The sequence below is a fragment of the Alnus glutinosa genome, chromosome 1 (assembly GCF_958979055.1).
Source record: "Alnus glutinosa chromosome 1, dhAlnGlut1.1, whole genome shotgun sequence".
In the NCBI taxonomy this organism is placed as follows: domain Eukaryota; kingdom Viridiplantae; phylum Streptophyta; class Magnoliopsida; order Fagales; family Betulaceae; genus Alnus; species Alnus glutinosa.
Genome location: NC_084886.1, coordinates 25,354,870 through 25,426,958, shown reverse-complemented (window position 1 = coordinate 25,426,958; position 72,089 = coordinate 25,354,870). Strand labels below are relative to the sequence as shown.

The 72,089-nt window shown below is 38.6% G+C and overlaps 1 protein-coding gene and 1 long non-coding RNA gene across 8 annotated transcripts; both read right to left on the bottom strand.

Annotated features, from left to right (window-relative positions):
• Positions 1–25,410: 25,410 nt before the first annotated feature.
• On the bottom strand, positions 25,411–45,744 carry LOC133877830 (cyclin-J18). Of its 7 annotated transcripts, none has more exons than XM_062316263.1 (9): positions 45,557–45,742; positions 45,364–45,440; positions 44,927–45,026; positions 44,749–44,847; positions 44,091–44,108; positions 43,945–44,000; positions 43,693–43,819; positions 43,466–43,526; positions 25,411–25,775 (listed from the first exon to the last, which is right to left on the bottom strand). In XM_062316263.1, the coding sequence occupies exons 1-9, from the start codon at positions 45,638–45,640 to the stop codon at positions 25,675–25,677; spliced, it is 723 nt and encodes a 240-aa protein (XP_062172247.1). In that variant the 5' UTR covers positions 45,641–45,742; the 3' UTR covers positions 25,411–25,674. The 7 variants fall into 7 exon arrangements, with proteins under 7 accessions (XP_062172247.1, XP_062172241.1, XP_062172279.1 ...); XM_062316257.1 differs by having other exon boundaries at positions 43,945–44,015; positions 45,557–45,740; XM_062316295.1 differs by having other exon boundaries at positions 43,945–43,990; positions 45,557–45,740.
• A 12,588-nt stretch (positions 45,745–58,332) lies between these two features.
• LOC133878300 (uncharacterized) lies at positions 58,333–59,018 on the bottom strand. The gene is made up of 3 exons (XR_009901873.1): positions 58,963–59,018; positions 58,513–58,612; positions 58,333–58,432 (listed from the first exon to the last, which is right to left on the bottom strand). It is a non-coding gene; the product is annotated as an uncharacterized LOC133878300 (long non-coding RNA).
• Positions 59,019–72,089: the final 13,071 nt, after the last annotated feature.

Here is a 72,089-nt window from a genome sequence, read left to right as displayed (position 1 = left end):
TTTATATTGTAGAGTTGTACATGTTTACATAATGTTATGTTTTGTATACGAGTATAGCTGAATTATGATGTCATTTGTTTTTTTTTCTTAGATATATTCATATGATGCTTGTACTTTCCGAAGGCTTAGAAAGCTTGAATATGAGTATAGCTGAGACACATAGTATATATATAATGTGTTGTAGATGGGCTTATATGTGTGTGCTTTCAAGCGGGAGATTGGAACATGTATATATATTCACTTGTTTATAAAGCGTCAGTGTTTTACGAAATGTTTTAAAAGAGTATGATACCAAAGGTAACTATTATTGTAAGCGTATGGTTGAAAGTAAATGTGGATATCGATCCCACATATCCTGCTCAATTTCCCACAAGGCTTCTTCCACTTCATGGTTTTGCCATATGACTTTTCACAAGAGGTATGGTTTTGGTCCTCAATTCTTGTTCCTTGTGATCAAGGATTTTATGGGGACCTCTTCATATGTCAAGTTTGCTTGAATATCACGAAGCTCCTAGCTAATGACATGCGATAGATCATAAACACATTTCCACAATTGGGAGACATGGAATACATCATGTACTCCAATCAAGCTATTTGGCAATTCTACTTTGTACGCCACTAGGCTCATGCGCTTTTTCACTTGGCAAGGCCCTACATTCAACACGGTCTTCAAGTGCTCCTCTTGCTCGATATAGTTAGCCGAGTATACTAATATATTATCGATGAAAACCACCAGGAAAGAGTCCAAGTACTCATGGAATACCCAATTCATTAAGTCCATAAATACCAATGGTGCATTAGTCAATCAAAATGACATCACCAAGAATTCATAATGGCCATACCGTGTTCGGATAGCGGTCTTTGGCACATCTTCTTCTCGTACCTTGATTTGATGGTATCCTGATAGAAGGTCAATCTTTGAGAATACCGAAGCTCCCATAAATTTAATCGAATGGGTCGTTGATTCTTGGTAAGGGATACTTGTTCTTAATTGTTACCCGGTTCAATTCACGGTAGTCTATGCATAACCGCATAGATCCATCCTTCTTCTTCACAAATAACACTGGCGCTCCCCACAGTGATTCACTTGGGCGAATGAATCCCGATCTAACAACTCTTGAAGTTGTTCCTTCAACTCTTTTAACTCCATCGAAGTCATGCGGTATGGTACCTTATTAATAGGTTGAGTTCTCGGCATCAACTCAATGGTGAACTCAATCTCATGATCCGGTGGCAATCCTGAAACCTTTGCCAAAACATCTGGACCCCCCCCCCCCCATGTGTATTTAATCCAATGTGGCGTTGTTTGGACCTCACTTTCATGTTGTGTGGACCCCAAACGACACCACATTCATCCCATGTGGCCTCATTTGGGTGGAAATGATGTCACCTTGGTAGGGTGACGTCATTTCAACAAGAACGACGCCATCAAGTTGACAAGTGTTATTTAGTACAAACAACACTAACTAAAACATCACAAAAATGCTTTTTTTTTTCTTTTCTTTTTTTGTAGTGATTATTTGATACTATTTGGAAGTGAGACTTTATTATTATTCTTTAAGTTTAGATAGTTGGTATTGTTGTTTTAGTTGTGCTGGTTATTTTGCTTTTCTGGATATTTTCCTGTATAGATCTCAAAGAAATTCGTTTAATTTCTAATGTGAAAAAGAGAAATTGTTTTTATTATTATTATACATATTTTCTTTCACACCTGATTACAAAGGTTAACTTGCAACACCGGATTACAAAGACATCCCTTAATTTATTAACGTGGAATAGAGACATTATATTGTTTTTATTATTATTATATATATAGATATATTTTAGCAGTTGGACTTCAGCTGCTGCGCCCGTCCACATATACTGAATCGACCAAGCCTTAGTGGGCATTCCATCACACCTGTTGGAAGTCAATGTTTATGTTTCTGGCATCGAGATTGGCAATTATTCCAAAGGCTTCTTGTGACAAGTCAATGGTGCCCTGATAGTTAGACGGAGGGCAAAAGTCTACAATGGTCACGACCACCTGTTTGTTCATTTTGCAAGGTTGGGGTACCCCTTTGTTGGTTGCACTCAGGCACTTAACCTTGTATTTCTTTCCACAAGCAGCTCCACCACCCCATAGTGTGTTGCTTGCTGCCGCAATCATCACACCATCATTTTTAAACCCATTACAAGCAGAAGCTGCATAATCCAAGAGATAACAGACAAAATTCAGACTATGCTTCTTCTTCTTTCTTTTTTTTTTTTTTTTTTTTCTTTTTGCATGTGTATGTGTGTGTTGGTTTCACCCTCTTTTTGGACATTATGAATATACTAAATATTGGATTTCTCAAAAAAAAAAAAAAAAAAAACAATTTGGTATACGCAAAACCAATGACAAACTAGATTTTCACGTACATACACTACAAAAAAAAAACACACACATTTTGGTGACATTTTATTTAGTGTCGTCTGTGGTAAAACGACTCTAATTAGTGTCTTTTACTGTTCAAGCAATACTAATTTTTAATTTAGTGTTGTTACAACAGTAAACAACACAAAAATTAGCATCATTCACACCATACGCATCCACTGATTTCTCACTCACACACCATAAGCAGCTACCGCCAAATCGTCTCTCCGGCGTCCTCCGAGTCCGACTCTAACATGTTGCCGTTGTGGATCAAATCTCGGTCCGAGAGAGAGAGAGAGAGAGAGAGAGAGAGAGAGAGAGAGAGACACTAAGAGAGTGGGAGATGATTGAGAGAGAGAGAGAGAGTGGCAGATGATTCAGAGAAAGAGTGGGAGACACGGCTGAGGCACGAGTTGGCTACAGTTGGGGGAGGCTGTATAATGCATGAGTTGCTGGGTCATGGGTTCGACGCCAGTGAGCTAATAATGGTTTGGATAGGTAGGAAATTATGAATTTTTCATTGATTTGTTAAAGTATTTTCAAAATTAATATGTATATATATTTATTTTGTGTCTTGAGAATGATTTATAAGGAAGGTGTTAAAAAGCATTAAATGAAAATAGTCCCACATGGGAAAAAGAGAAACTGAAGTTGGCATTTATAAGGTCCAACACACTTTAAGCATTTAAAGTAATGCTTGGGTGTATACTCTAACGTGTATACTCTAGTACGGTGCAAAGCACCGGACGCACAGGCACACGCGCGCGTGCGTGTGGCTGTGGGCTGTAGGGCACTAGTGGCGCTTTGATGGCGCACTTGGCACTTAGCGATCTAATCATGACCTTTCAATTTTGGATGGTCATGATCAATCGATCTAGTGGTTTAATCTAAACCATAGGATGCTTCTTAGGTAAATCCACTGGACAACCAAATAAATAAACTGTAAGGTCAAATCACATTTGATCTAATGGTTGAGATTAATTAATAACGATCTAATGGTTATTATTAATCAATCAAAGACAATTATTTGATCTGATGGTCAGATTTAAGTGTCTGTTAAAACAACAGTTTATGACTGTTACTTAAGCTGTTATGGACGGTTGGATTAGCAGTTATTTCAATATTATACAGAAGTAAATGCTGTCCAGTTATCAGAAATATATAGAAATAACTGTTGTACAATGTTTAATAAAAGAAATAACAAAATTTCTTTTATCTTTAATGTTTTTTCTGATACCTTCTGTATTTAAAAATTAAAAAAGTCTCTGTCTGTCTCTTGCTATAATAGAAAAATCTGAAAGTGTTCGGGTTTAATTTTCGTTAGTGCAAAACGCAATTAAACAAACAGAGGATTCTACGCTCCATTGTATCCTGGAGAAATATTTGTTGTAACCTTTTTGCATACCTTTTTGGTGAGGGCAAATAATTTCTTAAAGAAAGCGACGTTGTAACGCGCCTTAAGAGCGTTTCGTTTTTCTGCTTTCGTTTATATTTTCTAACATGATTTATCCTTGTGACTTTGGATTAAGTTCATGGGTTTCAATTTGGGGTAACGACTTTGTCAGTGTGATTAAGGATAAGGGTGATTTTGGCTGAATGAAATATAGAATTGTAGATTGATTTTGGTTTCGGTGAAAGGATTTTTTTTGTAATGGAATGGGTCTGGTTTTGGGCTCTGATTTTTGTTTGGTTAAAGAGAAACAGGAAGGTGTTTGATTGCAATAGCCGAATTGGTTTCAAGGGTTCCAAGGAATATTTTTTAGATTAGCGTCTTTTGAACAGTGAAACGACACTAATTTTTTAATGTCGAGTTATTGCCGTTCACTGTTTTAGCGATACTCACTGTTTAATATCGTTTCAATAGAAGCGACTCTAATTAGTGTCATTTCAACATAAGCGACTCTAATTAGTGTCGCTTGAATAGTAAAACGACTTTAATCTGGAATCTCAATCCTATGTTTAGCAACACTTAAAAAGCAACACTAAACCTTTTTTTTTTTTAGTGATATGAGTATAACCTGGAGATATTTTGAAACACCTGTACCAGATTTGGTAAATCAAAGTCATGAAGTGATGATCCTATTTACCTGGCTAGGTTGATCTCTACTACAGTCTACAGATAAGAGATGCTACATACATAAGCAAATTAAGAATTCTTACGAAATGTTGTTATGAGTGTTAAAGTATTAATTAAATGATTAAATTTATTTCTTCCTTTAAAATTGAGCTTTTGAGATAAGTGATAATTTAATATAGTATCAAAGTAAAGATCCTAATTTGAACACTGCCATGTTATTTACCTCTCATCTCAATTAAATATTTTAAGTGTTGGATGTCGCCTCTTAAAGAAAGAGTTTAAACCTACATGTACTATAAGTGTATTAAAATATTCATTAAATGATAAATTATATTTCAACTTTTAGGATAGTTAGTAATTTAACAACAAAATATGCTGCATGTTAATTAATGACGAGAGGCGTGTATCACATGCATGCGTGTGAGAACAATATTCTTTTAGATGCATTTGTAAGATAAGTGCTATGACCATAAAAACTAGCAAATATTGCATTTATTTTTGCCTATATACGTTGCAAACCCATGTAATATATAGGGATGTCTACCTATTAGGTTTTTCAAGTTTATCTATTCACATCTGTTTCAGGCAGTAGATTGACACCTAGACAATACATAGAAACAACTAAGAGCCAAAATCCAAAAACAAATAGTTACAGTTCCTGTCTGACTAGTAATTGCATAGCCATTGGGTCAAGAAAGGTAAAACACTCCCTTTTTTTCTTGGCCGGATCTTTGTTTTAGTTTTCCTGTTGTATTTGTGTTTTATGTTTGACTTTTACAAATATTATGGTTTTGTTTTTAGGACTTGATTGCTCGAATCAGCTCTCTCATATTTAGTAGTGGAGCTTAATATCTGAGAGGGGCTCAAAATGCCAAATATTATAATATTTATAAATTTGTAAGCAACACTCAAGTCAATTTATCTCGTTTAGTGTGTGAAATGTTTGTACTTCTACCCACTACGATATACGTGCCCTTGGGCTTTTTTCTAGTAATGCAAGAAGTAATATTTGCTTTGTTAAAAAAAATAATAAAAAATAATAAATAAAAAAATTGTTTTTTAAGATATATTTCTTAACTCTCTAAGAATCTCAGAGGCCCGTTAATAAAGGAAGAAACATAAAACGCGAAACCCCGAATAAAATTTGCAGCCAAAAAATATGGGTCCCCGAATACAACATGCTAAATGCAAAGACAAAGCCAGCCATAAAAACAAATAATATGGTTGAAGCCTGTCTAATAGCGTGCTGCACACGAGATGAACAAGCGACACAAGATGAAACTTAGCAAAATTTCCAATTTGTTTCGGAATTGATTTGATACTAGTATGGACCCTTCCTTTCCCTCAATCCCCTCCCAAAAAAAAAAAAAAAAGAGACTACTCACTCTTTCTAACTTTTAGCTTCAAATTGCTTCAGCCATTCAGTCACCATCCGAAAGTCTAAGTCGGTTTGATTATTTCTTAAAACAAGTTAAAAGAAAACAAGCATGCATGGGATATAAGGAGGCGTAGGCTTATGAGTGTATGGAGGAGTATAGTAGGTTGCAGTCCCCTTGCTTCCAACAACTGGGGCTGAAAAGAAGCAAAACAATAATGCTGTGACAATTAAAGCGTGGTGTAGTGTTGCCATTACTAGTTTGAAGTTTCTGACAATTATGCTATGATTCACGTGCCAAGCTAGAGAAGCTATTTATATTAATCCTTTGAGCACAATGTGCAATTAACAGAGATTTTATTAAATGCTTTAATTACCGTGGACATTAACTTATTGTCTTATAGTAATTGGTGGCCGGCAACTGACATAAACTTCTTTGTCTTATACATAGTTGGTTTTTTGCTGGCCTGTTAATGATATTCTACCTTCTGACAGTCTGATAGCTCCTGTCAAAAGTGACAGATTGGTACCAATAGAAAGTTAATCCAACCTGCTTGATGCTTTGCCTAATGCGATACAAAGCCATGTGTAAAAGGAAAATGTTTTCAAGCGTCATAAAATTAATTGCTTAGTTTGAATGAGCAAGTTAAAAAGATTCATGTTCAGGATGAATCTGGTTTTGGTTACATCTAAATTTGTATGGAGAACAAGATAAAACCTGAAAGTTAATGCGCAAAAAAAAAAAACAAAAAAAAAAAGTTATTGTGAAATGAGTGAATGATATAACATCTAGCCTTTGTTTATCTTTTGATAAATACTAATTATATTGTCTTTCAATTTGCCACATGCAGAATTGAGAAAAAGAAAATTGACACTCGGGTTTCTTTAAAATAGCATAGTTCTTTACCTATTCTTCATAAAGTTCAATCTTAGCTTAAGAATTTTTATTTTCTGTTGCGCAAACATATTTTTGCAAACTAATTCCCAACACCCAAACGATAACACAAGAAGGAATAGTAGTATTAGCTTAATGTCCGTAGTCTTATAAGGTTTGTGCTCGATTTAATTCTTGGGCAACCTTATCCTATTTGTTTTTCGTTGAATATAAACCGATCCACATCGCGTCCTCAAAAGATGCAGCAGATCAACTTGCAAAAATAGCAATTCCATAAGCAATCGGGGTCTGTGGGTGTCTTTGACATGGTAATAAGCTTCTGATAAGAACCTAAATTACTGAAAACTAAAACAGAGAACTTTCATTGATAATTCATTTGATATCCCAACTCATAGACTAGGGTTACATTTATAGGATAGCTTAGTGTAAACAAGGAAAGGAAATAACACTACAAGGAAATGAAATAAGACTTATTAGCTTGCCATATTGAAATAGGCTGAGAAGGAAAGTAGCCGTTAGAGACTATGCAGGATTTGGAAAGCAAGCTTGGTGCCAACTGCCTCTAGCCGCATGCCTTAGGTGGAACCCTAATTGCTGGAAACCGTAATTGATAGCTAGGATGCTGGAAACCCTAATTGCTATTTGCCGTGCTTATCATTCCCGCCACCTTGAGATCAACCTTGTCCTCAAGGTTGGAAATTAGGAAAACGTTCTCCGGCAGTAGCAGTTTCTGCATCCTCAAATTCCTCTTCTGCATCTTTTGCTGCCGCGTCTTCACTATCGATGAGGAAAAGGGTTTTCTGTTTGCACTTATGTCCAGCCTCCCAGCTTTCATCACAATTATAGCATAGTTGCTTGCGGCGTCGTTCAGTGGCTTCAGCAGGGGTCAATCGTTTGACCGGTGGTAGCTTCTGGGCAGCAGGGGTAGCAGGAATCGCGGGTTCGATTGTGGGCTTGTCTGTAATTTTAGATAGAGGCTCGTGGTGGTTTTGCCTCTCTTCTTGTAATCGGGCTAGGCCAATGGCTGAGGTGAGAGAATTGGGTCTAAACATTTTAAAGTTTAGACGGATCTCCTCCTTCAACCCACTAACGAAGCAGCTGATCAGGAATGGCTCGCTCAAGCCCGAGACCTGTGTGGCTAGCTTCTCAAATTCAGTTTGGTACTCTCAGATACTGCAGACCTGTTGCAATTTCGCCAGAGTTTCGGTGGAGTCATCATACTCCGTTGGCCAGAAGTGGGTTAAGAGAGCCTTGGCGAATTCCGGCAATGTTGTCATGGGGTTGGCCGCCATCGCCCATTGATACCATTGCAGGGCGTCTCCTTCCAAATGAAAAGAAGCAATACGGATCTGTTGGGTAGCTTGGGTTTGGTGGTACTCGAAGAATTGCTCCGCCCTGTAGAGCCATCCCGACGGATCGCCACCATCGAAGCAAGGGAAGTAGAGGCATAATGCCCGAGTGTAAATGGAGCTGTCACCACGTCACTGTTCGTGGTTATACCCGGTATCGAAGTTGTATTCTGGCTCATGGTTGTGTGGAGGAGGCAGTGGAGCACCACCTTGGACACCTCTGTTAGTTCGCCCGTTGCTGGACTCGGCTTCCATCCATTGTACACTAGTGGACAGCTTATCATCTTCTGATTGATGGCGGCAATGGCTTCCGTCATCTCCTTCATGTGTTGCTCCGATCGTTCCATGAAATGAGTGAGATGCTCTGAATCCATCTTTTGTTGTTTTTGCTTGCGTGTATGAACCATACACTAGATCAAGATGCTCTGATACCAATTGATAAGAACCTAAATTACTGAAAACTAAAACAGAGAACTTTCATTGATAATTCATTTGATATCCCAGCTCATAGACTAGGGTTACATTTATAGGATAGCTTAGTGTGTAAACAAGGAAAGGAAATAACACTACAAGGAAATGAAATAAGACTTATTAGCTTGCCATATTGAAATAGGCTGAGAAGGAAAGTGAAATAGACTGAGAAGGTGTTAGTTTTTGTGTTGGCTGCATTCTGTTGGACAAAATCACTTCTATGTAATGTTGCTGCTTTCACAGGGATGCTGCTTTATCCAGAGTCTACTCTTCAGCTATGTTCTTCGAGAAGATTCTTTGAAGTTTTCAAGGATTTATTTTGGTTCCCTGTCAGCCGTCCGGACGACGTGGTATTCCGTCCGGACGCTCATCAGTCAGTAACATCCATCCGGACAACGAGATCTTTTCGTCCAGACGCCCATCAATGTCTAGAAGCTTCGAACAGTTCAAGATTGCATCCGTCCAGACGTAATGGCAAATCGTCTGGACGCTCTTCAGAGTTCGAGAAAATCCCAGTGTTCCAGCGCATCCGTCTGGACGACGTGGTTATACCGTCCGGACGTCATTAAGTGTTTGACAAGAAATAGGGTTTTTGTCTCAAGACACAGTTATGGGAAGACGGCTGCTACAGTCCCGATGATGTGTGATCCCGTCCGAACGATGTCCTCTATAAGGCAAGAACGTGCATACCAAGTTCAACCGTCCGGACGTCAGCCTTCATGGTCCGGACGATCAAGCTTCATATATGGAATTTGAGTGCACCAGTTTAACCGTCCGGACGTTAGCCTTCAAGGTCCGGACGCTCCAAGCCTTATTATGGTAATTTCGTGCAGCCGAAGTGCAACCGTCCAGACGCAGCCTTGTTATGGAAGCTTTCAGCGCTATCTTGGAGAGGCGGTTGCAGTTGACTGTCCGGACGCTTGGTCAAGCCGTCCGGACACCCTCGGGTATTTTGGTCATAACTTTTTACTCAAATATCAGATTGGGACGAAATCGGCTTCGTTGGAAATCCTTGACCCTAAGGTAAAGGATTCCATTGAAGACCCCTTCAGGTAGGTGAACCTGGTTGGGAAGCGTTCGTGTTGGGTTACACGTCAGAGAGCAAGGTACGACCACTGCATCAGGGGTATGTGAGTGTTACTGCTTTGTATCTAGCTTTGTCTTCTGAATAGTGGATATCCTGGGTTTGGCTGCCCCGGAATGGTTTTTCTCTTAATTGAGTTTCCACTTCGTCAACAAAATATTTGTCTCCTTTAAATTCCGCATTTAATATTTTGTTGCACACTGTTCACACACACTGTTAAATTTAGAAGTTCATTTATTTTTCAGAAGGAAAGTAGCCGTTAGAGGCTATGCAGGATTTGGAAAGCAAGCTTGGTGCCAACTGCCTCTAGCCGCATGCCTTAGGTGGAACCCTAATTGCTGAAAACCCTAATTGATAGCTAGGATGTTGGAAACCCTAATTGCTTTTTGCCGTGCTTATCAGTTTCCAAGAAATGAGCGAACTTAATTATCTTAATTGACTAGTCTTAGATAACCCAACCGTAACTGCTACTGATAACCATAATGACCAGATAAATAAGATCCTTGGAGCTCAATATAAGGCAACATTCATTTCTACTACTAAGGGAGTACAACCGGTTGCAGTAGCGGTTATTTGCTCATAATCGCTACCGCAATCGAGGTCTCCGATTATTCTTATTTTAACAACTGCAACCGCAACCGGCCTACCGGTTGCGGTTTTTTCCAACCGCCTGTTATCGGATTATTTTAAATCGGTTATTAACCAAATAACAGGCTTTCTTTAATTGTTGAATTTTTATTTTTATTTTTACAAAATCGAAATCGAAATCTGCAAACAATAGGAAAATCTGGGTTAGAGGAGGAGAGGGATTTGTCACAAGCCAAACCCCAACAATGTTGTTCCTAGTCCTCAAGTAGTAACTGTACAGTGGTTTCTCAAGACTCACACGGTGAATCAAGAGAAATCTAGGTTAGAAGAAGAGAAGAAGAAAGTAGAAGGAAAGAAGAAAAGAAGAGAAGTGGAGAAGAAGAGGCGACGGCATGCTGAAGATTGAAGATGAAAAATATAAATGACTTCTAAATTACAGTGTGCGTGCGTGCGTGTGTGTGTTTGTGTGTAACATGTAACAAAATATCAAAAGTGTGGAATTTAAATAAAATAGATATTTTGTTATCGAAGTGGAAACTCAATTAAGAGAAAAATCACTTCGGGGCAGCCAAACCCAGGATATCAACTATTCAGAAGACAAAGCTAGTAACAAAGCAGTAACACTCACATACCCTATGCAGCGATCGTACCTTGCATTATGACACGTAACCCAACATGAACGCCTCCCAACTAAGTCACCTACTTGAAGGGGTCTTCAATGGATTCCTTTACCTTAGGGCTCCTCCCTAAGATAAACTTCACATTAACAAGTCACACACTTGACAACCCTTAGAGAGCTAGCAAATCTTCACAATTTCTACATAAATATCCTCTCTAAGTACGGAAGAATTCAATACTGAATTCATGATTATTACATGCCTATAGACCCCTATTTATAGGCCTTAGAAGACCTTTTACAATTCTGATTTGAAGTTCTCTGGGCCACGTCTGGACGGAGTCTAGGGCGTCTGGATGGTTGCTAGTTGTTTCCGTGTTTGAAAAGGAATTCTGAAATTTCTCGAACTTTGGCAAGCGTCTGGACGCACTCACTTTTGTCCGGATGCTAGGCCATCCGGATGTTCAAGTTGTAGCATTTTTTACTAGCTTTCTAATGACACCAATTTCATCTCAATTCGATACTTGAGCAAAAATTATGATAAAAATACTGAGACGTGTGCAGAATCTTCCTAAAAACCGAAAATTGCCTTCTTGATGCTTGTGACATAAAAACTTGTCATATTAAGGCCATTTCCATATTTGAGAAATAATCTCTGAATATTCTGAAGACTCTGAAAAAATACAGCAACCCTGTATAAAGCAGCAACCTTACATGGGAGTGATTTTGTTAACAAAATGTAGCTAATAAAACTAACAGAAGAGACGAAAATTAGGGTTAAGGACCTAAAGTTCTTTTCTTTTTCTTTTCTTTTTTTTTTTTTTTTTCTTTTTTTTGAAATCAAAGACTTAAAGTCTTGAGTCTTCCACAGTTCTGCATGCATGAGGTGCGAGGTGGTATATATATAAATAAAAAAAAAAATTATAATTATATATAATAATAAAAACCGGTTGCGGTTTCCTGGTTATTAACCGGTTTTTTTAAACGATAATAGCCAATAACTGCAACTGGGTACCTGGTTATCCGGTTGCGGTTATTTATGGTTTTTCAGTTTTTCGGTTTTTCTGGTTAACGGTTGTTGTAGGTTATTAGCGGTTATCGGTTATTTTCGGTTAATATTTGCACCGCTTGTACACCCTTACCTACTAGGTCTGGTGGCAAAGAAACTTGGTATGCGACTAAGCCTATCCCCTAGTGATTAAGATAAGTCCCACATAACTGTGAAAGGTCTTTGGATTACAAGCCCCCTGCTTATTACAAGATATATATATATATTGTGCATGTAAAATGTCATTGGATTACATTGAATATGGTTTATGGGTGTGAGTAATGGAGTTATCAAACAAGATTTTAGTCCATAATTCTTGTAGTTCTAAATTAGGAGATAGTTCGTAGTTGGTAATGGAATTGGGCATTTCATTTGCGAAAGACTGTTACACATCGAACCTCAATGATCTACCTTTGATTGAGTGAAGCTGAAAGCTTTAGGTTGATGTATAGGTGTTATGCATTGAATGGACCAAGGAATTGTCTTTCATAAAAGATACTGTCAATATGGAAAAACAATAACTCCTAGCAGACTACTTACAATATTAATTCTAAATCCTAAGAGGATCGTGTACTTAGATGTGAAATGGTGGTTACTTTCATATATCTATGGATGAGACCTTTACTTGGGTCAACATTCTCAATGTGTTGGGTAATCACATCTAACATTGGGATACTTCTAGCATTCATCTTTCAATTTTTTTTCAAATTCAGCCCTCCATTAGAATTTTTCGTTAAATTATGTCAAATTCCCAAAATACCCCTGTGTTTATTTTTTTAAGAAAAAAAACTTCAAAGATTCAGGCATGGGTATTTTTACAAATTCCGTTAAATTCTAACCAACACCTAAATACTAGCAATTGTTTTCCTAAAAAAAAAAGGTAGGGGTATTTTTGGAATATTTACAGAATTTAACAGAAAATTCTAACAAATTGTTGAAATTGAAAAAATAAAAATAAAAATTGACAGATTAATACCATAAATTGACACTTTTAAAAGTTTGAGCACCTTTTCGCAAAAGTGATAAAAGATAAGGAGTTATAAGTCAAGTTCTCCCCTTTAACCAAGTCATACTTTTTATTTATTGGACTGTTTGTTTTACTTTATTAAAACATAGGCTAGAGAGAAACTGTGAAAAAGATACAAAAGGGGAGATTGGGCTTGGGATAAAACTGAAGCCCAGGGACATTAGCAGATGATGCTTGGGCCAGGGAATAATTCCCTAGCCCTATACATCATGCCCTGGCCCTAAGCAATTCTAATGGTCACTCTTTTCTTATGCTCTTCTATTATTTCCATCCAGATACACCAGTACCATTTCTATTCAGGTGGTTACAATTTTGCACGAAGTGTCCCACCTTGCTACATCAATAGCAACAATTTGTCCCCAATCTACATTTCCCAAAATGTTGTTTGCACACCTTTGGCACAAACGCCTCTGCTTCCTTCCGAACCGCGATTCTTGAGGCATAATCTTCCTCAGACTCGGAGAGTACTTCTGGCAGAATTCTTTCTCAAATCAAGTCCATGTAATAACCTCCTCGCTTTCTAATTCCATTACTAGCGAATCCCTTTCGGCGTACCACCATCGTCTCGCTTCCCTAGAAAACTTGTAGGTTGTGTATTTGATTCTTTGCTCCTCAATGTAGTTCATAGCTCGTAGTAGCTCCTCCAAGTTTATAAGCCAATTCTTCACTCCTTCAGGGTTCAAGTTCCCTTTAAACACAAGGAAGGGATGCTCATTAAATTCCTTAAATGAGCAACCTTTCCTTTCACTCAGATTTCCTTCTACTTGAACATTGACCAAGGCCTCCACCAGAAAACTTGTGACCTTCTCCAATGCTTGTGTGGCGTCTAGCACATTCCTTATCCTTTCATCGGGTTGGAAGGGTCCTTTCCCAAAATCGTTGCCCCCGTCATCTCGTCTTTGTTGCGTCGACATTTCTACAGTTACAAGAATCATTAGTCCTTGGTTCGGAACACGCGTCAAGTCTCGCTTAAGACATTAAAACCCTATTACAAACCTTACCCTATTAAGCTTCTATCCTAGTACCAACTTATCCTATATCTTAGCATAGATCTATACCTAGCACTTGTATCGAACTATCCGAGTTTAGATTATTCACAATCCTTATAGAAACATGAACATAGTTATCTCAATCCTGACTTTCATACCTTATTCTATCCTAAAATTCTCAAATCCATCATCCTAAAAATTCTTCTTGTCAAGAATATGCATTCCATGTACACTTATTCCATCCTATGCTCTTGTAGATCATCCTCGAACACCTAACAGATTCGTTCCTATAGTCTTCAGGAAGGCTTTGATACCATCTATAATGCCCTGAGAAATTAATTAACTTCACAGTTCACCTCCCAATCCCATTACACAAGGAATAAGACTCAGGAATACCTACTCCTCAAAAGAGTGAGTATGCTTCTCCCAAGTCCTTCATATCAAACTAATTAGACAACGAGATCCTTAGTTTTGATAATGTTCCCACATCATTTCCAATGAGAAGGAAGTCATCAACATACAACACCAAGAATATTACTACCTTATCTTGACACTTCTTGTACATACATGGCTCATCAAGGTGTCGTTCAAAAACCAAACTATTTGATTGTCTCATCAAACATAATGTTCCATAATAGGGATGCTTACTTAAGTTCATAAATGGACCTTTGTAACTTAGGAACACCTTTCTCTTGGTTTTCAGCTATAAACTCGTCTGGTTACATCATATAGATGTACTCATCAAGTTGTCTATTTAGAAAGGTTGTCTTTTAACATCCATTTGCCAAATCTTATAGTCAAAATGAGTGGAAATGGGCAAGGGTATCCGAATGGACTTAAGCATGGCTACCAGTAAAAAGGTTTCCTCATAGTTGATCCCTTCTCTCTAAGTAAAACCCTTTGCCACTAATCTTGCCTTGAAGGTTCCAACCTTCCCATCCATCCCTCTTTTTCTCTTGTAAACCCATTTACAACCAACAGGTTTAATGTTGTTAGGTGCCTTTACAAAAGTCAATACTTTGATGGAATATATAGATTCCAACTCAATTTCCATAGTTTTGACCCAATGGTTTGCATCCACATCATTAACCGCTTCATCGTAGGTACTTGGATCTGATTCCAGTCCATCAGGTATAGCCTCATGAACTTCTCCTAAGAACATGAATCTGTCACGTGTTCTAACAATCCTCCCACTATGATGCGGTATAATGGGACTCGGTGTCTCACCAGTAGTAAGTTGTGGTTGTATCAAATACAACCACCTCATCTTCAGAAATTTTTGAAGATGTTCCATCTCTTGCTTTTAGCATCTCTTCTAGAACCACCTTACTCTTTGGTTTGAAATTGTTTACATAGTCCTCCTTAAGATATCTAGCATTTGTGGTAACAAACACTTTCTTATCTTCAGAACTATAAAACAATTAACCCATTGTCCCATTTGGATATCCAACAAACAAACATACTTTTGTTTTTGGATGCCAACTTATCAGTCTTTCCTTTTAGCACATGTACTAGGCTTTCACCCTATCCACAATTCAGGGGGTATCTTGGAAACAGACTTAGATGGAACTAAATTAAGCAAGTATGTTGTTGTTTCTAAAGCATATCCTCAAAATGACATAGGTAGAGTAGTATAGCTCACCATTGCTCTTACCATTTCTAAAAGATTTTTATTCATTCTCTCTACCACACCATTATGCTAGGGAGTCCCCCCGGTGTAGCCAACTGGGATAAAATTCTTGCTTCTGACAAATGGCCTTTGAAGTCCTCGAGGAATTATTCGCCTCCTCAACGAAATTGAAAGGCTTTTATATGTTTACCTAATTGTTTATCGACTTCAGCCCAAAACTCTTTGAATCTTTCAAAGGCTTCAGATTTCTGACGCATTAGGTATACATAACCATACCTTGAGTAATTGTCAATAAATGTGATGAAATATTCATAACCTCCTTGTGCTTGTACACTCATGGGACCACATACATCAGTATGTACTAACTCTAGCAAATCTTTGACTCTATAACCTTTTGCATAAAAGGGTCTCTTAATCATTTTACCCTCTAAACATGATCCACAAATTGGGTAAACCTCAAAATCCAATGGGCTCAAAAGCCCATCATTAACCAGTCTTTGGATCCTCTTTGAGTTAATGTGACAAAGACGTAATTGCCAAAGATATGTTTCATTAGTTGAAGGAATCTTTATTTTCAAGGTAAAGCATTGTAAGTAGGTTCTAAAAGATAATTGTTAACATACTATAAATAAGGAGTTATAATATACATACCATCCATAATATTATAAACTCTTGAATTAAAATAAAGTTCAACAATTTCAATGGAGTGGACCAAAACCCTTGTCCTATCTCCTACGAACAAGTACTTATCTCCTTCACTTAGTTACGTGGTTAACTGGAACCTCTGCATCGCATTGTAGACATGATTAGTGAATCCGGAATCTACAAACCAAGAATCTGTGGGATTCATCACTAAACATGTTTAAACTAAGATGGAAGATCCATTACCTTCACCTATGGATGCTAGAAACTTGGTGCATTTTCTTTCCTGTGCTCTGCTTCACCAAGTGGGAGCACTTTCCACTTGGCTTAGCCTTTGATCTTCTTCCATTTTTATTTACTTCCCTAGCAGCAAGCTTGCCAACATGTTTAGTATGCTTCTTCTTCTTCTGCAACCTGAAGTTGCACCAAACATCTCTTTCAGAGAATTCACGAAGTCTGAAACAAGTGAGACTTTCTGCATCTTATGCAGGGATACCTTTGACACATAGCTCAACACGTAATTGTTAGCAATCTCTTTTGACTTTATCCAACGAACATATCTCTTTTTACCTTTTGATAGGCCTCCAAAATTGGAAGATTTGGACATCACTAAGATAGCACATAAATGTGCCTTTCAATCGCGAGCATGATATCCAAATTATGTTTCCACTCAATGTAACTTGGTCCAATTAAATCAATAACATTCAAAGTAGTTGAAAAAGGGATAAATGAAGATATTTCTAGTTATGGAAGAAATTTAAATTTGAGCATATATCAGGCATATACATTTAGCATTAAATAGAATATGTAGACCGAAGATAAAACACATAATATCTAAATGTAATGTGTTAGTTTTTAATTGGCTGCATTCTATTGACAAAATCACTATTATGTAAGTTTGCTGCCTTAACAGGGATACCGTATATTTCAGAGTCTTCAGAATATTCAGGAGTTAATTTCCTTAACATGGAAAGCCTTAATATGACAAGTATCAATGTCATTAGCTCAAGAAATGCAATTTCTAGGTGTCAGGAAGATTCTACGCAGTTTACAGCTCAGCAAAGTCTGTTCCCTACTTACCATCCGGACGGCCCATCAGTGTTCGAAGAAGTGTCCAAAACACCTCAGCAGACACCAACCACAGGGAACTCATGTTCGCATAGATGTCTAGACAGTCCAGAGGACAGCAACTCCCGAGAGCACTTATTTGCATAGGTGTCCGAATGGCAAACTGAAGGTTGTGAACTGTGAACATTGCAAGCAACCGTCCGGACACTAGGGTTATACCATTTGGACTCGATGACTGAAGATTAATGAAGAAACGCGTGAGATCGCGTGATTTGAAGTCAATTGTTGCTTGTCGTCTGGACGCTCATTGTCTAAGTCCGGATGCCGCCCACAGAACTTTGTTTCAGTCTTGTATTAGGTTTTCTATAGCCTATAAATAGAGGTTTCTAGGCATGTATTATTCAAGAATTCGGTATTGAATTCATTTGTACTAAAAGAGGGTGTTTAGGCAGAAACAGAGATATTTGCTAGCTCTCTTAGGGTGGTTCTTGTGTGATTTGATCAACCTTTGAAGTCTAGTTTAGGGAGGAGTCCTAAGCTAAAGAATTTCATTGAAGACCCATTCAGGTAGGAGAATTGGTTGGGAGACGTTCGTGTATAAGTACACGTCAGAGTGCAGAGTATGACCACTACATAACGGGTATGTGAGTGCGAGTGCTTGATACTAATCTTGTCTTTTGAATAGTGGAAATCCTAGGTTTTGCTGTCCCGGAGTAGTTTTTCTCTTAACTGAGTTTCCACTTCGTTAACAAAAAATCTGTCTTCTTTAAATTCCGCATTTAGATATTTTGTTACACAATTAATCACACACACACATGATAAATTAGAAGTCTATTATATTTTTTATAATGACAACCTAATTCCATAATTAGAAATACCCTCCGTAGAGAGCAGGGCCTATGGCTAAGGCGAGATGCTTTTAATTACTATACTAAGCGAGATTCATTCTCATTATTAATAATAATTTTCCATTTTATCTTTAGTTTTTAATCTTTAAGATAACAGAGCTTCGAATGAAGGTCAATATCCTAAATTAATCAATTGTATACCATCAAGTAGATTTGAAGTGATTGTCAAGTAACTCTACGACAGCATGGTTGCTCTTGGTCCTAATTTAGTGTGAAGTATTATAGGATTGTTGGGAAAAGACAAATTTTTGAAAATATGCCCGTTAGGAAAAGACGAATTCTTTAAAATATGATCATTAGGAAAAGACAAATTTTGAAAAATATGACCATTAGGAAAAACATAAAAATTTTGAAATACGACCATTGAAAAAGATAAATTTTTAAAATATGACCGTTAAGAAAAAATAATTTTCAAAATGTGGTTGTCGGAGAGAAAGTAAAGAAAAAATTATTTAAACTGAACAATGAAAGTTGACTGCTAATATAGATTGTAAAATGTAGCTTTTAAAAAGAAATGAGCTAAAATAATATATATAACTTTTTTAACTAAAATTTAGCTAAAGTTTACTCATTCACATCACACTAAAGTTTACTCATTCACGTCACACTAAAAATGATTGACGCATCATTTATAAACACTAATATCATATTCATCTCAATAATTATAGCATTTGTTCAAGATATACATGCTTATTAATTAAGTACTTGTCACTTTGGTGGTTAGATTATATTAATTATAATAATAATAATAATAATATACTCACTTAATGTGTTAATAAATGCAGAGAGAGAGAGAGAGAGAGGGGAGGTGATAATGGTGTTGTTGACGAGTGACGGCCATGGTTGAAGAAAAGGCAAAGACAAACAACCACACCTGGGTTTGGATAATACAGTAGCGATGGACCCAGCAATATATATATTTATCAACATCAATTATAACATAGGGAGAAAGATGCCAATCTTGACTATTCAAGAGGGATTTCTCACGCATGGTCCCGCTTGTCTTCTTCTTCTTTTTTTTTTTTCTTTTTTTTTTTTTTTTTTTTTTTTTTTTTTTTTTAAACTAGGTAAAAAATAATAATAATGTAACGATCGCTGTGATTACTATTCTTTCCATCAAAATCACCCATCACATCATTTTTAACTAATTTATGAATTAGGATTTACTATGACTAATTTTTTTAATTTGAAAAAACTTAGGCAGGTAATTGTGAGATACCACTTATACATGAAATCTACCTCACCAAATAAAAATTGGGCTGCTCAATTACTTATCCGGTTAAATAGGTCTCATTAGTGGTCTCTCACAATTACTTGTCTAAATTCTCTCAAATTATAACAAATAATTATAAAGGATCCTGATACCTAATTTATTTCCGGTGTTCGGAATCTTCTTATTCTTGGTCTCTCTTAGAGAGCATAGAAAGATGAGAAAACAGGCTTTTTTATTCGAGCACGGAACCCAATTATTAAAATTTTTTGTTAAATTTTATCAAAATTTTTAAAATACTCTTGCGTTTATTTTTTTTAAAAAAAAAATTTTTAAAAATAATTTAAAGATTCAAATTAAACATGAGTATTCATATAAAAATAATAATAATAATAATAATAATTAAAATTATGCAAGAAACATTACCGTTTGAAATGATACAAAGAAAAGTATTTAACAAGAAAAAAGAGCAAGCATGTGGGAGGATTATAGCCAGATTTTTTTTTTTTCCCATCTAGAAAGATCGGAATCAGATGTACGTTTGCAAATGGGTCCTCCTGCTGTAAACTAGACTTCAACATTTATTTTTGCCAGTCCAGGCTTAACAAAAGTACAGATTACAGATAACAGGGACTTAACAGAATACAGATGCCCCATTACAGTTACCCAAATCATAGATTATACCAACAGCTGCTACTAATAAGCCTAGCCAACAGAAATGTGCCTCTACGTTGAGATATGAACCTCTACTTGCACTATGGAGTCGGTCACAAAACTGTGCTTAAAAGTAATGACCAGACTAAATCAAACTCAAAGCAAACTGTTAAATACAATCTGTCAAAAGCAAAAAAACACCCAAAGCAGGATCTGCCGTCAGAGGAAACACCACCGGAGACGGCGCGTGCAGCACACGTGCCGCCACAGGACAACCCCTGCAACCGCCTAAAGCAAGAAAAACCCCTGGGCACCACCCTACACGGCAAAGATACGGAACATGGCCAACACGCGCGGCCCAAAATATGAAGAACACCCTGGCGAGTGGATGCCACGCGCCGGTCACCGCTGAGCTACCCAGCCGTAGAAGGCAGCGTCTGAACCAGAGGACGACGATGAGCACAGCAAAGGGGCGCGTGTCGACTGGGGGGTTGTGAAACAGCGCAGATCTGGCCTTCAAAGAATGAAAAAACTGAAACCCAACCAAAGCTTTCGCCAGCCACCGAAACGACGGAATCTCCTCCTCCGACGCCTCTCTAAAATGTTTTCCTGCTAACCGAATGAAACAATAAAAAACCTAAAAGACTACACAAACCTCCATAGTCCAAACAGACTAGGAGGACTAAAATCCACCACCGGACAAATTCAGGGGACTCAAAACTCCAAAACAGCCCTAGTGGCTGGGAGACTCTAGCACAAAAACCTCTCTAGCCCGAAAAGGCTAAGAGAAGAAAACAACCAAAACCGGGAGGAGGGAGGCAGCCTCCCTCCCCCGGCAAGCAGCACGAAACGGTGGGAAGGTCATAAGAGAGAAAAGAGAAGAGAGAGAAAAGAGAGGCCTCGTCCAAAAGTGAAGTGTGTTTTGTTTGTTGAATAATATTTTTTGTTATGAAAAGTGTTTCAAAAAGTAATTCTTTTGGTAACTGTTTTCTAAGAAGTATATTTTTATGTTATTTTTTTAAAAAAAAAAAAAAGATTAAAAAAAAAAAAAAAAAAAGAAGAAGAAGATTTTTTTAGAATGGTTAACAAACATAGCCAAAGTTTTCAATTTCTAAAGTCTCTTCTTTGTCATCTTAAATGTTTTTAGCAATAACAAGTTTTCATAGCAAGGCTGTTGCAAATTCATGAATAGCGACAACAAATCAAAGCCTTTGTTAAAAGTCTACTTTTAGTGATAACAATTGTAATACTTAGAGCATTTTTAAGTAGTCTCACAAAATTTTACGTAGATGCCAAAATAGTTAAAAACTTTTTTTTCTATTCTGGTGAGCCACTTTATTAATGCACCCCAGCAGTCTCACCATTTTAACAATTCATTATCACTATTCCACTTAAATAATTTTTTTTTTTTTAGTTCTCGTTATTCTTTTTCTATTTAATTTTTTTTTCTTTTTAATATTTGTCTTTTTTCTAATGGTCATATTTTTGAATATTTGCCTTATTCTAATGGTCATATTTTTAAAAATTTGAATTATATTCTATTATTCTTTACTATATTTAAAATTGTGAATACCGATAAAATTTGTTTTTTAAAATTATGTTTGGATGGTTAGAGAACTAGAGACAAAATTGAAAAAAGTTTGATAAAACTTGAGTAGAATTTAAATTTAAAAAACCTACTCAAACAAATTTTTAAAAAATAATAAAAAATAAAATGCTGCCAAAACATGCCCCTTCAATTCCACAAAACCTGTTGGAATATGTGAACAATAAATTTGTACGACACTAGAAGTCTAAAGTGTGAAAATATTGTAGTTTAAGAGGAAAAAAAAAGATACACTTTTAGCCTAAAACATTGCAGAATGAAATAGATTTGTGCATGAAAAAAAAAAAAAAAAAGAAAATAAAAAGAAAAAGAGAAATGACCAAATTTTTATAATTTTTTAATGATTTGGTGAGTGAAACAGTACTCACAATTATTGGTTAGTACTGTTCACTCACCAAATTTTTTTAATTATAGGAGTGAGGCTACTAAGAATAATTTTTGTGTGTTTTTCACTAATTGCTTCGTCAAAAAACTATTTTGAAAATGCTGCTAGGAATGCCTTTAAAGGGTCAAAACTTGTTCCTAAAAACGAGGTGTTGCTATTTATGATAAATTAGTAACATATTGTCGCTGATTGTGACAATTAGCCACAACACATGTTTACTAATTGCTACATTTAGCACCGACAATTGTCTTTGTCAATAGCATTCAAATAAATAAATAAATAAAATGTTAACAAATTAAATTTTGGAATTTTGATTTATTTCTATTTTCAAATTTAAAATTATTCGGTGAGAGGTAGGCAGTCGAAATCGGTTCGATGACGGTCAGTAGGTTTTCAACAGTCGCTAATCGGATAATTTGCCCAACCCTAATCAAGATACGGTACGTTTCACACTGTTTCACTTATCCCCATCTCATCTCCAAGACCTGACTGAAGATCTCCATATTATACTGCATCTTTTGTAACATATTAACGCTTATGAGATCAAGCTTAGTCAAACCAACTTTGTATCTTCATAAAGTCTCGTTTAGGAAACTCTCCCAAGAAGGAAATTTCTAAATTAGGAAATCAACTTCCATATTTGAAGATCCCCTCACGGAGGAACAAGTTTCAAGATTCACTAGCAGTCTTTCGATAGTTCATAGTATCACCCACCCGTGAAGTTTCGTTTGTAGTTTAGGGGTTTAGAAAGGCAAATTTTCGATTTGACACTAAAATTTAGCATGATTTTGGAGAAATTATTCAAAGGGAATTTTTGGCTGCAATAAGGTTAATGAGATAAACGTTTGGAGCAATTTTGATAAATTTTGGTTTCGGACTCCGAAAACCCTAATTTTCATTCAAACCATAAGTGCGTGTTATGAAGTGTGAAAACCCTAAGTTGTGAAACCCTAGGTGACTAGCTTATGTGGTCTTGAGTGTATCAATAATAAAATTATCAATCACAATATAACAAATCTTTGTAGGATAGGTCTATGAAAGTGTATTGAACCTCAAGAACTGTGGGTTTGATTGTTAAGTTACTAAGATTAACTCTATTCTAATTCAGAAAAGAAATGATTTTTTATTAGCAACTGAAACTAAATAAAAGCATAAGAGTAAAAGTAAGATAAGTTGGAGAAGATATAGGGAATTAATTTCACCACTAACCGCATAATAGTAATAAATTGCATTTAATATGAAAATTTCACTTACATGCAATATATATTATATCTATATTGCAAATATCATCATCTTGTACAATGAAAGAATATTCTCTTGCATGTGATTTAAACTTAAACTGAGTTCACCATATAATAACATGTGTATCATGCGTATTATTACCCACTAAGTCGTGGATTTACACTTGTATCCTTCTACCTATGAAACATGTATTGTTTTATAGATAATTTTTGTGATGATGAGTTCGAAGCAGCATATGGTCTTATTGAAAGGAGTGCTCATGATCAATTTTTAAGAGTTAAATCTCATTTTGCTGCCGCGGACGTGGAAAGGACTAGTGAATCCCACTGTGATATGATAGATATGACCTTTATGTTGTATCTTCTTTAAGAGTCACCAACTCTTAGATCTTTTAGTTTCAGATCTGTATCACTTTGATGATTAGTCTTTTGACCGTATTTTGAGAGCTTCGACTGATATTATTATGATGATGTTTTAGTTTACTTTGGCTATTCTTGCGGTGATTGTGGATTTTAGAATGCTATCTTTATTCTTTCAAATGAAAGTCTTCTACTGCAGACTCTCTTCGGAGAGGGTGAGATCCTTGCAGTCTTGTTCTTAAAATAAGACTGAGAGATGAACCATGAAGTTAACTACTAGTTAATTTCACTCAGGTATTACAGCATAGGACATTCCAAACAATGACATATTTTGGCATATTTTTATTTCATAAATTATAGAAGACTTTTGTAAAATTTCATGATTTTTTTAGACCTTTTAGTATGGTTTTCAAATTCTTAAAGTTAGGGTTAGTGTTATGTTACCACATTGCAAGAGGAATTTCTTATCTCCAAAGAATAATCAATTCCATTGAATCTATTTCAAAGAGAAATTTCTTATTTCAAAATATTTGGATTCCTTCTTGAGGAGTTGTGTCCCTCAATACTACATGTTATCACCCAACGGATAGAGAATTTTGACCGCAAAAGGTCTCACTCCTAAATGCATCAAAATAACCTCCACTTTATATTTAAGTTCCTAATCCTTTTAGGATTGAAAGTTAATGTCATAAGTAGACATGAGTTCACATCATTCTTTTGACAGTATTATAAAAGAATGATAACTCACCTGGCTTGTTTAGTACACAGTATCTGTGCCAACACATCAATCAGAAGTCTCCACTTCCCATGATCAAGATAGATCATCATGATTGATATGTTATTATCTTATCAAATGGAATACTCAATTTTATTACCGATTATAAATAGTAATTTATAAGCTACAAGATTTATGACTAAGATCTTCTGTGTAATAATCTCATTACTCACACCTAAGTCATATTTAATGTAATCTAAGGACTTTGCATGTACATGATAAACAATAATTAGTTGATAGCATAAATGTAAGCAGTTATATATGCCCAATGTTCAAAAAACCGATCAATGAATAAGCATCTTTATTCTATTAGAACTAAAAAATCATACAAAACAATTGCAAGTCTTGGAACACTTGGGCCTTGGCCATTTTGGTAGTTGTAAACTGAGCTTAAAATTGTAAGTTACTGTAACTGGGGTCAGCAACCCGTCCTATAACAGGATTGGTTTAGTGAGCCACCAAGAGCTCTGTCAAGTAGGACGTCAGCTACATGTTCTGACAAGATGCGTTCCAGATGAGTTCCAAGAACCTACCCTAGAGGGTCAACAACTAAATGGGTTTAGTTAGACATCCTGACCCCATTCTTATCTGGCTAAAGACATTGAAGAAGTTAGTCCATTCGTTGTCTTATTAAGGGTGATTTTGACTTTTTCATCATGGGTCCTTAGTGCATCTGAATGAGATGTGGGCAATTATTGTATATATATATATATATATATATATATATATATTTAAAAAAAAAAAAAAAAAAGAGAAAAGAAGAAAAAATTCAGAATATTTTGAGAAGAAAATCATTCAACTAGTCATGGGTGATGCACGTGACTCCTTTTCCATCCATCTAATAGTTCATGCCGACGGAACGATTTTTTTGAAACAAAATGATAGTTTAAAGTATTCAAAAACAAAATTATAGTTTAAAGTATTCAAATGCCACTTTTTGAGTGGTAGTTCAGGAGCCAAGTATATTTTTGGTTTCTTAGCAAGTCAAAAACTTCAATTGAGCCGGACAACGGTACATAAAATACGAAGAAATTCATCTTACGGAATAACTCGGCCGCCGTGTGGTAGGAGCCCACAGCTAATAAAAGTGTATAAGTACTTTCTGGGTTTGGACTTGGGATGGATGGCATCTCACCAAATTTTTTTGTTTTTTCGCAATTTTCTGGGGCCCATATTTACATCCACTTTAAAGTTTAAAGAGAGAAACCCCAATATAATATAACGTAAATCTAAAGTTTCTTTACTTGGCACCCATCAGTCTTTACTGCTTGCTGGTAAAAATCAAATGCCCTGTGACAGGGACGAAGGCCGAAACACGTGGTTCAGAATGTCTCTCACGATTTCTATAATATCCTCTTCATCGCATGAGGTTACAAACTTCACTGCAACCACAAAATTTCCTCAGTTAGTGCTCAGTATGTATGTCGGGCAATCTATATCTGACAAAGGAAAAGCTCAGCTTCACTGCCGGATTGCTGGAGAGATTGAAGATTTCAGAGTATAATTTAACGAAACAATTTATTGTATTACGACATTATAGGAAATCCAACATGTGATGTACTTCAGTTGGGCAACGAAAATTACTTTCTATAGTTTTGGTAGATGAGTCATTAAATATGATTCGTAAATGTTCAAAAGAATCTAGTTTTGGCTAATTAAGGCATCAGATTACCCAGGTGTTGCGGCCATTATTATAGAGGTTCATATTCCAATTGAGAGCAACAGAAAAAGGTTTCAATTGAGCGAGTAAGAGTGTAATAACTAAAGAAGAATCGTGACCCATCCACTAAAACTACAAAATGTCGTGGCCTGATGACTTTAAGGAACAAAATAAACGTATCAAGAGTATTATTTTCATACTTGCGTTTGAAGGAAGGAGACCAAAGACCCACAAAGAACCTACCAGATCAGGCTTACATGCTGTTATGTTTTTAACAGCATGTATGTTGTTATGATGTGTCCATCAGGAAGTGGAGAGTAAGTGAAAAGCATTAATGGAAGGGGCACCTCATGTAGGAAGAAAAGTATTAATGGTCTTGAATGCTTTTTGTTTACTCTCCACTCTCTGTTTGACACGTTACAACAGCATACGTGCTGTTAAAAAAATAACAGCATGTAAGCCGGATTGAGCGTACCTTGGGGCCTGATTATAGTAAACAAAAGTAAACAAAGAAAATTTAACATAGTAAATGCAGGGAGGTACCAGTGACACGAAAACACAAGAAAAAATAAAATAATGTAAGTATAGGTATAGGAACAAAAAGTAAAACGGGTTAAAAGGTGGGCCGAAATGGGCCCTTGGATCGTCATCATAGATTCATAAGCGGTTCAGTAGATTATCTTTGGATAAATTCCGATACACGCAATGTTGCGCAGAGACAGGCTGGAAGAATCCCTCCTGGCTCCTACTACCTCACCCACCCAATCATAAAAAAGTTTCCTCCTTGGATGTTCAGACGGCATGCAGCAATCTACAATACATACCAGAAAAATCACCAAATCCCTCAGGGAGCGACTCACCAACTAGGTGGTCATCCGTTTTACTCATTGCATTAACACGTGTAGTTTTCCTCTGTACATCCATCCGGCTACGCTCTTTTTATAGTGCGTGCTGGTGCTCAACTACTTGTGAACTGAGAAGAGGAATGTCCAAACAGAAACTGCCCAAAACCTTACCTACCAATCAAATCAGATTGTGATAAGAGTAACAAAATCATATGTTGCTGAACGGGTCAAATATCTTAGCTGACTTGTTTGAATTTTGATCACTTCCTAGCGAGACTCACCTTTAAGAATTCACCTTTAAAAATCGACTTATAAGAACTTATGTCCTGTAACACTCAAGAGATTGACCAAAATCTTGGCATTTGAGTCAATTGTACGATGACCCCCAGCTCCCACAAAGAACGTTGTGTTTACAAAATTGACTGGAATGGTGAACCAAACTGGAAACTTTGAATGAAATTGCTTTCAAAAAATCACTTCATGAGTAACACCTTAGGAATGTCTTCTTGATTACGTCTAAAATCCTCATAAAACGAATTTTCTACTTCGCATGAGCATTTTGGTAAGTGCTTCATAAGAATATTGACCATACCCAATCCAATTTCTGTCCTGGCTGTAATATAGAATTCTGTACAAACAAATCAGCTTTGCTGAAAACAGCTCAAAGCCCACCGACAGGGGAACCCAAGCCAAAGAACGAAAAAACAAGCTTATGCCGTTCAAAGATGAAAATTAGCTTCAGATTCATATGACATCAGCAATGATTCCGTGAAGTTCATGTACATATTGTACAACGGGCCACAAGGGTGTTACGTCAAGTAGATCATAATCAGATACGGCAGGTGGGTAAAAGTCAACTTTGATGGCTATAGAATGAGAGAGATCACTGGAGTGACAACAGAACCAGTGCATTAAGGCAAGCTACCACAAAAGGGTTCAGATTTGGGGACCCCATCAAAATACGACGACTGCCCGCGCATAAGTCATAAGCTGACAATATTAGGCTCTTCCTCTTTTAGGGATTGATATGGCCCAATAATCTACAAATGGGCCTCATGAGTTTGAGTCCACATCAGCCTAGGACCTACAAATGGGCCTCCTGTGTTTGATCTCAAAGGTTTCTATGTAAAATGCATAAATAGGCCACCACAAAATTGGTACTACTCTCAATAAATATGCCGTATATACCACGGCAACACAATGTCCCCGCCAAAAGGCGCTAGTCGCTACGAAAATGAAGTCATTTCCAATTTGGAAGTGCGACCTAGGTGGATGAGCTGCTATCCGAGGGTGTCATGGCAATTGATGCATCAGGAAAGCATCAGCATTGTTGTTATAATTACTGCACACCAAACATCCAAAAAGATAAAGAGTAAGGCAGGGAAGCTTGTCAGGTCCGGCAGGAGTCACTTTCGATGGTTAAGTCAATAGAGAGAAGAGAAAAGATAAGGTAGGCAAAGTAGAAAATGGCTAAGGAATAGGTTGTACATGAGGAAGTCATCTACTCTCTATTTATAGGCTGTAGTTTCCCGCCACTTCTTGGTAGGGTATGGGCTCCCACCCATTTCGGGTTGCAATGGTGGGAGATTCCTCATCGAGAATATCAAGAAGGTTACACTTTGTGTTCCTGGTGGTTACGCGATGTGGCTTAGGGAATATCAGGGAATTACTCCTAGTGGTCCGGAGCTCTTAACCCTTCTATACTCTGCCTTTTGATAAATTCCTTCTTCACTCTTCTCGTCATTAAGTGCTTCCTCTTTGTGTGGTTGTTGCCCGCTGCATACAAGTTTCAGCTCTCCTCGCTGTTGTCCATTGTCTACACATTTTGAGGTTCTTTCGTTGCCGTCCATTGTTTACAAGTTTCAAGCTTTTTCACCACTGCCTATCGTGGACTTTTCTATCTCTTCTCGTCATTCTTCTATTTCGCTCTGTTGTCCGGCTCTCAAACGGCTTGCAATAATGTTAATGAAGGCAGTGGAGTGCCCCGCCGTGTTGTTGAAGTTCTTGCTGGCAACGCATGGTGCTCATGGATGACGCCTCAATTGCTTGAAGAGCTCCATCAGACATATAGCATTCCACAGTAAGTCTTCATGAGAGCTCTTGAGGAAACCGAGGAGCCCTTGTTGCCCACAGGGTTGACAAGGTATGTTCCAATGAAGCCATGTTAAAGGCAGGTTTTCAGTTCCCAATGTCAAATCCTATTTGAGCCTTTCTTTATCATTCAGCTCGCCCCTTGTAGCTGATGCCAAATGCATGGAAGATCTTCAGCTTATTGAGTGGCTTGCCCGGAGATGTTTAAAGGTGATGGTCATCACAGGCTGACTGCGAGGGAATTTCTCTTTATGTATCATCCGAAGCCAAGGCCGCAAGGGTCATTCGAGCTTCCACTCCTGTCAAGACCGAAGGCTTATCGTGGTCCCCGACAAGCACTCCAGCCTCAAAATGTGTGAGATAATTTTTCTTTGTTTCAGAAAGCGGCTGGGTGTTCTTTAGTTGGGATGCCGATGGTCCTGAGCAGTCGATTCCTGTTACAATCCAATCTTGGGAAGTACCTCCCGCAAGAGGTCGGTTGTTTGGCTTTTCTTTCTTTCTTTCCATTTTACCATTTTACCATTCTTCTACTTCTACTAGCCATTCAGGAGCCTGTACTCACTGACAAGGAGAAAGCCAAGTTAATCAAGCACTGGAGTGGGTGAGGAGCAAAACGATCATTGAGATGAATTGTAATTGAAAAATAAAATTGACTTCTAAAAATAAATAGGCAAGTGTGTGCAATAGTGTGCAACAAAATATCACAATGTGGAATTTAAATGAGATAGATATTTTGTTGACGAAGTGAAAACTCAGTTAAGAGAAAAACCACTTCAGGGCAGCTAAACTCAGGATATCCACTATTCAGAAGACAAAGCTAGATACAAGACAGTAACACTCACATACACCTGATGCAGTGGTCGTACCTTGATCTCTAACGTGTAACCCAACACGAACGCTTCCCAACTAGATCTCCTACCTGAAGGGGTCTTCAGTGAAATCCTTTACCTTAGGGCCGACCCCTAAGATAGACTTCAGATGTAGCGCAGCCACAGAACACTTGCAATGGCTTCAAAGGAAATTAATCAGCTCAACAATCTCTTAAAACTACTTCTCTGAGCACTAGTGGAATTCAATACCGAATTCTTGCAGTTCTCAATGCCCAGGAGCCTCTATTTATAGGCTGAGGTGCAGAATGGACGACTGCTGTAATATGTACGGACGCTGTCCGGACGGTGAACCTGAGCCGTTCGGACGAACAACTGTGCGACCAGAATTTTTGAGATTTTCGCTGAAAATCTTTCCTGTTTAAGAGCCGCGTTCGGACGATAAGGCACAGTCGTCCGGACGGTCGTACGTCCGCTGCAAGTAACTTTCATATAAGGCTTCGCGCGTCCGGACCATGGGGGATGAACGTCCGGACGGCTGAACTGCAACACGCAATTTCCATATCTGCTATGCACGCGTCCGGACCATGGTAGGCAATCATCCGGACGGTTGAAGTCGAATCGGCAATTTCCTTAATTGTTGAACGCGCGTCCGGACCAAGGCTGACAGACGTCCGGACAGTGATATTTGAATTGCGATTCTTGCCTTATGTATGAGCGCGTCCGGACGGGAATCCACATCGTCCGGACGGTTGAAGCAATCTTCCTTTAAATTGAACTTGGAAAGAATCTGAAGCTGATCGATCACTGATAGGCGTCCGGACGGGCTGCTGAGACGTCCGGACGGATGCAAGCTGGAACAGAAGCTTCTCGATACAGTGAAGGGTCCGGACGGAAAACTACGTCGTTCGGACGGATGATGCTTGATCTGACTGGGCGTCCAGACGGTAAGGCACGTCGTCTGGACGGATGAAACAGTGGACAGATGAGCGTCCGGACGGCTGACAGGGAACCGAATTCTTCTGACTTGTAAGTAGTCCAGAATCTTCTGACATCACTCTGAACAGTGGAATCCCTGATAAAAGCATCTATACATACAAGTGATTTTGTAAACCAGAATGTAGCCAATCAAAACCTAACAGGAATAACTGTGATTGGCTGGTGATCGACAAGCACCTGGAGGATTCCCTTCTATATCAAGGGCTGATTAAACATTGTCAAGCCAAGGACCAAGCAAGGAGGAGGTTGGCGAGTCAGCCTCAGAGGGAAGGGGTGAGCTGACTTTTCCCTTCCTTCTACTTATCTTTCTTTCCTTAACCTTTTTTTTTTTTTTTTTTTTTTGTATTCCAAGGGTGAAAGACGAATCATTCTTTCTAGGCACCAAGACAACACTTTCATTGAGGGCTCGGACGAGTAAGGCATTGAGGCCCTAGGAGATGGATGAAACTGAGGCCCAACCTAGCAAGTGGGTGAGGATCCGTCCTGAGTCTTGCGTGTCTTCTGCACCCACCACCCACCAGGTCTTAATCCCTGACAACTAAGGCCTTTCCTGCTCTGTGGAGGAAAGGGAGCCAATTGCCTCGAAGGCGAGTACTTCGAGATTAATGCAGAAAACGACCACTGCCGAAAGGGCTCGCACAAACACCCTTGTGGTAAGTGAAGTGGAAGAAGAGGAGGAAGAGGAAGAGCCATTGGAAAGACGTAGGAAGAGGCCCTCGACAAACCGTGGAGCACCTCCAAGGACTCTAGTCGTTGACTCATCAGAGGAATTATTCGTTGATTCTTACTCTTCGGTGATTAGAGACTTGCTGAAAATTTTCTAAGGATTGGCTGAGCCGTTGCATCCCGAGAGTCTTTAGTTCTTTGATGTTTCTCAATTCCAGCTACAAAAATTATCGAATAGGCAAAAGCTCCTTTGGGTGTTGCGTTGGAGTTGCCAAGAGCAACCGACCCTAGGGCGTCAAAGGTGATCATCCCTTTGGAAACGGGTTAGCCCTTGGGGTCCCCTCAAGCCAAGGTTTCCGTGTTGCCAAGAGGCAATGTTTTAACAATTGATGTGGAATCAAACTTGACTGGGGAGAAGGTTCAGGCGATGTCCCGAAGGCATCAAAGGCAGTAAGCCCTTCAAGGGTAGATAGGGATCAAAGGGTAGATATTGATGCATCTTTTCTCCCTTCGGCCAAGGGAGAATTTAGGACACATGGCTTGGGAAAGTCTGCCGATGTTTCACCACCAGAAGGTAGGGAGAGGCTGAGATCTTCAAAGGTGGATGAGTTATTAGGGATAGTTGAAATGTCCAAAGGGTCTCCTAATGTCTCCAAGGGAAGAGGGCCTATTGGGCCTGTTCCCGATGATGAAGTCGAGAAGGTACATGCTCCCTTCTTGTGCAATTTGATTGCTACCCTTAAAGGACTCATTCTAGAAGGTTACATGGAGGCAAAGACATGTGGCTCTTCTGAGGACTTGACAGAAGAGTTGTTTTTGCAAAGGTACTAACCTTAGTAGACACTTAGGTACTCATTTCTTACTTTGCTTTCTTTTTATCAATGTGTTATGTTTACCAGGCTACGTTGGATGTTGTAGCCTTTACTCGGATTACGAAAAATGCAAGAGGGTGGAAGCTTTGCACGCTAAGCCTTTCCCATGTTTAGACAGCACATCACCCAAGCTAGAGGCTCTTTGGTGTCAATTGGAGGAGGCTGAAAGGAGCCGCTTGGCTTCAAGTTGCCTTAGAAAACAAGGATGCCAAGCTCAAAGTTGCCTAGGCTAGGCGAGGTTAGTTTCTAACGAGGCGGAGCTTTGTTCCGCCTAGGCTAAGCTAAAGTTTGGCATGAGGAAAATATGTGCTAAGAAGGCGTCCACGTTTCACCTTTAGATTAAACTGGGTGTCGCTTGTACCAAGTCGAGATGGGCTTGTGAAAAGCTGAGAAGGGTGCAGTAGCAATTTGAAAGACTCTAAGCTCAGGTGGAATCTAGCTAGGGCAATCTGAACGAGCTTCAAATCCAACTCAAGCATGTGTCGAAGCTCAGGGATGCAATATGGACCTAAGGATACGATTGGGGCTTTAAGCAAAGCTCTAGCCATGGGGCTTCGTGGAAGAATTGATATCTTATAGTGCAACTGGGAAGAGACCAGGCCAAAGAGGTTGTTAACTTGGGAGCTTGAGGCCATGGGGCAAAAAGAAGTGTCTACCACATTCCAAGAAGTGGGAGTCGTTAGCTCCCGGGGGGCATCCTACCGAAGCAGAAGTATAAGATGAAGCTGTTGTTGAGGACCCTGGAGAAAGAATGGCCAAGAACGTTGACCCCGAAGATCGTCCTTAGTCTTATCTTCCTTCTTTTTAACTTTGTTTAGGTTGTTTTGGGACAAAATTTTGTAAATAGAAACCTTCTGTAATGGGTACTATGAGCACTTAAAGTCATGGGGATAATCGAATGAAACCTTTCTTTGTTTTAACATCATGCCATTTATGATCCGAAGTGGAGCCCCACTCGATAAGGCTTAGACATAGGCGACTCGAAGGGATTCATTCTTGGAAAAACAGTTGAGTGCGGGCTTCGCGGGTGCGTCCTGAAGGTCATCTTTATGAGAATCATTGGCAATTGTTAGACATTGCAAATAGGTGCTAGGTACCGATGACCTAAAGACTTCCCTTTTTAAAAAAATACAAGTGTAAGTGACCCAAAGAGAGTCGATATGGGCGTCGTCAACAAGTATTAGGTTATCCGAGGGGGAACCATTGCCAAGATAATGCTATGTGTGAAAGATCTACTGGCTCGTGACTATGGTAGGGTCTTTGGACCTTGTTGGCTTGTGACCAAGGTGTTAATTCCTTGTTAGCTCGTGCCTGAACAAGGTGTCCCATTGGCTTTTGATCGAGGTGGGATGCCTTGTCAGCTCGTGACCGAGGCAAGGTCTTTGGACCCTATTGGCTCATGATTGAGTAGAGTGACAATGCCTTGTCAGTTCATACATGAACATGGTGTCCCATCAACTCGGGACCAAGGCAGGATGCCCTGTTGACTGGTGACTAAGGAAAGATCTTTGACCCCTATCAGCTCCTGACCGAGTAAGGTGAGAATGCCTTGTCAATTCATGCCTGAACAAGGTGTCTTGTCGGCTCATGACCGAGTAGGGTGAGAATGCCTTGTTAGTTTCTGCCTGAACAAAGTGTCTTGTCGACTCATGACCGAGTAGGTTCATGACAAGGGACTACTTCAAATACTCGATGATTGGACTGGCACACTCCATCTCCTAATTCACTTGGTTGACTTGTGCTCCTCTAGCCATTTTCTCTAGAGAATGCTTCCAAAAACTCCACGATAACTTCGACCTTCCCGAGATCGCCCTTAAGAGCCGTTGCCAAGGAAGCTAATTGATCTACCTAACCATTTTCTTCCCTCGAGACGTGCTTAATTTGGAATTCTTTAATGTAGTCCTTCATTTCCCAAGCTTTAGAGAGGTATCCTTTCATTTTTTCTCCCTTAACTTCATATTCTCCTGTTACTTGCCCAACCACAAGTCTCAACTCACTACGCACTACCACTGCTTCGAGCCGAGTTTTTTTGCCAGTGTCAACCCTGCTTTTAGGGCTTCGTATTCAGCATCATTCTTAGTAGATTTGAAATTGAATCGGATGGCGCATTTGAATACCATCTAGTTAAGCGAGACGAGGACCAACCCCACTCCACTATTCCTTTTATTGGAGGACCCATCATTGTCAACAGCCAAAACCTTATCCTTCAAGTAGTTTGATTCGCCTCTAAGATCTTTCTCTCGACCGGTAAATTCCGTTATGAAATTGACCATGACTTGCCCCTTGAGCCCCTTGAGTATTGTCTGAGGATGGTATCCAATATCAAACTCACTAAGCTCAATTGACCAATGGATAAGGCACCAAACCATGTCTGGTTTGTGGAGTGCCTTCTTCAAAGCTGATCAATCGGCACCCTTAATGTATGCACCTGGAAGTACGGGCAGAGCCTTCTTGTCAAGTGAATGCTAACTTTTCCAACCTCAGGTACCTCTCCTCAACCCCTCGGAGAGCTCAACTATTGTAATAGACGGGTCTTGAACGCTGCCTTCTTCCCGGGTTAATGCTAAACTAAGAGTTGTAGAGGATACTACAGGTAGAGGTACAATGACTCTGTTGGGTTTGTCAGACTGAGAAAGGGCAGACTGCCGAGATAACTCTTCAAATCTTAAAAGGCCTTCTCACACTCCTCATTCCAATTGAACACCTTCCGCATGGTCTTGAAAAATGGATGGCACTTAACTCTCGATCGAGATATAAACCTATTGAGTGCTCCAATCCTGCCAGTGAGTCATTGAAACTCTTTAGTGTTCCAAGCCAGTTGCATATCAATAATGGCCTTGATTTATTCTAGGTTTGCCTCTATTCCTCCTTTGGCAGGTTCAATTTTATGCGGTTAAGTGTTACTCCACCTTCAAGCTTTTCACCAACATGTCGTCCATATAGACCACCATGTTCCTCCCTATCTGTTGTTTGAACATTGCATTCACGAGCCTTTGGTATGTGGCTCAAGCGTTCTTCTACCTGAAGGGCATCACCTGATAACAATAAAGCCCTTGGTTAGTAATAAATGAGGTCTTTGCTTTCCTCTGTGCTCATTCATCTCTCATTTCCACTTCTTCGACTATTAAAGTTTCCTTTGAGTTGGAATCTTTCAAGGACGCCATGTAACACCTTCGGGCAGCCACCTAGTCTCCTTTCACTTCCCCCACGTTGTTGTACGTCCAAGAATTTCATCTTTTAATGGTAGATGGATGTGACAACCCTCATCTTGTTGAATGTTGTTCACCCGATGATAGCGTCCTACACTGAGGGGAAATTGACTACCAGAGAGTTGAACATTGTAGTGATCTCGCATGGAGCACTTCCTATGGTGATAACAAGCTAATTGTCCCAACAGGATAAACCCCGATCTCTTGCGAAACCCCCCAACAGGGAGTTCACCAATTGCAACTTGTCCCAACTGAACTTCATCTGCACAAAGGCTGGCATGTACGGTATATTAGTCGAGTCCAACTTTAAGCTTTATATGGGGTGACGTTAGCTTCTCCAACCATTTTAAGTCTAGATTTTCCTAAATTTGCATTCGCACCTTGGATGCTGAGGTGTTAAGTAGCGTAAACTTGAAGGGCCATCTAGGAGGCGACTCTTGCCTCTACTGAAAAGGTCTATAGCGCTCCTCGGCTCTCTGAGGACGTCTTTAGGTTCCCTGCTTCTCCTTCCGCAGGGTATCTTTCCTTTTTTTTCTTTTTCTCTTTTTCTTTATTTTTATTTATTTTTTTATCCAAGCTTTCTACTCTTCTCCCAGCTTGTTTTGTGAAAGCTCTTATTGTATCTTTTGCATTCATTAACTCCTCAACCTTGTCCATGAATTCCTGAAGAGTGGAAGGAGTTCTTTGGGCGAGCTCATCCATAAAGGAGCTGTGTGGCCAGATTCTGTCGAGGATAGCTGCCAGGACCACTCTCTCGTACTATCTCATCCACCAAGAGCCTTTCCTAGTTCAAGCAAGTCATGAAGATCTTGAGGGACTCCATCTCACCTTGCTTAAGAGTGAGGAGGTATGCCGCCGGTCTTTGTCGCTTCCACCCGACGATAAACTGGGTAAAGAATTACTTACCCAACTCGGTAAAGAACCTTATCGAACCGGCTTCCTCACACCCAAGAAATAACTAGGGCACTTCGTAATTTAGTAATTAAGTTTAAACACTTAGAAAGTAAGGGGAAAAAAAAGCCTTAAAAATTGAGAAAATTGCCTTATACTAACCTGGGCGTTCGAACGAAATGTTCTAGTAGTGATGCAGTGTGTCGTTCGCTGGGGGCATTCGAACAAGGTGCAAATGGGTATGGGACAGAGCGTCATCCCATTCGCTGCCAGCGTTCGAACGGGAACCTTTGTGTGGGTCCCTATTCGTGTACTGAGAGGCCTATTTGAACGGTAGCTTAGACCGTCCGAACACGTGTGGCGACTGGTGCAAGAATTGGGCTTTAAAACACGTTTTTAACCCATTTCTCTCACATTTTTCCCTCACTTCCGATTTTTCTCTCTTTCTTTTACATAGGGTTTCAGCTCAAGCCATGGGTAATGAGAATATTGGGGAGGTTGAACTTCCCATACATTGGATCAGTGATAGACATCAAGACAATTGAAAATGATGAGCACAAACTACATGATAATACATATTGTCAGTAAGTTTAGACATAAGGCATGTAATGCAAACTTCATAAATCACAGATACAGGTGTTGATGTGTTTTCATCACCCTGAAGGTTAGAAGCCAACAATATTGGTGTTTCGGATAACAGCAAATAGTTGAAAAATGCACACGCGAGTGTGTGCATGGACATTACCATTGTTTAGAAGATGATGACTAAGCAATTTTATACTTTTCCTAGCAAATAAAATAAAAAGAATAGCAGTTGCTTTCACAATCTCACAATCAAACACAACCTTTCTGTTTGCTATTACAAACTGAAGTTCTTTAGAGTTTCCTCATACAAGATGAAGTGTGATCAACTACATTTTGTAATTAAAAATTAAGTTACCCCTAACCTTCTCATAAAAAGTAGTTAGGACTGATGAGGCAGTGACATCAAACTATCTGTAACACCCTAGACCCCTAGGGTAATTTTATGTTGTTTTACATTTTTTATTTGATGTGTGGTAGCTGTTTGCTTAGTTTTCTCTTTTAATTTCGTGGGTTTAATAGAAGGGATGTTAGAGGGTTGAAAAAGACTCATAAAGGACAAAGAAGTCAATAATTGTTAAGTCTAAAACCTACCAAAATCTGGGCAGATGTTTTTTTTCTCCAAAAATGAAAGTTTTCTTTTTAAAACAAACCCTAATCAGCCTCCAGATTTTAACCTAATTAAAACCCTAATTTCACCCCCTCGAAATAACATTACGTAAGTTTTAAAAACTCATCTCTCTCTCTCTCTCTCTCTCTCTCTCTCCAAGTTAAGACCAAAAAGCCTACAAACAATCTTTCTCATAGCTACAACTAGAACATGTAGATTTCTCCAGGGTTTTTTCCCAAACCTTTCTATTCATTTTTTTGATAAGTATATTTAAAAAAGCGCAGAGGGGCGCAACTCATGGTACACAGGATGTATACATGAAACCCCTTATTTAAAGAGAAAATAGAGCACTTATCTAGAAAATCAGAATAAGAACACTCAAACATAGACTGTAGTCTCACTCTCCACAAAAACAAAGTTTGTATCACTAATTTTTTCAAGTTAATCAAACTAGTCTCATAGTCTTCAAAACATCATACATTTCATTCCCTCCAAACACACCACATCACATACAAATGAGCCATTCTTTTACCAATCGCGGCATAACCCATACCACACCAAACAGCTGCAAGATCATACTATACAACTCTGTAGCAACCATACAATGCATGAACAAATGATCAATGAACTCTCCAGAAGCCTTACACATATAACACCACTCCATCACAATAATGTTTTTCTTACGAAGATTGTCCAAAGTTAGAATTTTTCCTAAAGTCGCTGTCCACACAAAGAAAGCCACTCTCAGGAGGACCTTAACTTTCCAAATACTTTTCCATGGAAACGAAGACTGTACAAGACTAGATAAAACCGTATAGTAAGACTTGACTTCAAAGGATTTATGGCGCCTTGGAATCCAACACAATTTATCCTCTCCTTCACATCTAATATTAAGAGAATATAACATCTCAAAAAATCTACTAACCTCTTCAACCTCCCAATCATGAACAGGTCGAACAAACAAGACATTCCACAGTATTGAGCCATTTTGTCTTGCATATTCTCCTCCACCCATGCATCCTTTCCACATGCAATAAGAAATAGCTCTGGAAAAAGAGTCTTCAAAGGTAACTCCCCACACCACACATCATGCCAAAACAAGGCTTTCGAACCATCCCCGACCTCATATCTCACATGTTCTACAAAAACATCCCATCCCTTCCTAATATACTTCCAAACTCCTACTCCAAACGAACCCCCAACCTCCTTAGTGCACCAACCACCTCTCATACTTCCATATTTGATAGCCACCACCTTTCTCCAAAACGCATCCCTTTCCACAGCAAACCTCCATAGCCATTTACCCATCAAAGCTATATTAAACAAATCATATTTTTCACTCCTAAACCCCCCGACGCCTTCGAAGAGCAAATCGTAGGCCAATTAACCAAATGGAATTTAAATTCATCTCTAATACCACCCCATAGGAAATCTCTCTGAAGTTTTTCCAAACGATTAGTCACTCCCACTGGAATAGGGAAGAGAGACAAAAGGTATGTAGGTAAACTCCACATAGTACTATTAATCAAAGTTAACCTCCCACCCTTAGATAAATACAATCTTTTCCACCCCGTTAATCTATTTTCGATCTTGTCAATAAGGCTATTCCAAATATGAGAGTCCTTATACTTAGCACCCAATGGAAGACCCAAATACTTGATAGGAAGCGAGGCCACACCGCACCCCAGAATGCTAGAAAAACCTTTCTATTCATATAGCCTATCTAAAATTTCTGTGTATCTTCCATGCAAAATCAGTGGCAAATTCAACACCAAAACTGATTCCTAGAAGCTATCACTCGTTGTCCAGCTTTTAATCAAGATTTTGGTAAGTGTTTTCAACAATTTTTTTTTTTAAAGGTTTTGAGAGTTCCTTTTCAAATAATCTAAGAAAAACATTCTCCTTTGTGCTGTCCCTAATTCCTATGTTCTAAATTTTGCGAAACCAATACAAGAAACTGATTCTTGCAAAGAGAGCTTGCTGCCACAGAGGAAAGGATTATGTCTTCTGGATTACTCTTAGTTCACAACCGGATTTTACTTAGATATGAGTTCAACTAAGTGTTAGAATTGATATTTAGTTATGCTATTATAAGAACCATAACAGAAACCTACTAAAGTATGAGTAACGGCATTAAGGTTTGATGTTTGAGTTTCCTATGCACGCAGCCAGCACTAATCAAAAACCCGTTGGATATGATTTCTTCTCTTAGACGACGTCAATATGGTTTGCACAGCATGATTTCATGATTTCCTAAAACTTTAACACTATCATAACATGTTGTGTAACTGGTTGAGTGAGTCACATTGCACTGTAGAGGTCAAACAACAAAATTAGGTTTGCTGCAGAATACAATCACCAAGAAAGGTGATTTCTTCTCTTAGATGACGTCGATATGGTTTGCACAGCATGATTTCATGATTTCCTGAAACTTTAACACTATCATAACATGTTGTGTAACTGGTTGAGTATGTCGCATTGCACTGTAGAGGTCAAACAACAAAATTAGGTTTACTGCAGAAAAGTCTGCAGCAGTACAATCATCAAGAAAGGTGATTGTAGGGCCTTTTCCAAAAAGACGTTTTGCAACAAGGTGACCTTAGAATAAACACTCTTTAAGTTGTCTTTCCAATGGTCCAAACCATGAGATTATTGGACACATGTAGGGTTTACAGTGGAGTAATCTTCGTTAACACGTTGCTGGAATTACAGCGCACACACACAAAAACATTAGTTGAACCTTAAAGCCTATCTTTTTGGCCCAAGACCAAATTTGTCTAAAAGACCTTAAGGTGACTTAAAAAACCTATGAAGACTAGATTTAAGTGTTCTTGAGACCTATACTCTAAAAAGCACAGGAATAATCTCACGTTGGATGATCCATGCATAGTAAATTGAACATACAAGCATAGTGTTATCATTCAAGAAAAAATATCGAACTTGAAATACGAAAGAAGTGTCTTAAAGAGGAGAAATCGGATCTGCCACTTAGTTTGGGAAGCAATGTTTAGGAATATCAGACAATGGAAAGGAATAAACGATGTACAAAAGCATTAAAAAACAGTAATTGTTCGCGAATGTTTTCCTAAGTTGTTAAGTGAAGTGTGTTGAATTCTTGAAGCTAAAGAATGAGGTAAGTAGATATGATCATACATTTACTTTCTTTAAAATGTCGATGCACGATGCAATGATTTTCTTAAAATTGTTTTCAAAGTATATTGTAATGTTAGCCTTTATTTTGTAGCCCTTTTTTTATAAATCTAAAACTATATGTTTATAAATTGGTTTAAATGTAAATGATCTTATGCACATGCTTCTGCTATGTTATGAATATGTTATAAATACGTTATGATGCTTGACCAAAAGTAAATTAAAGAGATAAAGGAAAGAAAAAGGAAACAATTGTATGAATGCATGAAAAGGTTTTAGATTGTTTTCTTGGCCATATGAAATGATGTGCAATAGTACTAGAGCTAATGGGTGGGGACGGCCATCTCATATGGTCCGCCGAGAATGGCTCACTCGAGTGCACCATCGTTTATCAAATGATGTCCATATCCAAAACGTGGCTCCACCTGTGGCGTTAAGAGCAGAGCCGGGATCCTCGTGATCGTCAACCCTTACACACAAGACATAACTTTGTGTCGACCACTCAAGAGATTAAAAGAAAAGAAGTTTTATGATATGTGTGAATGTTGACTTGTATTTTTCATGTTTTTGAAATGGAAGTGTTTCTAACTTCGTTTATTGTATGTTGTATCTACTTACCGAGTATTCAACTCACCTTTTTGTTATTGTGTTTTAAAACAACTCAGATGATGTTGTGAATGGTTCTATAGGCTAGGAAAACTAGAGTCCGAACCCTTCATCTTGAAGAGGATTTGAATAAGTGCACATGGCACATTAGTTGGCTTTATTATAGCACGCATTCTATGTTCAGATTAAGGTTTTATAGGTTAATTTTTAATGAGATGAGTTGTAATAACAGTAATACAATGGATTAAGTTTTTAATTGTTATGAGACGTTTGATTTTCAGTTTATAGAATTTTTATATCCTTAAATTTTTTATTTGAACGATGCGCAATACCGTCTTCCTACAGGAAAGGGGTGTTGCACTAATTATTTTCATTAATAAATATTCTTTATAGAGAGAGAATGAATAAAAGCTTACTTAGTTCTGTAATTAACATCATGTCTCGTTGTGTATATGTATGTGTGAATGCCTAATATTCTCAATTTTGTTTAATCAAAACTACTAATATCCATGCCATAGTAAGCTTACAATTTGTAAGTATTGTAAGTATTGCAAGTATTGTAATATTAGTATTGTAAGCTTATTACAATACTAATAACTTATAAAAAAAGTAAGCTTATAATACTAATATAGATTACTTGCATCAGTTGTTTGACTGTTTCTCTCAAGTTTTCCATGGTCAAAAAATTACGATAAATATTTAGAATCAACAAATGACATAGAAGTCAAAACAAACCATTGAAATCCCTTTTGTAACAAGCATTAATTTACACTTCAAGCAAATTCTTCTCCTTCCATGAATGTCCCTACCAGTGGAGGAGAGCAATATATAGTTGACAGTTAGCAAAGCAACCTAAATGGGATTTATAATGACAAAACTGCAGAGATTACTAAAGAAAAAACTCTCTTAAAAAACAATCAGAAATCAATCTTTTTTTCTTTCTTTTTTCTGAGCCAATCATAAATCAATGGATACACAGAAGTGTGTCCAGTCAACTAACCACCTCATTAGCACTTGTGTCACCATGAGATAAAAATGTCTTGATTGGATGATTGCTCTAATCTATAATCACTGCACAAGTTACCTAGTAATTGGTATTAAGTCTAAAAGATGCGTTGGTATGGGTTGATCCTATATGGAAATTGAATATATATGAGTTGATCCTATGTAAGACTCTACAAATTGTCTTTCAGTCCACATTTTATAGCATCATTTTTGTATGAGGGAAGCAGGAGATAAAATCTTCAGATTCTGTCCAAAGCCAGCATGCTTTATCTATTTTTCCAATATGCTTGTGGAACTCCAGATATCAGTTCCTAAACTGAGGTAGTCATGAGTTGGATATAGCAAACCATTGACCCCAATAAGACACAGCATCTGTTTTTGTTTTTTTTGGTTGGATTGTTGGGGGGAGGGGAGAATGAAGCTTTGGTTAGAAGTTACAATGGACTGTTTCAAAGGAAATACCACTAAGCAACTTCAAAGAAGCACCCACAACCGCATTCTTTTGCCCTAAGGGTTAGTCTAGTGGTTCCTTTAACACACGAATTCCCCTCATGTACGCATGAGCTCAACTCTCCCCACCATCATGCATCCAATTATTTAGGGCCACCTCTGAAACTTTGCAACCAGGAATGTTGTAGTACTTGTCCAAGTTTAATGACATAGTGGAAGACTAAGGTAACTAATCAAAGAGTAGTGTCTTTGATTCTGCAAGTTCAAGCGTCTTCGTCTTCTATCCAAAAAGACTAAAACAAGCCCACAAGCTAAAAGAAAGATAAAACTCCGTAGAGTATTTGAGAGAGAAATTTTTGATTTGATAATAATTCAATTGATTGAATTTTACATAATAAGCAAGCCTATTTATAGAAGATAAATACTTGTAGAGAAAGTAAACATAATACTAGTAGTAATAGTAAACCTATTCCAAGTAGCAATAGTAAACCTAATCCTAAAAAGGAAAAGATGACAAAATAAATAAAAACCATTTATTTCTTTTATGTCCTGCATCATTTAATGCAGAAAACAAAAAAAACCTGATAATATTTATATGCAATATCTTACCCCAGGGAAGAACAGGAAATTCCCATCTCTGTTTAGGGACCGTAATGACATATGAAGCAACCTGCAATTGACAGGAAAATATTACCCCCAAAAGACCAAAAAAAAAAAAAAAGAATAAGAAAAAGAAAACAAATTCACTGAATATATTTATTTGAATTTTAAATAATTAAAAAGAAAAAAAAAAAAAAAAAAGAAAAAAAAAAAAAAGAAAGAAAAGAAAGACATGCCAAGATTGATGCAGCAAGAGAACAAGGAGGACTATAACAGATTGATGTCTCATCCTTTTCATAGAGAAGATCCATGATATCCATGCATGCTTCAAAGTCCAAAACCTCCCCAACTTTGGCCACTCCCCTGAACACAAGAAGACAGAAAAGATGTACCAAGATGAACCATATTTATGTAAACCAAGTCAAAGAAACCATATTTACATGACTGCTTAATGAAAGAAACTACAGCTCAAGAACCAAGGAACTCACTTGAAATGAATATAAAGCTCTTGAAAGAATATGAAAGCATTGTTTCCTGTACCAATCTCAAAATCCAACACCTTCAAAACGATAAATATACTATGTGGGTCGAACCGCAATGGTGCAAGAAACCTCTATGGTTCAATGGGATTTACCTGCAATAAGACCAACTCCTACAAAATATCCTTGTCAACAACAGATAACATAACAAAATAAGGCTCCATTTTTTTTTTACACAAAACGTTGTCAGTATTTTGGGGTGTTTGACTATGCTTGAAAAACTTGCTCAATCAGAAAACGTTTTTGGTCAATTGTAAAAACCACTTTTTCTGTAAAATGGTTTACCTTTTTTTAAGGCGTAAAACATTTTCTGACTACTGCTATTCTCTTAAAACTCCCACCTCCTGGGCGAATACCCACACCATGACACACTCCAAACATCACTCCCTCTCTCGTCAGCACCAACCCCTCACCGGAACTACCCACACAAGCATTAGGCCCCACCAGAGCGAACCTCACCAACACAACCCTCATCCCCCCTGCACAGAGCTGGATTGACAAGGCTTTGAGGCTTTAAAACTATTTAAGCGAGCTTTGTTTGAAAATAATTTCACATTTTCAATGCAAATCAAACATTGAAAAATGTTTTACTGAAAACATTTTAAGGTTGACAACCAAACACCGAAAATTTAGAAGTTTTTCTAGAAAATGTTTTACTTTAAAAAATATTAAAAGTAAAATATTTTACATCGAAATAAACAAAACCTAAATAACAAGCAGTTTCCAAAACCATTGGAGAAACGAGTAGCTTACTGCTTCTAAGAAATCTCGAGTAGTAAAATGTTGTTCCTTGATAGTCTTGTCTCCCAAAGACTTCAAACTTTTCACAGACAGTGGACGAGAATCATGTATCTACAAATACGTTAATATCGTAAGTAGCACCGAAAAAATAAATGAGAGTCTCCACCAAATAAAAAACATGAAACCCCACTTTGCTTGAAATCCATAGAGAAATAAGCGCAAACAACTGCAAATTGCTCTCTCTTATTGGTTGCAAAAGCCAGTTTGCCGTGTCATCGCCTTGTGCCAACCTTAACAAGAACAATGCAACTTTACATTTAACGGAAAAATAAAATTATAAAAAATAAAACGACTCTATTTCTGTTGCAAAGAAAGTACTACACATAATCACTTGGGCAAAATATTATCTGCAATAAAATAACTAAAATAATAACAGAAAAACCACAGTTGCATATAGAGAGGAAATTGATCTTTCCGTTAATGAAAATATATCCTACAATTAATCACAATTTCGGACTTAATCAAGCTTCAGAAACATCAAACGAATTCCTAAGATTATATATACATGCGGGTGTAAATCAGTAATTGAAACCATCAAAAATAGTAAAAATAAGAGCGAAATAGGACCTGGACAAAGAGGGGTAGAATCGATCAGCGAAGAATGATAATGCGGCGTATTTGACATTCGGCGAGACTTCGAGTTCCTTTTTTTTTTTTTTTTGCACAATCCACAAAAAATTCAATGAAAATTTGCTTTTTAGTTTTTGGGAAATATTTGGTAGCGGATTGAGTGAAGAAAAAAAATGATGAGATTTCTGACCTGAGTGGATCGCATGAGGAACTGTATCAGTCGAAGCCGCATGTCTGTGCTGTGGAAACTGGAAGCGGGAAGCTGATAATTCATTTCGCCGCGACACTTTTTCTTCTTAAGATGCGTTTGGGACGGCTTATCTGCGAGAATAATAGGAAATCGCAAAATGTGGAGTGTTTGGGAATTGTGATTTAAAATCGCATTTTTTAAAATTGTGAAAAAAAATTGCGATTTTTGGCAGCAGGCTAGGAGGTGTTTAATTGAAAAAGATTGAATTTAATCCAAAATTACAATTTTGCATAGCAAATATTTGGTGCGACAGTTACCAAATTATCTAGCGGGAAGGAAAAAAAATACCAAGAATACCCACCTAAAATATATTAAAACCCTTGTTTTTTTTTTTTTTTTTTTCTTTTTCTTGGTCTTTCTCTCTGCCTCTCTTCTCTTTCTCACTGGCGTTGGCCTGCTCCAGCCTTGCTCCAGACTGCGTTCTCTACTGCATCTTGTCTCCAAATCTTAGGTAAGCATCTTACCTTATGATCGGTGATCTTTTTCAGAGTTTTGCACTTTCTTATTATTTGTGTGGTTTTGTTTGAATAAATAAAAAGGCTTTAATAAACTTTAGACATATATGTTGAGAAAGAAGGGTAGAAGGCAGAAAGGTAGTCATAAACTTCTAAGATATATGTTGAGAAAGAAGGGTGGAAGCCAGAAAGGTAGTCGGTATGTGCTTTGATATCCTTATATGTTGAAAAAGAAAGATAAAAGGACAAGTGAATGTTTGATGTCGTGTGAAGGTGTAATTTTTTTTTTTTAATGGATCGGTAAACGTTTAAATTGAATAGACAGCTAATAAAAGTGATTGATAATTGTGCACTGCAGCGCACGGTAATTGATGATCAAAGTTTAATTGATCACTGTAGCACACGATTGATTGGTTTAAATTTTTTATAATAGATTACTGTTCGGTGAATAGTGATCCATCATTGCAACGCACGATTGATTGGTTTAAATTTTTTTTATAATAGATCACTAATCACTGTTCAGTGAACAGTGATCCATCACTATTCAGTGAACAATAATAAGTACAATAGCTTTTTCCTGGAGTGATATTTAATTTTTTATTTTTTTAATTATTCACAGATTTTAATAGATCGTTGTTCAATGAACAATGATGAAGAGTGATCCATCACTGTTTACTGAACAATAATATGTACTTTTTTACTGAAACTACGCAATTTTTTTTTTTTAATAGATAAGTAAACGTTTAAATTGAATAGACAGTTAATAGAGGTGATTGATAACTGTGAACTGCAGTGCACGGTGATTGATGATCATAGTTTGATTGATCACTACTGTTGGTACAGTTTCCGGTATGGTGTGAATCTGCACGTTCCTTTGATGTTCTTCACGCTTCTTAATAACTCTGCAAAACAACAAAACCTAGGGACCCTTCCGAGGGTCCCGCTCCGATGCCTAAGTTAGCTTCTGTGAGAGAAATAATGCTCTATGCATAAAAATTGAGTCTTCGTTTATACCTGGGGTATGAGCCTATTTATAAGCATAGAGGTGGAGTCAAACCTGGATTAGGACTCCTGCTCCTTGTTGATCTAGAACTGCTGTCAGAGTTCTAATTGGACTTTAATCCTTTATTAGACTTATAATTGGATATCTTCTTAAACTTCCAATCTGATATCTTCTTAGACTTTTGATCTGATATCTTCTTAGACTTCTGATATGATCATTATTCTTATCTGATCATTATTCTTATCTGTTTGGACCTTATTTGACTTTTGAATCTCCTCTTTGGATCGGGTTGAGTGGGATTTATCCCCAACAGTTACCCCCCAATTCCCTTATCCGAAGCTTGCTTGAATAATGGGAATTCCATGTCTAAGGAAACCCGATCTTTGTCTCCTTCTGAAAACCTGCTAACCTGCAAAACCTGAGGGTTAAATCTTACCCCCCATTACTTTCTTGTTTTTCCTTGGGTTTTCTCCCTGTTTCTTGGAATGGCTAACTCCTGAAAAACCTGAAAAAATCGAGGGTTAAATCCGACCCCCCTTTCTTCTTGCTCTCGGCTAGGACTGATCCGAGAGTTTTCTTCTTTCTCTCGGCTAGGACTGATCCGAGAGGCTCCTTCTCGGCTAGGACTGATCCGAGAAGTTTTTTCTTGCTCTCGGCTAGGACTGATCCGAGAAGTTTTTTCTTGCTCTCGGCTAGGACTGATCCGAGAGTTTTCTTCTTGGTCTAGGCTAGGACTGATCCGAGACTCTCGGCTAGGACTGATCCGAGACTCTCAGCTAGGACTGATCCGAGAGTTTTCTTCTTGCTCTCGGCTAGGACTGATCCGAGAGTTTTCTTCTTGCTCTCGGCTAGGACTGATCCGAGAGGCTCCTTCTTGGCTAGGACTGGTCCGAGAAGTTTCTTCTTGCTCTCAGCTAGGACTGATCCGATAGGCTCCTTCTCGGTTAGGACTGATCCGAGAAGTTTCTTCTTGCTCTCGGCTAGGACTGATCCGAGAGGCTCCTTCTCGGCTAGGACTGGTCCGAGAAGTTTCTTCTTGCTCTCGGTTAGGACTGATCCGAGAGGCTCCTTCTCGGCTAGGACTGATCCGAGAGGCTCTTTCTCGGCTAGGACTGGTCCGAGAAGTTTCTTCTTGCTCTCGGCTAGGACTGATCCGAGAGGTTCCTTCTCGGCTAGGACTGATCCGAGAAGTTTCTTCTTGCTCTCGGCTAGGACTGATCCGAGAGGCTTCTTCTCGGCTAGGACTGATCCGAGAAGTTTCTTCTTGCTCTCGGCTAGGACTGATCCAGAGGCTCCTTCTCGGCTAGGACTGATCCGAGAGGCTCCTTCTCGACTAGGACTGGTCCGAGAAGTTTCTTCTTGCTCTCGGCTAGGACTGATCCGAGAGGCTCCTTCTTGGCTAGGACTGATCTGAGAGGCTCTTTCTCGGCTAGGACTGGTCCGAGAAGTTTCTTCTTGCTCTCGGCTAGGACTGATCCGAGAGGCTCCTTCTCGGCTAGGACTGATCCGAGAAGTTTCTTCTTGCTCTCGGCTAGGACTGCTCCGAGAGGCTTCTTCTCGGCTAGGACTGATCCGAGAAGTTTCTTCTTGCTCTCGGCTAGGACTGATCCAGAGGCTCCTTCTCGGCTAGGACTGATCCGAGAAGTTTCTTCTTGCTCTCGGCTAGGACTGATTCGAGAGGCTTCTTCTCGGCTAGGACTGATCCGAGAAGTTTCTTCTTGCTCTCGGCTAGGACTGATCCGAGAAGTTTCTTCTTGCACTCGGCTAGGACTGATCCGAGCGGTTTTACCTATAAAATAAGCGATATCGACGGGTTCCCGGTCCCTAGACCGGGAACACTCCGATGCTTAAGTCAGCTTTATTCATTTATTCTGAAAATACTTATTCCCAAAATCTGGGGAATTTTCTGTCCAGTCTGAATTAAAAATAAAAGTCTATTTCTTTGCAAATATAAATACTAAAAAATAAAAGCAAGCCTGAAATTCCCGAGAGTCCTTTTTATGGGATCACGGGTAGATACTGTTGTTGCCTCGGCTCTCTATGCTGTGGGCTTCTACTTCTTCGGTCCTCTCTTCTTTCTATGTCATCTCGGGGATCATTCTCTTGATGCCTCTCGCCTAGTTGAGGACGGTCTCGGAGATAGTAATCCCGTGGCTGCTGATCTCGGGGCTGATAGTCCTGATGATTCCGAGGCCTGTTATTTCCTTACTGGTTCCGTTTTTCTCCCAAGAACCGAACCAGCTTGCCATTCTTTATGAATTCTTCTATTAACAACCTTAGGGTTACGCACCCCTCGGTGTAATGACCTGCTTGTTTATGGAAATCACAATACTTCCCTGCATTCCTATAAGGAGGATTACCTGGTATCTTTTGCGGTTCCCGAAACGCCGGATCTCTCTTGATCTCCATGAGGACTTCTGATATCTCGGCATTGAGAGGTGTAAAGTTGTAATCTTTGAACTTCTTTACCTGCCTCTGCTCTTCCCCGTCAGCTTTCCTGAATTCTTTCCTTTTCTTTTCTGGGGCTGTCTCTCGGGGTAGTCTAGAACTGGCCATAGACTTCAGCGTCTCTTCCTGATTAATGAATTCTTCTACCTTATCCATGAGGCCTTGCAAGGTACTCGGTTGCTTCCGGATCAACTTTTTCATCAAAGGCTCCTCGGGTGAAATTCCCTGATAAATGGTAGCAAAGATCATATCCTCGGTCGGATCTTCGACCGTAGCCTTCTCTCGGTTGAACCGAGCCATAAACTCCTTAAGACTCTCGTTGCCCTGCTGGTGCAATGATAGTAAATATCCCGAAGGCTTCTTCCTTGTCCGGAAAGCCAAGAACTCCGTTAGGAATATCTTGGACAATTCCTTGAACTGATCAACGGAATTCGGGGGCAGCTTCCTGAACCAGTCTCGGGCATTCCCCGAAAGAGTAAGAGGGAAGGCCCGACATGCTACTTCATCGGGTGTCCCGTGAAGGTCTAGATGAGCTTTGAAATTCTCTAGGTGATCCAAGGGATCTCTGTCTCCTGCATAACTTAGAATTTGGGGTACCTTAAACTTATTGGGAAGCTGATAGTCTGCCACCCGTCTGGTGAAGGGTGAGTCTGTACCCATTAGGAGCTTGTCCACCATTACGGATCTGCTTTTGTCCTTTCTTTCCATCTCCATGTACGTGCACCTTCTCTCCAGCTCAGCAATAACTCTGCTCAGATCTCCTTGGCGGTCATCCTCCCTCCGAGGATTATTGTTGCTGTTGTGATCTTCTTCCTCTCGCTCATCCCTGTTCATCTCGGGATTGGGCTGTTCCGGCCTCCTGCGCAGCAACTCGGCATTCCGCTGTGTTAAGGATTCAATCTGGGCTTCCAACACTGCTATGCGATCTTGATCTCCACCCCCCGGGGGAGGGTTCGGTGGAGGCTGCTGATTATTCTGAATACCTGGCTCCATTCGGACTATGGGCTCTCGGTTGGTCTGGCTTCCGGAACGTGTGTTCATCACCATGCTGGATCTTATTTTTCTTTTATGAGGAACGAATAATCGTTTCCCACAGACGGCGCCAAACTGTTGGTACAGTTTCCGGTATGGTGTGAATCTGCACGTTCCTTTGATGTTCTTCACGCTTCTTAATAACTCTGCAAAACAACAAAACCTAGGGACCCTTCCGGGGGTCCCGCTCCGATGCCTAAGTTAGCTTCTGTGAGAGAAATAATGCTCTATGCATAAAAATTGAGTCTTCGTTTATATCTGGGGTATGAGCCTATTTATAGGCATAGAAGTGGAGTCAAACCTGGATTAGGACTCCTGCTCCTTGTTGATCTAGAACTGCTGTCAGAGTTCTAATTGGACTTTAATCCTTTATTAGACTTATAATTGGATATCTTCTTAGACTTCCAATATGATATCTTCTTAGACTTTTGATCTGATATCTTCTTAGACTTCTGATATGATCATTATTCTTATCTGATCATTATTCTTATCTGTTTGGACCTTATTTGACTTTTGAATCTCCTCTTTGGATTGGGTTGAGTGAGATTTATCCCCAACAACTACAGTGCACGATTGATCAATCACAAAATATTGAATCGATCACAGATATTTTTTTTAATAGATCACTGTTCAATAAACAGTGATCGATCAGTGAACACATTAAATTTTTTGCTTTAATAGATCATGGATTAGATTCCTTTTTTTAATAGATCACTATTCAGTGATCGACACAATAATTTTTTACTTGAAATTATAATCTCATTGTTATATATTAGTGTTTCTATTGACTTTAAAATTATAATTTTGTAGATGGATAATAAAAATATGAACTGCAATCCCAACCTTGAATCAAAACAAAGTAACTCAGATGCTAGAGCTCTTTGGATAGTCCATGATCTAATCCCTACAACACGTGATTTTTTATCCAACACTGTTGGACCAGATACTGTCGGAAAGGGGGTGAGTCTAAATGGGGAAGTTCTGGACTTTTCTTTCTCTAATGGTATGAGTAATCCGACCCTAAATCTTTCCTAGGAGCAGCGTGAACGAAATGCGAGCAATGGCATTCCAGAAGTGCTACCGAGGGGCCACGGTAAGCGGAAGACTTTTCTGGTGGAAGGGGAAGGAGATGGGGACCAATCCCTGACTAGGAAACAAGCGATGGAAATTGTGGGTCTTTCGTATGGAGATAAGGCGACGGCTGTTGAATAGCCCTGCCTGAAGCAATGAGATGCCTAAGTTGGAATTGCCGGAAGCTTGGGAACCCCCGGACAGTTCGAGGGCTTTGCTTACTGGTGAAGAACAAGAAACCTGACTTAGTTTTCTTGATGGAAACTAAGTTAATGTATAGTAGAGCTTCTTTTTTAAAATCAGTTCTTGGCTTTGATAGTATGTTTGTGGTAGATAGTAAGGGTAGAAGTGGAGGCCTCATTTTGTTAAGGAATTCGGAGTGGCAGATTTCTATCTAGAATTACAGCAGACGGCACGTTAATGCTTCTATCCAAATGGGAGTTTTAGGTACTATTTGGAAATTTACGAGCTTTTATGGGCACCCTGAAGTTGCAAAATGTCCTGAAGCTTGGGCCTTACTGCGGTGCCTTTCTCAAATGTCACCTACTTCGTGGCTATGTATAGGTGATTTTAACGAAATCATTTCAGGGGCTGAAACAACAAGTAAGGCAGTTCGACCTTGTGGGTAGATGCGGATTTTTCAATAGACTTTGGAGGACTGTCAGTTGTCAGACTTGGGATTCAGTGGACCATGGTTCACATGGACTAATGGACAGAGGGGAGACGGATTGACTCTGGAAAGGTTGGATAGAGCTTTTGCTAATTCTGATTTGTGCTGGATGTTCAATGTGGTTGAAGTTGCTATCCTACCACGGTGTTTCTCAGACCATAGTCCGTTGTTGATCTCTTTCTCTCATAATCAAGCAGTACGGTGGCAAAAATCAAAATCCTTTCACTTTGAAGCCAGTTGGACAAAACATCTTGATCACAAAGCTTTGGTGAAAAAGGTGTGGCGGGTGAAGGATTCCTTTGGAGATAAGTTTGGGGTAATACATAGGAAGCTCCAAGCTTACCAAAAGACCTTGCAACAGGGGGTCCGAAAATCATGCAATCAAGAGAAAGCAATAATTCAAGAAAAAATGGGGAAGTTGCTAGATCTCCAGTAGCTAGCCGACCTGAGGTTGGCAGAGGAAGAGATGTCTATAAAAGAAGACCTGAATGTGTTGCTGGATCAAGAAGATTTGAAGTGGAGACAGAGGGCCAAGGAAGACTGGTTAAGGCTAGGAGATCAGAATACTAAATTTTTTCATGCTTGTGCTAATTAGCGCAGCAAGAAAAAAAATCATCCAGCAGATTGAGGACATGCATGGGAGGCTTTGAACATCTTCTCTGGAGTTAGAAGAGGCTTTTGTCAGCTACTTTCAGGACCTTTTCACGACAAGGGGAAATGGTGTTGTTGAACCCTGTATTTGGCATTTGGCAGTAAAAGTCACTCCTCAGATGAATGAAAAGCTAATTGCAGAGGTTACATTGGAAGAGATCAATATGGCTCTCAACTAGATGGCTCCCTTAAAAGCTCCTAGCCCAGATGGATTTCCAGCTTGCTTCTACCAGCAAAATTGGAGCATTGGGCATAAAGAGGTATGTGAGGCAGTTTATCATTTTTTTGAGACTGGTATCATGGAATGTAAGATTAATGCTACCAATATTGCTTTAATCCCCAAAAATTGTAATCCTGTTTGTGTTACTGATTTTCGACCTATTAGCCTTTGTAATGTCGTGTACAAGATTATCTCTAAGATTTTGGCTAATAGGCTTAAGTTAGTCTTGCCTGAAATTATCTCTAGCACACATAGTGCTATTCTTTCGAGAGACTCATCACGGATAGCATCATAGCTGCCTATGAGGCCATGCACTCAATGCAAAACAGAATGTGGAGTAAGGTGGGCTTTATGGGGATTAAACTTGACATGAGCAAGGCATATGACCGGGTTGAGTGGTCTTTTCTGGAGGCAGCTATGAGGCGACTGGGGTTTGATGAACAGTGGATTATATGGATCATGGCGTGTATTCTGTCTGTGTCTTACTTAGTGGTGATTAATGGGAGGCCTGTGGGGTGTATTCATCCTACTAGAGGAATTAGACAGGGCAATCCTATCTCTCCTTATTTGTTCCTTATGTGTGCTAAAGCCCTCAGTTCACTGCTCCATCATGTGGAGAATATGATGGGTCCCATGGTAGGCTAAATCTTGAAGATCCCTTGCAAGTTCCAGATGGGCCAATCACAAGGTCAAGAGCGAGGAAGATCAAGGAAGCAATGCAAGGATTGGTGCAATCCACTTGGGCCGAGTTTGCAAACTTATTGAGCAAGACCCCAACATTCAAGATGGGCTTGAAAGAAGAAGAACCAACTTTAATCCATGTGATAAAAGTGACAGATGGGGGCAGCATAGCCTAGCGCTTTAGTGCAAACTCTTTATTTCACTAAGTATAGGTGTGTGGGCCTATTTTTATGTTTCTATGGTTATAGGCTTTTGGGCCTATGTATTTCATTGAGTGGACTTCATTTATTAGTTATAGAAGTATAGTTTAGGATGTTTTGGGATTGAAGATGTTTAACCCATGTCTTTTAATTGATGTAGGCCTTAGTATGTTTAGGGTTTCATGGAGAGGTTTTAAAAAGACTTGTAGCCGCATTTGCTATGGAGGTTGAATTTGAATGAAGTTTTTTTTCTTCATAGAAAACTTTTCAGTTTTCTCTACTTGTTCTTGATTGAACTAAGAACTTATCAAAGGCAAACCCTTTGTGGCGTTCTAACCAAGTCTAGGTTCTTGACACGAGAATTCAACGAGTCTAGACCTTTTCTTGATTTGATTCTTGGCTTTCTTGGGTAGGTTTCAATTTGATTGTAGGTTCAAGGGAGTTCGATCCCACGGGTTCACATCAGAATACAGAAGTGATTTCAGGGGTTCCTACCTCAAAGCATGGGCCTAAGCTCAGCCATTTATTCTTTGTAGACGACAGCCTTATTTTCTGTAAGGCAAATCAGGTCGAATGGCATAGGGTGCTGAGGATATTGGGCATTTATGAAACTAGATCAGGTCAGAAATTGAACTTCCAAAAGACTTCCTTGTTTTTTAGCCGCAATACCACTATGGATCACAGACAGGAAATTCTCACCCTTTCCGGGTTGACTGAGGCAACAAGAATTGATACTTATCTTGGTTTGCTAGTGTTTGTTGGTAGATCCAAATTATAGGCTTTCAATGGCATCAAGGATAGAGTGTGGAAGCAACTGAATAACTGGAAGGTGAAGTTTCTGTCACAATTTGAAAAGGAGATTTTGTTGAAAGCAGTTATCCAAGCAATCCCGTCATATAGCATGAGTGTTTTTTTGCTACCAGTCACTCTATGCAATGACCTACACCGTATGATGCATAAGTTTTTGGTGGGGACACATGGCCAATGACGAGTTGGGAAAAAATGGGATTCTCAAAGGCGACGGGAGGTCTTGGTTTTAGGGATTTCACTCTCTTTAACAAGGCTCTTCTTGCTAAACAGGGATGGAGGTTGATTCAAAATCCTGATTCTTTAACAGCCCGGATTCTCAAGGCCAAGTACTTTCCCCAATCATCATTCTCGGACTCATCTCTCGAAACTAGACCTTCTTATATTTGGAGGAGCATTTCATCTGCCAAGGATTTGTTACAACAGGCGTTGATATGGAGAGTGGGGGATGGTAAGAGCATTAAAATATGGAGGGACAGATGGGTTCCTACCCCTGCTTCTTTTTCTATTCAACTCCCCTTAGCCCAAACATCTCTTCCCTTAGATTCTACTGTAAATAAGTTGCTGGACAGAGATGTGCGAGGCTGGAAGGTTGATCTACTTCGGTCCAATTTTACAAGAACAGAAGTTGAAGTCATTTCTAATATTCCAATCTGTCCCACCTTTTCGCCCGACTGCTTGGTTTGGAAGGGTACGTCTAATGGCTCCTTTTCAGTTCGCAGTGCCTACCACCTTGGGAAAGAACTTCAGCAGTGCTCGCTTGGGGAGTGTTCATCATTTGCAAAGTCGGGGGACATTTGGAAGGGGATCTGGTCACTTAAAGTTCCAAACCCAGTAAAAGTTTTCATGTGGAGAGCATGCCACGACCTTCTTCCAACTAAGAAAAATTTATTCAAAAGGAGGGTTGTAGAGACCCCTCTATGCCCATGTTGTGGAAGGGAGGAGGAAACTGCCCAGCATGCTTTATGGGGGTGCCCTTATGCCCAGGATGTATGGGGATGTGAGGCTAGTTGTTTCCACAAGTGTCATACTGAGAAAAAGAGTTTTGACTTGTTGTTTAAGGATCTTTTATCTAGATGGAACCCCAGACAATTGGCCCTTCTAGCATTGGTGGCACGGAGAATTTGGCTTCGAAGGAATTCAATGGTGTTTGAAGGCAAGTTTCTACACCTAAACACATTATTCTCAAAGGCTAAATTGGCTCTTAAAGATTTCATTAGATGTAATGATTTGAGCAACACCAATGACTGTGAGGAGACCAGAGGACCAGCTGTGGTAATGTCTTGGCAAGCTCCTTGTTCAGATACTGTGAAGATTAATTGGGATGTTGCCTTTAATCATAGATTGGGATGCATAGGATTGGGCTGTGTTGTTTGTGACTGGACTGGAAAATTTCTAGGAGCCAAATGCTCATTTCGACGTATAAAGGTGGGGCCAAAAATAGCAGAGGCCATTTATGCTATCCATGTAGTCCAGTTTGGGGTAGATGCAGGTTTCAGAAATGTCATTTTTTAGGGGGATTCCTTGCAACTTATTCAAGATTTACATATGGACTCCCCACTCCTTAATACCACTGGGCACTATGTGGACAGCATTAAGAATATGCAAGAATCTTTTAATTGCTCCAATTTTGTTCATTGCAAACGAGAGGCTAATGGCGTGGCACATTCTTTGGCAAAGAAGGCTGCTAATAATTAGTCAAACTATTTGTGGTCTAAGGAACCTCCTTTATTTCTTTGTAATCTAATTGGTAGGGAATGCTTATTTCCCTAGATCTTTTGTAAGATCGTCTTATTTATGAATGAAGCAACTATATTTGTTCAAAAAAAAAAAAAATTACTACAATCTTTTGTGAAGTTTGTGTGGATGAGGTGTTTCAGGGTAATCGACCAAATACCCACTTTACAAAAATAGGTTGGAGGAACATTGAAGCGACATTTAAAAATAACACCAGTAAGTCATGGGAATATCGTAAGTTCAAGAATAAGTGGGATACATTGAAGAAAATTGGATTCTTTGGAACAAATTGAAAGGAAGTGAAACTGGATTGGGGTTGGATGCAGCCAAAGGAACAATAGCTGCAACAAATGAGTGGTGGGATAGGAAGTTAAAGGTGTGTTTCTCCTAACCAATTTATGCTTTTTTGAAAAGGAATACTACGTACTTTTAGCTATTAGTATAGCCATTTTAATTATGTAGGAGGTTCTCAATGCTTCAAAATTCCGGGAATAAGGTTTAGAGAACCTTCATTTATTAGACATTATGTTCAACGATATTGCAGCCATAGGAGAAATTTCATGGACCCCCTCTTCGGGTGTTTTTCCTACTAATTTTGAAACTCTCGTGGATGTGTCATGTGACTCATCCGGTGAGCTGAGTCCTCAAAATGGTCATGATGATATTGAGATACTTAGTTCTACACAACCACCTAATTCTAAACAGCTGCCTAATCCTACACAGCCACCCCAAGAAAAGAGAAAGAAGCGAGTAGTTACCTTCATGCAAAGTAAGGGGAAGAAAGGAGGAACAATGTCAAAGCTGGTATAAGAGCTCAGTCGTATCAGTGATGCTGTAGAGCTAAAGAGGGAATTTAGGTAGTAATATTCATGATGTCATGGAGTGTGTGTGCACCTTGGATGGTGTTGAGAAGGGTTCAGATCTCCATCGTATGGCAGCTTGTATTTTCCAGAATATAGAGAAGAGAGAAAAAAATGTTTAGACTGTGATTTTATTTTCTCCACTTGCTACAGCTTATGTTATTTTATATTTGAACAATGTGATTTTCTAGGTTGTGATTGTTAAACAATTTCTCCAAAACATTTAGTCTGTAATGTTCTATCTTATTAATTGTTATTGTTTTTTAGGTTTCATATAATGGACTGTGATGACTATATGGATTACGGTAATGATGATCATTGCCATGATAATGACGAAAATGATGATGGTCATGATGATGAATTTTACCATCTTGTTTCTGCTGGATGTTGTGCAGGAGTGGCGTATGCCATTAAACACATTGATAAACAACCTTGTAGAAATTATGAAGAAACTGTGTATAGGTGGTTAATACATACATTGACTGGTAATGAGACAAAATGTCATGATATGTTTAGAATGAAACCACATGTTTTCTTTCAGTTATGTAATATTCTACAACATACATATGGACTTCAGTACACGAGACAAATTAGACTAGAAGAGTCAGTAGGTATATGTTTGATGACACTTGCACAAGGATTGTGTAATAGATTGGTTTAAGAAAGATTTCAACATTCTGGTGAGATTATACACAGACATTTGCATAAAGTTATAAAAGCGCTTAACCTAATGGCAATGGATCTCATCAAACCTTCTAACCCTACATTTGGTGAAGTTCCAAAAAAAAATACAGGATCGTCCATTGTATTGGCCACATTTTAAGGTACTTATTTTATTTGTTCATTAGCAGCTTCCTGCTTCTAAGAAAACGAGTAGCTTACTGTTTCTAAGAAATCTCGAGTAATAAAATGTTGTTCCTTGATATTCTTGTCTCCCAAAGACTTCAAACTTTTCACAGACAGTGGACGAGAATCATGTATCTACAAATATGTTAATACCGTAAGTAGCACGGAAAAAATAAATGAGAGCCTCCACCAAATGAAAAAACATGAAACCCCACTTTGCTTGAAATCCATAGAGAAATAAGAGCAAACAACTGCAAATTGCTCTCTCTTATTGGTTGCAAAAGCCAGTTTGCTGTGTCATCACCTTGTGCCAACCTTTACAAGAACAATGCAACTTTACATTTAACCAAAAAATAAAATTATAAAAAAGAAAACAACTCTATTTCTGTTGCAAAGAAAGTACTACACATAATCACTTGAGCAAAATATTATTTGCAGTTAAATAACTAAAATAATAATAATAATAACAGAAAAACTGCAGTTGCATATAGAGAGGATATTGATCTTTCCGTTCATGAAAATATATCCTACAATTAATCACAATTTCGGACTTATTCAATCAAGCTTCAGAAACATCAAACGAATTCCTAAGATTATATATACATGCGTGTGTAAATCAGTAATTGAAACCATCAAAAATAGTAAAACTAAGAGCGAAATAGGACCTGGACAAAGAGGGGTAGAATTGATCAGCGAAGAATGATAGTGCGGCATATTTGACATTTAGCGAGACTTCGAGTTCCTTTTTTTTTTGCACAATCCACAAGAAATTGAATGAAAATTTGCTTTTTAGTTTTTGGGAAATATTTGGTAGTGGATTGAGTGAAGAAGAAAATGATGAGATTTCTAACCTGAGTTGATCGCATGATGAACTGTATCAGCCGAAGCCGCAAGTGTGTGCTGTGGAAACTGGAAGCGGGAAGCCGATAATTCATTTCATCACGACACTTTTTCTTCTTAAAATGATTTGAGAAATGCTATGCTAACACCATACTCCCCATACCCAAATACCTACACGTGGCATTACCACATCTGATTTTATTTTTTTATTTTTTTACATTTTCTTATTTTGAAAGTAAAGATCGGTGAAAAGTTGGATTAAGATAGAGAACCAGAGAACATTTCGAACTGGCCGAGAGAGACAGCCAGCAACTAGAGCTTAGGATATGGATGGCCGTCAACTAGAGCTATGGAGAGATGGACGGCCGGTGTGTGTGTGTGAGAGAGAGAGAGAGAGAGAGAGAGAGAGAGAGAGGCGACTGGAGAGAGAGTGCCGGAGACAGAGAGAGACGGCCGGCTGGAGCTCGGGAGAGATGGACGGCTGAAAAGAGAGAGAGAGATATGAGGCTGTAGATGTTTCATGTTTTGGGACTATAGATGTTTAGAGGAAGAAAACGAAAAAATAATATTAAAAAAAAAAAAAAAATCTGATATGGTAATGCCACGTCAAGGTGTAGGTATTTGGGTGTGGGGAGTTGGGTGTAAGCCTAGCATTTCTCAAATGGTTTTACAGGAAAAATGGTAAGAGGTATGTTAGCTGCACAACTTTTACACAATAATTGCACAACAATATTTATGAGTAAATGAGTTTTAATTTTTGTTTAAAAAAAAATATGCTGGATAACATTAGGGGAGGGAAAAACTCACTTACACGTAAGTATATATTGTTGTGCAGTTGTTGTGTAAAAGTTGTGCAGTTAACATATCTCAAATGAAAATTCAATTGACGTGGCTGCCCTGTTTTGCAAATAAGTTGTTAAACCGACTTAAAACTTGTCAGGGGGTAAACAGTAAATAACTCTCCCCTCCATTAAATTTTTTAAAGGAAACTCCACTTAACTCTCTTAATTTTTATTATTTTTATAATATCTCTGTAATTATCAAAATCTTTTAATCTAGTGTATCAAACTTTCAATTTTTTACAATGTCACCCATCCATTGTAATTTTTTGTAAAATTCTGACAGAACCTTTAAAATTACCAAAATTCCCTTATTTTATTTTTATTTTTATTTTTTATTTTTTTTTAAAAAAAGCAGTGATCAATGGATCACCAGACCCGCCTTACACTTCCAAAAGGGCGATATGCTCCTGAGGATATGGGACACCACCTCTCAAAATCTAAGTTCTTGGGGGTGCTCTTCCTTGACCACTGACATTAAAAGCCCCATCTCTACCAATTTGTGCAGACTCATTCAGGGATCGAGTTTTTACCATAATGATTTATTTGGAAAACGTATAATTGTTTCTCACATATGGCGTTAAACTGTTTGAAAAGTTTTAGGCAGACACCTGCACAGCAACAAGAATGAGCAATCAGAACTTGCTAGAAGCGTACCGACAGAGGTTAGCTCTGATACTTAAATCAGCAACTAGTAGGTGTATTAAAATTCCAACCCCTTACCTGTGTCTAGGGCTGTCCTTTTATAGGCTTTTGAGGTTTGCTAGCCTATTACCATGGATCCTGGGATATTAGGAGTAATATTCAGGATTCCTGGGGCAGTTATATTCCAGTACCTCGGTTGTAGGGTGACGTGAAGGCATCCCTCACTAAGTGGCTCGTGCCTCTTAGCTTTAAGGGATTTAGCGCCCTTCAACCTGGATAATGGTTACTAGGCTGGGTTTGACCCACTCAACCATCCGTTTGATTGTGGGCCATTGGTCGGATTGTGGGCTTGGTGATCCAGATGGCGGCCTAATTCCCAACACAGATTATTTGAAACAATTGATTTAGGTATGTTTGAGAAATGTTTGTTTGTTTGTCTTTTTTTTTTTTTTTTTTTTTTTTTTTTTTTTAAAAAAAAAAAAAATTTGTTTTGTTTTTTATTTGAACAAGTGTAGTGAAGTAAAGGTGAAAAAAAATTTGAGAAGTGTTTTTTCGGTGAGGTGCACATTTAAGAAAATGTTTCTATATAGTACACTTGCTTATTTTGAAAAATCCAAATAGATGTAAAGCTCTACTCATAAAAAATAATAATAAAGAGTCCACTTACAGTGGCCACACGACCACCCTAATCTTATATATATATATATATAGATATATATTAAAATTTTAAATTTTTTTAATAATAAGTTACCTTTGACCTCTGCAAAAGGTAAATACCTATTTTATCAAAATATTCCTACAATAAGGGAGGAATATGGATTTATAAAAAGAGTTTATAATTATTATTTTTTTCAATTTTTTTTAATGTATTTGTTTTAATAACAGAAAACAAAAGTTTTAACAAAAATGGTCGAACTATTTGAACCCGAAATGTTTCCTGAGAGGAGTGAAATGGGTGCTGTTGTTAGGGTGTATTCGCGAGGTCTGGAAGGATTGGAATAAATAGTAATGGATATAACTAGTAGGTAGGATTCTAAGAGAGTTGAGTATTGGATATTCAAGTTTAGATAGTTTGATCTTGTTTTGAACCCATCCCAAGCTCAAGATTTATCATGAAGCTCAATAATCTTTTCAAATTTGGTTCATTTCAAACAAATTCAAGCTTATTTACATACTATTCAATCAACTCATTCATTCCTTATGTAAATTAAATATCGTCATTATATATATATATATATATATATATATTAAATTTGTGCTAATCATTGTCACTTAATTACTGTTAAGATTTTAGTTGGAATAAAGGAGAAAAGAAAAGAAGAGAGAGAAGAAAAACGAATCCGAGAAGATAACACCTGAATTAAGTGTTCTCCTCCTGCTCATGTATTATTTATAATTGCCTCACATTACAAAAGTTTATAAATGCCACCCAATATTATCATAATAAAAATGATTACACATCAATACTCCCGTTTAAGCTAAGGCAAAGATATCTTGCATGTGCAACTTGTTTAAGATTGCATGAAAGACACTACTTGACACTCTTTTTGTTAGGACATTAGCAAATTGCTTCCCTGTCATCACATATGTTGTGTGGGTTAGAACTACTAATGGTTTTTCTTTTAATAAACTGTCTTTCAACATGCTTGGTTAGTCATGTTGGACTAGATTGTGAGCAGTGTTAAATGCAAATTTACTGTTAATATACAGTCTCATGGGATATTTGAAATTAATTAATTTATAATTAACTTGGAGTATCACCATCAAATCATAGTCAAGATTGAAGTAGTGAAAAATTATTTTTTCTTTGTAACTATCAACATTAATCATTACAACCAGAACATCTACTAAGTAACTGTGATGACCTATTTTTTTTTATGCAAAACAAAATCATCACAGTGACATAACGATTAGTCATTAAGCCAACATCAACCTAATACATGTCATAACATATGCATAATATTTCAAAGATAAACCTGTAGCAGCAGAACTAAATTCATTACTCAAAAGTGTAAACACAACATCAGAGTCATAAATCTATCTATTTGTTTAAGGCTTAAATCAAATATTATTTACATAAAAAATGGTTATACAAATAAGTGTTACATGCGACACAAGCCATATACAAAATGTTTCTACAAAAATACGGACTATCCAAGTCCGACACACATACGACTAAATGTGAAGAGCCTCGGTCGTAGTATCCCAAATACAATGCCACCGGGTCATCGTTGCAATCAGCGACACCTGCAACCAAAGCACCAATATCTCCACAATCATTGTGATAGCCACGTCCGCATAGGTAGAAGTATGAGTCCACAAACTCAGCAGTATAAAACTCAATAAGTTTTAACAATAAGCCTGTTAGTTTGTGATTGGTTGTGTTCTGTTGGACAAAATCACTTCTATGTAATGATGCTTATTATACAGGGATGCTATTTTATTTAGAGTCTACACTTCAGTTATGAGCTTCAAGTAGACTTTGTGCAGAATTCAAAACAGTTAGTTCAGTTTCCTTGCATCTGTCTGGACATCGTGGTATTCCATCTAGACGCTCATTTGTCAAGAATCATCTGTTCAGACGATGAGAACTTTCCTTCCGAACCTTCCATCTGTGTCCAGAAGCTTCGAACTGCTCTCGGCTGCATCCGTCCGGACGTTTCAGCAACATGGCCAGACGCCTTTTAGTGTTCGACAAGTAAAAGGATTTCTTTCCAAAACAAAAGATATAGGAAGATAACCGTAACCGTCCAGACGATGTAGTGTTCCCATCCGGTTGCTATCCTTCATAAGGCAAGTTGTACAGAAGACGTTCAACTGTTCGGACCTCAGACTCCACAGTCCGGACGCTTGGGTCCTTATTATGGTAATTATGTGCAGTAGAAGTGCAACCATTCGGACGTTAGGGCAACACCGTCCGGACGCGGCCTTGTTGTGGAAGCTTTCAGCTCTATTTTGGCAAGGCTGTTGTAGTTGACCGTCTAGACGCTTGGTCAAGCTGTCCGGATGCCCTCCAGTATTTTGATCATAACTTTCTGCTCAAATATCGAATTGTGATAAAATTGGTGTCATTGGAAAGCTAACAAAAAATGATACAACTTGACTATCTGGATGGCCAAGAGAAACGTCCGAACGCGTGCCTAGAGTCCAAATCTGTGTTGGTGTAGGACTCCTTATTTAAGTTGAAATAGGATTTCTAAAGCCTATATAAAGAGGGCTCTAGGCATGCATTACATATAGAATTCGGTAGTGAATTCCTTGTAGCTTAGAGAGGGTATTTAGGGAGATATTGAAGATCTGCTAGTTCTCTACCTGTTGCCAGTGTGTGCTGATTTGTTTGTGCAAAATCTATCTTAGGGGTTGGCCCTAAGGTAAAGGATTCCATTGAAGACCCCTTAAAGTAGGTGACTTGGTTGGGAGGTGTTCGTGTTGGGTTACACGTCAGAGTTCAAGGTACGACCATTACATTAGGTTATGTGAGTGCTACTACTTTGTAACTAGCTTTGTCTTCTGAATAGTGGATATCATGGGTTTGGCTGCCCCGGAGTGGTTTTTCTCTTAATTGAGTTTTCACTTCGTTAATAAAATATTTGTGTCATTTAAATTCTGCATTTACAATATTTTGTTACACGTTGCACACGCACACTGTTAAATTAGAAGTCACTTTATTTTTCAATTGGTATCAGAGCAGGTACACTTCGATTAAAGGTTTTAATTCTTGAGTGTGATCCTTATCTTTTGTGACTTCTATTTTTTTATTACACTTTTTATCATGAATGCTTTTCAGTTATCTAAAGAGAATTATGATATTAAGCTCTTTAAGGTTTTTGATAAATTGAAGAATGCTAAAAATTCTAAAGTTTCTCATAAAAAGCTTAAAAAGGTGTAGCAAGAAAAATAGTCATTGATTGTTCAATTATCTGAATCACATGTTTTGATTGACTTTTTGAAATCTGAGAATACCATGTTGCTTAAAAAAATTGATGCACTAGAGAATAAATTAGAAAAATTTTCTAGTGATAATTTGGAAAGCATGCGTTGTATTCATATAGATATTCCTAACAAGGCTGATTTAATTGTTGATGATTTGAGTACTTCTACTTCACATGCTTCTAATTCTGAATTAGATTCTATTGATATTTGAAAATAAATAATGACTTCTAAATAACTAAGTGTGTGTTCATGTGCAACAAAATATCTTAAATGCGAAATTTAAAGAAGACAAGATATTTGTTGACGAAGTAGAAACTCTGTGAAGAGAAAAACTACTCCGGGGCAGCCAAACCCAGGATATCTATTATACCGAAAACAGAGCTAGTTACAAGACATTCATACTCACATACCCTTATGCAGTAGTCATACCTTTAACTTTGACACGAAGCCCATTGTGAACGCTTCTCAACCAAGTCTCCTACTTGAAGGGGTCTTCAATGGATTCCTTTATTTTAGGACTGATTCCTAAGATAAACTTCACACAAATTGTTGAGCACACACTGGCAACAGCTTGAGAGCTAGTGGATCTTCAATTCTCCCTAAACACCCACTCTAAGCATTATGGAATTCGATACAGAATTCATACAATTTACAAACCTAGAGCCCTCTATTTATAGGCTTAAAGAAAACCTAAATCTGCCGAGATTTAGACTCTAGCTGTCGAGCGTCCGGACGGAAGATAGCTACGTCCGGACGGTCTTCTACGATCACCTTTTAGAAACAGTGCAATTCTATCCTTATCATGTCCACCTCCAAACGGCTTGGCCGAGTGTCCAGACGGTCTTCGCTATAACTCCTTTCTACGTTCGAACGGAACACTAGAATATTCTGAGATGCTGGACAAGATTCGGACATGTTGCCACGTCGTCTGGACGACTTGCAGAGACTTCCCTAACAGTGCCGACTTTTGAAATCCAACTCAATGTAGAATAATGATTGACCTAGCGTCTGGACGGTGTTGCTCTAACGTCCGGACGCCTTCAAGGGTTCGTCAGGACTGTTGCACAGGAACCAGTTGATTTGGCTTGAAATTTGTAAGGAATCCTCATGAACATCTTCTAGAAGCTTACATGCTTTGAAATGAACACTGTCCATATTACTTGAAGACTCTGAATAGAATCGATAATCCTATTAAAAAGCAACCGTTACATAAAGTGTTTTTGTCAACCAGAATGTTGCAAATATAAAATACTAACAAACTCCCTCTTTGGCCATTCTATGACAAAAAACACTTGACCGGTTTGGAAATACATTCCCCGTCCAAAACAAAAAATACTCCCCCTTTTTGTCTCAAAAGGACAAAGGGTAAACAGAGTATAAGAGAAAACCACAATTACTAAAATTCAAAATAACAAGAATAATAGTAAAGTGTCTCATCAAAAGCTCAAATCAACATAAGAGAAAACCAAAACCTCAAGATATCACATTTCCAGAATTTAAGCCACTTTGGCTTCTTGCTCTTGAAGTTGGGAAACCATAGACTGAAAATTTTCAGTCACCTGAGTCTTCTAGCCTGAAACTGATCATCCGCAGAAAGAAATCCTCTAGACAAGTGGTCTACAAGATGATAAAGAAGATTCACCACTGAATCTCTAGCTGGTGTAGATCTAGAGGAAAAGGTTACAAAAGACTCTGTATGAGCAGGGGGAATGAGCTCATCTAAAATTTAAGATCTCTTGAACATATGATCTCAACACTGGTATGTTTTCCAAAGAGCCCTCTGTCTGACACTATGCTGGAAGCCACTGGACCACATATTCCTGAAAATTCTATCCAAAAATAACACCACAAGGAAATAATAGATCTTGTTAGTTTCAAAAAGAATGTGGTATTATGATGGCTATCAATTGGATGCATAAAGAAATACAAAAGTAGATATAGTAATCCAAAAGGCACAGATTAGTAATATCCATCTAGCATAAAGATAGAAAAAGATATTCATGCATAATCTCTCAAATCATAAACAATTAAAGATTCCAATATAAAAAGAACCAAAGCTTAAGAGAATAAGGAAAGTCAAAGGAAATATCTGGGAATGAGAAAAGATGTGCAGAGAATGCCAAATCTCGGGATCAATCCGAGAGAAAACACACATAACACAACATGATAGAACAGGCAAAAAGTAGTGTGTATGTTTGGTAGAGAAAGCAAAAAGCTTGTGTTTGGACGTGGTACATACTCTTTTGGACGGCATGCTATCAAATAAGAGATCGACAGAGCGGAGCGCGTTCGGAAGCAAGAACATGTTCGTCCAGACACTTCACACTAGAAGCTGAAAAACAGAGGGAAATATGCAGAAAAAATTTCCTAACGTTAGCTTCAGAACATGCATGTATAAATAACTGATAAAACAGTCAAAAAGCATTTCAAAAATATACCAAGATATAATTGAGAGTTAAGAGTCAATAAGCACAAAATTTTCCCTGCAGATAGAAATTTTTCAATAGTAAACTTAAGTCATGCAATTCGTGTGTGTGTGAAAGCTTTCTCAATAAGGTATGAAAGTCACTGATATGACTTAAAGGAACCGGATTTTCTAAATAAGAGAGAAAATCAATGGTAGATCATTCAAAAGTCAAACCTTATTTTACTAGGGCCTAGCCACCATTATCTAATACACTCCCCCTAAGCTGCAACACTTTTCTTTTACTTCATCCTTTAGTGACCGTCTATTTCCGCAATGATTTGGTCACTGACTGTTTCTATAGGGACAAGTTCAAGAACAGATTAATAGCACAAAAGCAGTGGATCTTTTAAATTATCCATATTTATTCAGTTTGGAATGCTTTTTATCACTTGGTGCTACAACCTAGAAAGAATGCCAGAATTTATGGGTTCTAGGTTCAACTAGCGAGTTGGTCAATTTGACCATCTTAGCAAAAAAAAAAATTCTCTCATTAGAAAAAATGTACCTTAGTGGAGATTTGGATAGTGCAGAATTTTTCATCACATGAGAAAAGCAACTATCTAGCATTAAGATGCACAGGAAAACTTAGCAAATATCAGACATAAACCCTCAATCATATATAAGCATATTCAATTAATGCACAATGAACTGAGATATCAGGAAAAAACACATACAATATCTGAAAAGCTATATAAAAAAATAAAATTCTGCATCTTCCAAGCTGGTCAAGTGATTTTTGTCCCAGAATGACCAAAGGGGGACTTCGTTAGTTTGTAATTCGCCTCATTCTGTTGGACAAAATCACTTGTATGTAAAGATGTTGTTTAACAAGGATTCCGCTATTCAGAAGTGTTTCAGAAGATTCTGGATTGCTTGCAAGTCAGAAGATTTCCAGTTCCTTGTCAGCCGTCCGGACGATTGTACCATTTCGTTCGGACGCTCATTTGCCCACTAATCCATACGTCCGGACGACGTGCCATACCGTCTGGACGTCAGACAGATCAAGCACCATATATCCGGAAGACGTGGACTTCCGTCCGGACCCTCCACTGTATCGAGAAGCTTCTGTTCCAGGTTGCATCTGTCTGGACATCTCAGCAGCCCGTCTGGACGCCTCTCAGTATTCCACCAAGGTTTAGATTCTTTCAAAGTTCATTTATGGGAAGATTGCTGCAACCGTCTGGACGACGTGGATTCCCGTCCAGACTCGTTTCTTCTTAAGGCAAGAATCGCAATTCAAATTCAACCGTCTGGACGCAAGTGCATCTGATATGGAAATTGCGGATTTAACTTCAACCGTCCGGACGCCTGCCTATCATGGTCCGGACCCGCGCACCACAGATATGGAAATTGCGTGTTGAAGATCAACCGTCCGGATGGCCATCCCCCTTGGTCCGGATGTGCGAAGCCTTATATGGAAATTACTTGCAGCGGACGTGCGACCGTCCGGACGACTGTGCCTCACCGTCCGGACGCTGCTCTCAAACAGGAAAGATTTTCAGCGAAAATCTGAGAAATTTTGGTCGCACAATTGTTCGTCCGGACGGCGTCTGTACATATTATAGCAGTCGCCCATTTGAACCCTCAGCCTATAAATAGAGGCTCCTGGGCATTGAGAACTGCAAGAATTCGGTATTGAATTCCTTAAGAGCTTAGAGAGTTATTTTGTGAAGTTATCGAAGCTGAGTTGTTCTCCCTCAAGCCATTGCAAGTGTGCTGTTACTGCGCTACAACTGAAGTCTATCTTAGGGGACGACCCTAAGATAAAGGATTCCATTGAAGACCCCTTCAGGTAGGAGACCTGGTTGGGAAGCGTTCGTGTTGGGTTACATGTTAGAGAGTAAGGTACAACCACTGCATCAGGGGTATGTGGGTACTTTGTATCTAGCTTTGTCTTCTGAATAGTGGATATCCTGGGTTTGGCTGCCTCGAAGTGGTTTTTCTCATCTTGAGTTTCCACTTTGTTAACAAAAATTCTTGTGTTGTTTATTTTCCGCATTGTTATTTTTTTGTTAACACGTTAAGCACACACTTGCCTTTTATTTTTAGAAGTCAATTTCATTTTTTAGAAGTCATGGATCACACTTAGGAAATAAATCCAAACAAAAGTGAACCCGCTCTGATACCAATTGAAAATAAATAATGACTTCTCAATAACTAAGTGTGTGTTCGTGTGCAACAAAATATCTTAAATGCAAAATTTAAAGAAGACAAGATATTTGTTGACGAAGTGGAAACTCCATGAAGAGAAAAACCACTCCGGGGTAGCCAAACCCAGGATATCCACTATACAAAAAACAAAGCTAGTTACAAGACACTCGTACTCACATACCCTTATGCAGTAGTCATACCTTTAACTCTGAGACGAAGCCCATCGTGAACGCTTCCCAACCAAGTTTGCTACTTGAAGGGGTATTCAATGGATTCCTTTACCTTAGAGCCGATCTCTAAGATAGACTTCACACGAATTGTTGAGCACACACTGGCAACGGCTTGAGAGCTAGCAGATCTTCAATTCTCCCTAAACACCTTCTCTAAGCACTATGGAATTCGATATAGAATTCATACAATTTACAAGCCTAAAGCCCTCTAATTATAAGGTTAAAGAAAACCTAAATCTACTGAGATTCAGACTCTGGCTGTCGAGCGTCTAGATGAAAGAGATCTACGTCTGGACCGTCTTCTATGATCGCCTTTCAGAAATAGCGCAATTCTATCCTTATCAGGTCCACGTCCGGACGGCTTGGCCGAGCGTCCGGACGATTTTCGTTATAACTCCTTTTTGCATTCGAATGGAACACTGGAATATTCTGAAATGCTGGACAGCGTCCGGACGTGTTGCCACATCGTCCGAATGACTTGCAGAGACTTCCCTAACAGTGTAGACTTCTGAAATCCAACTCAGTGTAGAATAATGATTGACCTAGCATTCGAACAATGTTGCTCTAATGTTTGGACATCTTCAACTCAATCTACTGGACACTGTAGGGCGTTCGGACGCCTTCAAAGGCTCGTCTGGACGGTTGCATAGGAACCGGTTGATTTGGCTTGGAATTTATAAGGAATCTTCATGAACATCTTCTAGAAGCTTGTGATTAGTCACATGCTTTGAAATGAACACTGTCCATATTACTTGAAGACTCTGAATAGAACCGATAATCCTGTTAAAAAGCAATCGTTACATAAAGTGTTTTTGTCAACCAGAATGTTGCCAATATAAAATACTAACAATATTAAGCCTGTGAAAATAAATACAGCTTGTTTAGAAAATTCTTGCTTAAATAATCATGTGATGCCTAAATCCAAGGAATTAGGAACACAAGGTAAGTTTGTTCCTACTTGTCATAATTGTGGAAAGATTGGTTATATTAGACCAAATTGTTATTTGGTGAAATCCCACAGGCCTTGGATTAAGCAGGATGCTCCGAGGAAAGGTAAAGTTGAAGATTCGTCCTCATTCAAATATGGCTCTCCTCACAGAAGACATATAAAAGGTAAGGGCAATGTTATTTGTAAGAATGCTAACCATAATTCTACAGAGAATGTCAAGAAGCATTCAAACAATAGAAGCTTGCCCACCTGTCATCACTATGGCATCACCGGTCACATCCGACCCAAATGTCCATAGCTCCAAGTCCAGAAGTCGAAGGTTCAAAGGGAGCTGCCAACAAGATCTACATCAGGCACTCTACCTCCGATGGCACATTAGGCTCCACGGCATCAGTAGAAGTTTGTTTTTGCCAATTAGAGTGGCAAACCAAAGAAGAACAAATCAAGGCACAATAAGAGAAAGCCGTAGAAGCCCAATAGCTACCATGACTATGAAGGGTTTTTAAGCCTAATGCAAGGTATGCTAAAGAGAATGGCCAACATGGACAAGACCCACAAACCACCTCTACGAGTCAAGCAGGTATGGGTTAAGAATGATGAGACCATCCACCCTTTGAGGGGGAGTGGACTCACCTAGTAAAGGTGAAGTCTCACCATGCCAAGGATTTTGGTTCCTAAATCCTAGTGCATGTCAGGTATGTTTGCATTGCATTGTTTATCATGCCATATCTTATTCATGCCTTGCATTCTACTTGAGGAACCTTTTATTCTATCCCCGTATTTTCTCTTGTTATCTTGAGAAATTTCTGCAGATATTTTTTTGGGGATGATAGTTAAAAGCACGTCAAGCAGTTGTTTTTCTGTCTTGGTATTTCTAAACCTCTCTCCCTGAGGACATGTTTGATTTTACCTTACATGCTGGGACTAGATGTTATTTCCTTTTTCATAAGCAAGTCCTTGTTGTTTTTCTGTTTTATTGTTTTCAACACATAAAAAAATAAAAAATAAAAAAAAAAATGGGCGAGAAGATAGACTTCACATAAACAAATAACCACATACCGGCAACAGCTAGAGAGCTAGCAGATCTTCAATATCTCCCTAACCACCCTCTCTAAGCTACAAGAAATTCACTACTGAATTCTATATGTAATGCATGCCTAGAGCCCTCTTTATATAGGCTTTACAAATCCCATTTCAACTCAAATAAAGAGTCCTACACCAACACAGATTTAGACTCTAGGCACATGTTCGGATGTTTCTCTTGACTGTCCAGACAATCAAGTTGTAGCATTTTTTGTTAGCTTTCCAATGACACCAATTTCATCCTAATCCAATATTTGAACAGAAAGTTATGATCAAGATATTGGAGGGTGTTCGAACGGCTTGACCGAGCATCTGGACGGTCAACTGCAACCGCCTTTCCAAAATAGCGCTGAAAGCTTCCATGACAAGGTCGCATCCGAACAGTGTTGCCCTAGCGTCAGGACGGTTACACTTTTGCTGCACAAAATTACCATAATAAGGACCCGAGCGTCCGGACCTTGGAGTCTGACGTCCGAACGGTTGAACGTCTTCTGCAAGACTTGCCTTATGAAGGATATCGTCCGGACGGGAACATTACATCGTCTTGACGGTTGTGGTTATCTTCCTATATCTGTGTTTTGGAAAGAAATCATTATACTTGTCGAACATTGAAAGGCGTCCGGACGGATGCAACTGATAGTAGTTCGAAGCTTCT

Bases quoted from the DNA above. Each gene is read 5' to 3' on its own strand.
- LOC133877830 (XM_062316257.1), bottom strand. From the start codon at position 45,640: ATGAATTATCAGCTTCCCGCTTCCAGTTTCCACAGCACAGACATGCGG. The intron at 45,027-45,363 runs GTCCTATTTCGC...GTTCTTGTTAAG, and splicing joins TTCTACCCCTCTTTGTCCAG to GTTGGCACAAGGCGATGACA. The intron at 44,848-44,926 runs GTGGGGTTTCAT...ACGTATTTGTAG, and splicing joins CTCTATGGATTTCAAGCAAA to ATACATGATTCTCGTCCACT.